The following is a 70,084-nucleotide window of genomic DNA, read 5'->3' as shown; positions in this document are numbered from 1 at the left end:
CCCGAAAACGAAACAAAGGAAAACAAAAAAAGAAACCATTTTATCTGGGTTGAACAAAACATTTTGTTTGACCCTAAACCAGCAAACTACGGCCCCAGGGCCACATCCAGCCCGTGGGACCGTCCTGTCCGGCCCCTGAGCTCCTGGCCAGGGAGGCTACCACTGGCCCCTCCCCCACTGTTCCCCCTCCCCCGCAGCCACGACGCTGCGTGGGCAGCACTCTGGGTGGCGGGACTGCGCGCTCATGCAGGGCAGCATGGCAGTGTCCCTGGCTCCAGCCGGGCGGCACGGCTGCCAGACATGCTGCTCTGAGCGGTATGGTAAGGGAGCCAGGGCTGGGGGGTTGGACAAGGAGCAGAGGGTCCTGGGGGGCAGTCAGGGGACAGGGAACAGGGGGCGGTTGGATAGGGCAGAGCTTCTGGGGGGGGCAGGGGATGGGGAACAGGAGGGTTAGATAGCGGGTGGTGTCCCAGGGGGCGGTTAGGGGCGGGAGTCCCGGGAGGGAGCGGTCAGGGGACAAGGAGCCTGGGGGGGTGTTGGATGGGTGGGGAGTTCTGAGGGGGGCAGTCAGGGGGCGGGAAGTGGGAGGGGTCGGATAGGGGGTGGGGGGGCCAAGCTGTTTGGGGAGGCACAGCCTTCCCTACCCAGCCCTCCATTCAGTTTCGCACCCCGATGTGGCCCTGGGGCCAAAAAGTTCGCCCACCCCGACCTACACTGATACGAGAGGTTCTCCCATCAGCATTCGTGGGGTCTTCACTGCAGTGCTGCAGTGCGCTGTAGCGGTTTACGTCTAGACAAGCCCTTACGAACGATGTTACATTTTCCTGTGCACCAGCGGATGGTGCTCTTTATATCAACTGCCTACGTATGCACATGTGTCTCCAGCCACATCCCATATGTGACAGCGGAGAGGTGGCTAGGGATGGGCTGGGATACGGGCTGGTGAGCGGGGAGCATGGGCGGCGGGGGGAACCCCCCTTCGAGGAGGCTAGCCCCTCGGCCCTGCCCCTTCCACTCCCCTGGGCCCTCAGAGCCCCAAGACCCCCTCCCTCAATGCGGCTGGAGGAGCCCTGTCCAAACCACCCTGCCCCTTGGCCAGCCCAAGCACCTGTCTTACCCACAGGCTGGCTTGAGCACAGGCCTGACCCCCGGGCCAGCTAGTCCCACAGCTCCTTCTCTTTTCATCCCCATCTCATTTCTCAGACTCTTTGAGACGAGTGGCTAGAGAGCGGCCAGTCCTGGTCAGAACCTCCCAGCCGTTAGCTCTCCCAGCCAGAGGCGCCGACTCCATGGTTGCTCTGGGGGAAAAATAGTGGGTGCTCAGCACCCACCAGCCACAGCTGCTTGGCGGCGCCGCTGATCAGCTAAGTGGGGCACTGCTGACCAGCTGATGGGGACGCCACCAAACAGCTGTTTGGTGGCTTGGGCAGGGGTTTGGGGGAGGGCGGAGAGCAGTGAGTGGTGGGTCGGTGGGGGCCTTGGGGAGGAGGCAGAGTGGGGGGGGCCTTGCGGGAGGGGTGGAGCGGGGCAGGAAGAGGCAGAGCAAAGACAGGGCCTTGTGGGGAGTGGCGGGGAGGGGGCAGGGCCTAAGGGCGGAGCTGGGGTGCAGCACCCCTGGAAAAAGTAAAAGTCAGTGCTTATGCGCCCAGCCCCTGAGCCCAGTAGGCCAGTGTGTTGAAGAAAGATTGGAGGGAACAGCTTCTAAAAGGAAAGATTGAGTCTTCCTTGTTACACGGAATAACAGCGCGGGGAAGGGAGGGGGCTCCCTGCCAGCAGTTGATGTTGAGAGGAGCCAGAGCCCAAGGAGGAGAGTGGGAAAAGGGAGCAAAACATCCTGCAACATTGAAGCGTGCAGCTTGTGAGCAAGGTGTGTGCTCTGGGAGCAGCGGCTCATGCCTCCTGCCGGGACAGGCCAGGCTCCCCTTGGCAGGGGCGACGCTCAGCACTGTTTCCAATCATTAACGAGTGGACTTTTCCCAGGGAAAATCCCAGGGAGCCGATGATCTCAAGTCCTTTGGAGTGCTGGTAAGTGATTCATGAGGCCGAGAAGCCGCATGTCCTGAGCAGGCCAAGAGCCCTGGAATGCGTGCTAATGGGCTGTAGCACTCCTGGGGGTCAGGGAACAATTGGTCATAGTCACGACTTTCCGGTTACTACCTAACGCTGCGGGGGCCTTTGTTTCATGCACATGAACTGATTCCCGTTACGGACAATCTGATATATCTGCAGTAACCCACCCACCTCCTGGACAATGGCACGCGGCCCATGACCATATATAAGATGTTCAAATGGCAGCCCTGCTTTGGGACCAGTGAGGACAGAGTCATTGATTTCAGTGTGGGCCTAGTCAGGGGGACAGCAAGACTGTCTCTTGCAGGGAAGCATCTGTCCGTCTGTCAGGTCCAAGTGTTCATGCCGTTTGCTGCACGGCTGTCCTTGTAACATGATCGTCACTCACAACAGGCAGCTGCCATGCAGTAGCCCCACCCCCCGGGCACAATTTGGCTAATGGCAGCCAATTACATCTGCCCACAGGCAGCTCACAGCTTCACAGAGGAAGGATCTCCCCAGAGATATAAATGTTTCATTGGCTCTTTTTACTCACTAGGACGCCCTTGTCAGATGTTCAGGAGGGTCATCCCAGGGCACCCTTGGGAGCTCAGTCAGTATCTGTGATGGGCGCATGTTAACTTCCCTTTGAAAACACCCTCTGTGCAGAGAGCGCATGCCAGGGACTGGGGAACACAGTTGTGGCACTGAGCCAAATAGGGTTATGCCACTTGCAGGCTAAATGACCTAAATTCTACCTTTAGAGCAGGGTGACCAGATGTCCCAATTTTATAGAGACAGTCCCGATTTTTGGGTCTTTTTCTTATATAGGCTCCTATTACCCCCCAACCCCGTACAAATTTTTCACATTTGCTGTCTGCTCACCCTACTTTAAAGACATATTAGAGAAGTATGTAAATAGTAATTAGGGCCATTCCTTATAAATAGCTAACAAAGCCATGTTAGATAGACCAGAGCTTTGAAATGTAGACTTGTATTGTTAGATAATTAGAAGATAGTAATTGTATTTGTCTGTGATTGTAATTGTATATATCCTGCTAGAGGTTAACGATGTAACCAGACAGTTGCTGTCTGTTATTATATTCTATTGATTCAGAGATCAGAAGGGAATATTAACGTTTAGATGAAATTTGGGAGTAATAATATCATTGTCTATATTTCTCTTTGAAGTTTAGTAAACTGTCTATGAACTACTTAATGGAAATTACCTTATGCTAATGAATGCAACTAAGTATCTGTGTAAGAGGCAATAGGAGGTTTTACTTCAAAGCCTCTATTCTTCACCCAAGGAACACCTGCTGTCAAGAGGCTATTGATAGCCTGCCAGAGATCTATAAAAGAATCATCGAATCATAGAATATAAGGGTTGGAAGGGACCGCAGGAAGTCATCTAGTCCAATCCCCTGCTCAAAGCAGGACCAATCTCCAACTAAATCATCCCAGCCAGGGCTTTGTCAAGCCTGACCATAAAAACTTCTAAGGAAGAAGATTCCACCGCCGCCCTAGATAACGCATTCCAGTGTTTCACTACCCTCCTAGTAAAAAAGTTTTTCCTAATATCCAACCTAAACCTCCCCCACTGCAACTTGAGACCATTACTCCTCGTTCTGTCATCAGCTACCACTGAGAACAGTCTAGATCCATCCTCTTTGGAACCCCCTTTCAGGTAGTTGAAAGCAGCTATCAAGTCCCCCCTCATTCTTCTCTTCTGCAGACTAAACAATCCCAGTTCCCTCAGCCTCTCCTCATAAGTCATGTGTTCCAGTCCCCTAATCATTTTTGTTGCCCTCTGCTGGACGTTTTCCAATTTTTCCTCATCCTTCTTGTAGTGTGGGGCCCAAAACTGGACACAGTACTCCAGATGAGGTCTCACCAATGTCGAATAGAGGGGAACGATCACGTCCCTCGATCTGCTGGCCATGCCCCTACTTATACATCCCAAAATGCCATTGGCCTTCTTGGCAACAAGGGAACACTGTTGACTCATATCCAGCTTCTCATCCACTATAACCCCTAGGTCCTTTTCTGCAGGACTGCTGCCGAGCCATTCGATCCCTAGTCTGTAGCGGTGCATGGGATTCTTCCGTCCTAAGTGCAGGACTCTGCACTTGTCCTTGTTGAACCTCATCAGATTTCTTTTGGCCCAATCCTCTAATTTGTGTAGGTCCCTCTGTATCCTATCCCTACCCCTCAGCGTATCTACCTCTCTTCCCAGTTTAGTGTCATCTGCAGACTTGCTGAGGGTGCAATCCACAACATCCTCCAGATCATTTATGAAGATATTGAACAAAACCAGCCCGAGGACTAACGCTTGGGGCACTCCACTTGATACCAGCTGCCAACTAGACATGGAGCCATTGATCACTACCCATTGAGCCCGACAATCTAGCCAGCTTTCTATCCACCTTATAGTCCATACATCCAGCCCATACTTCTTTAACTTGCTGACAAGAATACTGTGGGAGACCGTGTCAAAAGCTTTGCTAAAGTCAAGGAACAACACGTCCACTGCTTTCCCCTCATCCATAGAGCCAGTTATCTTGTCATAGAAGGCAATTAGATTAGTCAGGCATGACTTGCCCTTGGTGAATCCATGCTGACTGTTCCTGATCACTTTCCTCTCCTCCAAGTGCTTCAGAATTGATTCCTTGAGGACCTGCTCCATGATTTTTCCAGGGACTGAAGTGAGGCTGACTGGCCTGTAGTTCCCAGGATCCTCCTTCTTCCCTTTTTTAAAGATGGGCACTACATTAGCCTTTTTCCAGTCATCCGGGACTTCCCCCGATCACTATGAGTTTTCAAAAATAATGGCCAATGGCTCTGCAATCACATCCGCCAACTCCTTTAGCACTCTCAGATGCAGCGCATCCGGCCCCATGGACTTGTGCTCGTCCAGCTTTTCTAAATAGTCCCAAACCACTTCTTTCTTCACAGGGGGCTGGTCACCTCCTCCCCATGCTGTGCTGCCCAGTGCAGCAGTCTGGGAGCTGACCTTGTTCGTGAAGACAGAGGCAAAAAAAGAACTGAGTACATTAGCCTTTTCCACATCCTCTGTCACTAGGTTGCCTCCCTCATTCAGTAAGGGGCCCACACTTTCCTTGACTTTGTTCTTGTTGCTAACATACCTGAAGAAACCCTTCTTGTTACTCTTAACATCATTTGCTAGCTGCAACTCCAGGTGTGATTTGGCCTTCCTGATTTCACTCCTGCATCCCCGAGCAATATTTTTACACTCTTCCCTGGTCATTTGTCCAATCTTCCACTTCTTGTAAGCTTCTTTTTTGTGTTTAAGATCAGCAAGGATTTCACTGTTAAGCCAAGCTGGTCGTCTGCCATATTTACTATTCTTTCTACACATTGGGATGGTTTGTCCCTGTAACCTCAATAAGGATTCTATAAAATACAGCCAGTCTCCTGGACTCTTTTCCACCTCATGTTATTCTCCCAGGGGATCCTGCCCACCAGTTCCCTGAGGTTGACAAAGTCTAGAGCCCTGATCATGTTATCTCAGATCAGCTTAGTCTTAGTCAGGGGAAGCTTAAGTCTCTAGACTGAGGTCTCCAGCTCCAATCTGGACCACCCTGCTAATTGGCATGGAAGAATTTGAACAAACTCTGTATATTGATTCCCTATTTGGACTATAACCTGATTAATTGATTCTGGAAAGAACTTCTGCATCTCAGCCCATATTTCTTTAAAATTCTGGCAAGAATACTGTCAGAATCCCTGACTAACATAATTGCCTTCTATTACAAGATAACTGGCTCTGTGGATGAGGGAAAAGCAGTGGACGTGTTATTCCTTCACTTTAGCAAAGCTTTTGACATGGTCTCTCACAGTATTCTTGCCAGCAAGTTAAAGAAGCATGGGCTGGATGAATGGACTATAAGGTGGATAGAAAGCTGGCTAGATTGTCGGGCTCAACGAGTAGTGATCAATGGCTCCATGTCTAGTTAGCAGCCGGTATCAAGCGGTATCAAGGGTCAGTCCTGGGGCCCGTTTTGTTCAATATCTTCATTAATGATCTGGAAGATGACGTGGATTGCACCCTCAGCAAGTTTGCAGATGACACTAAACTGGGAGGAGTGGTAGATATGCTGGAGGGTAGGGATAGGATACAGAGGGACCTAAACAAATTAGAAGGATTGGGCCAAAAGAAATCTGATGAGGTTCAACAAGGACAAGTGCAGAGTCCTGCACTTAGGACGGAAGAATCCCATGCATCGCTACAGATTAGGGATCGAATGGCTAGGCAGCAGTCCTGCAGTAAAGGACCTAGGGGGTAAAGTGGACGAGAAGCTGGATATGAGTCAACAGTGTTCCCTTGTTGCCAAGAAGGCTAATGGCATTTTGGCCTGTATAAGTAGGGGCATTGCCAGCAGATCGAGGGATGTGATCGTTCCCCTCTATTCGACATTGGTGAGGCCTCATCTGGAGTACTGTGTCCAGTTTTGGGCCCCACACTACAAGAAGGATGAGGAAAAATTGGAAAACGTCCAGCAGAGAGCAACAAAAATGATTAAGGGACTGGAACACATGATTTATAAGAAGAGGCTGAGGGAACTGGGATTGTTTAGTCTGCTGAAGAGAAGAATGAGGCGGGATTTGATAGCTGCTTTCAACTACCTGATAGGGGGTTCCAAAGAGGATGGATCTAGACTGGTCTCAGTGATAGCTGATGACAGAACGAGGAGTAATGGTCTCAAGTTGCAGTGGGGGAGGTTTAGGTTGGATATTAGGAAAAACTTTTTTACTAGGAGGGTGGTGAAACACTGGAATGCGTTACCTAGGGCGACGGTGGAATCTTCTTCCTTTGAGGTTTTTAAGGTCAGGCTTGAGAAAGTCCTGGCTGGGATGATTTAGTTGGGGATTGGTCCTGCTTTGAGCAGGGGGTTGGACTAGATGACCTCCTGAGGTCCCTTCCAACCCTGATATTCTATGATTCTATGACTTGCCCTTGGTGAATCCATGGTGACTGTTGCTGATCATTTTCCTCTGTTACTACTGTTCCATCATATTTGACTGGGCTGTCTGGGTGGGAGCCCAGGGCTGGATTGCTTTAAGGGAACTGTGTTTGTGGCTTCTGGATAACCAGTAAGGTATTGCAGATGCTGTTTTGTTGCTGGCTTGGTGAATCTAAGTATTAGAACAACCACCAGTTTTGGGTATTGTCTGCCCCATTCTTTGCAGTTTGCCCTGACTGAGCAAACTCAGTGTGCACCCCCCACCCCACCCCCTCGCCTCCTGCCCACCAGTGACCATGGTCACCACAGTCTGGGAGACAGTTAGTGCCATTGGCCCCGGTGACCTAGTCCCATCCAGTTGTCACGGTACTGGACTCAGACCCGAGCTGAATGATGGTGATGTAGCAGAGCCCTGTAGACATCTGGATGCCATGTACAGTAAGGTCGGGGCGACAGCTTTGTCGGTAGAGTGCAGTGCTGCCAGGAGATAGCTGCACACACATATGCCTGGCACCCTTCCCTAACCACCCTAGCCACAAGCCAGTGGCATTTCCTGCTGTGCATGCACAGATCCAGATTTTCAAATGTCCATCCAGCTCCTTTTGGCACCTGGTGCTGAGACTCTGGTGTGATGGCCCCATCCGTGTTTGCTGCCAGCAAGATGTAGCTCTGTGTGCCGTTGGCATCAGGCCAGCACTAAGCCCATAGCATCTCATCATCTCCCTTAGGGGGCTGACAGCTGAGGTTTGAATAGACTGGATTGAGCCTTGTGGGACTCCACAGGCGGGAGCTCCTGAGGTGGAGTGACAGCTAGCTTCATCATAATCCCCCCTCTGGACATCTCTGTGAGAAATGTGGAGAGCCAGCTGAAGACAGCTCTGTCACCCTGCCAGGTGTCAGAAGAAGCTCATGGCTGGAAGCATTGCAGGCTAATGATAGAGTGTCCAGCATGGATCCCTTTGTCTGCCCATGGCATCGCCCAGCACTGCCAGCATGGCCTTCTTCCTGTCCCCTTATGTGAGTCTGATTGCCGGGCTACAGGGTGCTGTTGTGTAGGCCCAGAGAGTCCCTGGCACTGTACAAGGGTCGAGGTTAAACAAGGTTCAGGGGATTTTGAGTACAGATGCTTTGGTAAGCTGGGCACAAGCAAACAATATGCATTTTCATATGGCTAAATGTAAATGTGTGTATCTAGGAACAAATAATGTAGGGCAGGCTTACATGGTAGGGGACTGTGAAAAAGATTTGGGGGCGGTGGTGGATGAACATGACTTCCCAATGTGATGCTGTGGCCAAAGGGCTAACGCGATCCTTGAATGCGTGAACAGGGGAATTTTGAGTAGAAGTAGGGAGGTTATTTTACTGGTGGGACTGCTGCTGGGATCCTGTGTCCAGTTCCGGTGTGCACAAGTCAAGAAGGATGGTGATAAATTGAAGAGGGTTCAGAGAAGAGCCATAAAAATGATGAAAGAATTGGAAAACCCTGCCTTGTAGTGAGAGACGCAAGGAGCTCCATCTACTGGACTCAAAAAAAGAAGGTTCAGAGGTGACTTAATCACAGTCTCACCTACCTGGGGAACAAATATTGACAATGGGCTCTTCAGCTGGGCAGCGAAAGGTCTAATACAATCCAATGGCTGGAAGTTGAAGCTGGAAAAATTCAAACTGGAAATAAGGTGTAAATTTTTAATGGTGAGAGTAATTAACCGTTGGAGCTCAGGGTTGTGGTGGATTCTCCATCAGTGGCCATTTTAAAATCAAGACTGGCTGGTTAAGTTTTAAATATATACTGTAGTTCAAAAATAATTATTTTGGGGGCAGTTCTCTGGCCTGTGCTATACAGGTGGTCAGACTAGACGATCACAATGTTTTTTTCTGGCCTTGGGATCTATTACTATATTCCTGGAGCAGATCTTGTAGAAAAATATCCAGTCTTGATTTAAAAATTGTTGGTGATGGAGAATCTACCTCAACCCTTGGGAAATTGTTCCAGTGGGTAAGTACTCTCACTGTTAAAAATTTACGCCTTAGTTCCAGTGTAGCTTCATCTTCTAGGCATTGGATCATGTTAGACCTTTCTCTACTAGACTGAAGAGCCCAAAATTAAATATTTGTTGCCTGTGTAGGTACTTACAGACTGGGATCAACTCACCCCTTGACTGTCTCTTTGTTAAGCTCCATAGATCGACCTCCTTGAGTCTCTCACCGTTTGGCAGGTTTTCTAATTCTGTAATCATTCTCGTGGCTCTTCCCTGATCCCTCTTCAATTTATCAACATCCTTCCTTAACCGGGGACACCAGAACTGGACACAGGATTCCAGCAGTGTCGCCCCAGTGCCAAACGCAAAGGTAAAATAACCTCTCGAGATTCCCCTGTTTATGCATTCAAGGATAGTATTAGCCCTTTTGCCCACAGTTTTCTCACTGGGAGCTCACATTCATTCACTTATTCACCACCATCCCCTTACCTTTCCCAGAATCAGTGATGAGGGACCAGCCTGCAGGGCCCGGCCACCTGTCACACAGACGGCCCATGTAGCTGGGTGCAAGCTGGCCCCGTGGGTCATGGGGGCACTGGTGCTGGGCACTGCAGCTCCTCTGCAGTAACCATTCTTCCAGATCGAAGGATGCCATTGGAAACTGACAAGCCAACTGAATGGTTTATCTGCAAATTCCAGAATCCTGTGGCTGCCGTGTTGGGAGGGAAAGAGTGGCTGTGGTGTTAGTCTGGAACTGAGGATTGTTGGCTTCCTCAGCTGCCATGCTCACAGCATCTCTACCCCTGCATTGGGACTGGGGCTTCCCTGCCTCCCTGGAGGGCAGAGCCGTAGCCTGGCACAGGGGAGGTGCCACTTGAACTCACATGATGAGCTCATGTTTTACTCCTGGGGGAATTCTGCGCCAAAAATTTAAAAATTCTTCATATTTTATTTGTCAAAATAATGCACTCTTACAACGTTTTATTTGCCCTGACAGTCTTTTTTCAATGGGTAAGTAAAATAGATGCTGAGCTGTAATCTAACTCCATTGTGCCACTTGGGCCCACGAAAAAAGCAGGAAAGAACATAGATCTTCCGAGCTGAGGATTCCCTTCCTGTCATTCACAATAAGGCTCCTTTACACCACTCTGACACTGTAAAGGAGCCTTAATACTTTTACCCCTGTTTTATGCTCCTGGGGGAATTCACTAAGAATGGGAACAATTAACTAACAACAATCAGAACAACTCTTCAGACAGGTCACTACATTTTCTGCTCTGGCTGAGGGGACAGGGAGAGAGTCTCTCTTCCTGCACACCCAACCCCTCCCTCCTTCTTCTCCTCCCCCCCATTGGTGATTGACATCTCCCCATGCATGCATGTATGCCCAGCCCCCCTCCCCTCACTGCACTGATTTATGTCTCTTCCAGCTGCACCAGGTGCTTGAACAGATGTGCTCAGGCTGCTGGGGAAGGGGTGCATGTCCGCCACAGATTTCTTTGCTTCCCCATTTTTTTGCGAGGATGCAAAGAAATCTGCGGGGAACATGAATTTTGCATGTGAGCAGTGGCATAGAATTCTCCCACGAGTAATGTTTGCAAAATGCTGGGAAGCTGCACAGGCCAAGTAGGGTTGTCGTGGCAGGGCTGCTGGTCCCTGCACAGCACCGGGGCTATAGTTTGATGGTGGAGGGCTGCAGCTCAGGTATAGTCGCCCTGCAGCACTGGGGGTAGCACTCATAAAGGAATGTCAGGCTTAGCTATGCCCGTGCCCTGCCCCTTCAAGGATGGAAGGTCTGTGGAGGGGGCAAAGGGGACAGTTCTGCTGCAGCAGCAGATTGTGCGTGCTCTGAACAGCCTGAGCAGCACTGGGCCTCGTGCAAGTTGGCTGAGGGAGGGAAAGGGGGTTATACTGAGTTGAATAAAGCACCAGGTTTAAAACTGTTCCTGGTGTGGGAGTGTAACATGGGGCTGGGGTGACTGTACCATTGGGGTGGGGAGCTGCAGGAAGAACCAGAGATGGCTCGATTCTCTGCCCAGCCTCTCAAGGGTCATGTCAACATAGGCAAAGTGGGCATAGAGTGCTGACAAATCAGGGTCTTCCCCTCTCTCCCTCAGGGGCAGCATTTGCCACACACGTTGCCAGAGGGAAATGACTCTGCAAGGTGCCGGGGCGGGAGGACCTGGCCCCGTGATGCTAGGTGCTGAAGGGGGAGGGATAGCTCAGTGGTTTGAGCATTGGCCTGCTAAACCCAGGGTTGTGAGTTCAATCCTTGAGGGGGCCATTTAGGGATCTGGGGCAAAAGTTGGGGATTGGTCCTGCTTTGAGCAGGGGGTTGGACTAGATGACCTCCTGAGGTCCCTTCCAACCCTGATATTCTATGATTCTATGAAGCACAGCAATGACAGCAGCTCTGCTCTCAGGACTTTGTGGGGTCACCAGCTGCTCCCCCTGGCTGGAGGTGAGCTCACGCCCAGGGGGAAGCCATCCCCGCACCTGGCTCGCTCCTAGGGTCATTGTCGGGGGGCAGGTCTCTTGCTCAAGACCTTTGCTTGCCTGTTCCATCTCCGGCTCCCGCCTCCCCGCCCCCCCCATGGCACACGAGTGCCTGTCAAGGTCAGCTAGGAGCTTCCGCACAGGCTCACTGTGTCAGGGTCATACACGCCCCCACAGCCAATTTCCCCGCGTGGCAAATGCTGCCGATTCCCACGGGTTGGAAAACTAGAGCAGCCGCAGCATCAGCAGCATTAGCAGTAACCCAGCTTTGCCAGTGGAAACTTCCGCCCCGCGCCTGAGGCTTTAGCTGACTTCAGAGGGGAGGAGCTCCAGTCAGCGCAGAACGGACAGCTCGAAGGAAGCAGCCTCCTTTCCCCCACCACTGGAGCTGGAGGTGTATTTCCCAGCCTGGTAGCTGGACAGCCGCAGCAGCGCGGGCGGTGGGACAGGCGAACCACCTGACGACGGACCTCGGCTCCTCGGCGGGATTGTCCTTGGCCTGGCTAGACCAGCCTGCCGCCTGGGCTGCTGTTTGCAGTGCGTTGGCTCAGTCAGAGCGAGCACGTCACGTCTGCCCAGGGTCCAGTGCGGGCACCGCCAGAGATGCGCCCAGCGCGGGTGGAAGGAGGCAGCTGTTAACAGTGCACAGCAACACTCCATGACACTAGGAGGAGGAGTGATGCTAAATGCTGCGTTGGGTTGATGCTCCAGGGGGTTAGAAACACAGGATGTAATTGCACAGACTGGAATTTGGCCAGGGCTCCCTCCTTGCCCTTACATAAGATGTCATGGGAGCTTTTCTGACTGAGAGGGGCCAGGACCTTGGGGTTAGGTCTCATCTGAGCTTGCCCCTTGCAGCAGCACCCCCCACAGCTCTAGGCATGGGGCTGGTTCAGCTAGAAGAGGAGGACTGCCCAGGGAAGGCTTTGGGATCCATTTCCTGCCCTGTGAATGCAGAGCGGGGGTACAACCACATGTTCCCCAGCTGCATCAGTGCTGAGTCATGCCAGCGAGATCTCTCAGCACCGTATGCAACCTGCCCTGTGCCTTTCACCTTCCTCCTTGTGGGGGCTGCTCTAAAGGATGGAGGCCAGATCATGGGCAACCAGCTTGCTGTCACACATCGTCTGCAGCTCCAGCCAGCCGTGGCTTGGAAGGCTACTTTGGGAGAAGCCCAAGAAGGAGCCTGTCCTGCAGCCTGGAGGGAGCAGAGATGGGAGAACCTGGAAGGGAAAGTTACCAACCTTCTTCAGCCCTTGCAACAAGTTTTACAGGCCTTTGGGTCCAGCACTGGGCCCCAGGCCGGGCACCTTCACACCCTCGTGCTGCCAGAATCTCAGCAACAACATTTCTGCGAGTGCCTTGTTGGGCCCTGGCTACAGCAGGCTGAGCATGGCCTGGCCCCAGGGCAGCCCCTCGGCACATTGTGAGGTTTTGCCCCCTTAACACCCCAGGAAGGTGTGCCTGGTGCATGCCTGGGCCCCAAGATGGCTGTGTGCTGCACTCACATGCCAGCAGCATCTGCCAGGGAGGGCGAGGTGTGTGGTATGTCCTGGAGTTGCTCTTGAGGCAGGGCCTCGGAGAGGGCTGTGTTAATTGGGATAATTGCCAAAGCAGACAAGGGACAGGCAAGTGAGGGAGCAAGTCCAGCAAGCAGAGGGGAAACAATGAGCCATTGTCAGGGGATGGCCCAGACAAAAGGCTCCAGTTCTAGCTGGCATCAAGTGCCAAAGAAAGGGGGGCTGTTTGAAGAGAGGAAGAACAAATGGACAGTGGGTCAGCAAATGGCCAACTGCTAGCAGAGAGTGGGAGCCAAGCTGTGCTCTGAGCCCAGGGCTCCCATGTGGCTAGAGCCCTGGGTTCTTCTCCAAGGATCTGCCACCCCACTGCTCAGGGAGAGCTTAGCCTACTCTGCCTCGCTGCTGTCAGGGGCAACGGCTTCACTTCTCACTCCCCCCGGGAGCAAGTGATCAGTGGGATGCCAACTCTCCTGCTTTTGTCCTGAGTCTCATGATAATTATTGTTTCCTTAAAGCCCCAGCTTCTGGAGTCAAGTGGGATATGTGATGATTTCAGCCTTCAGTCTTAAAGAAAAATGAAGTTTCTAGTCCTTGTGGCTGTGGAGAAAGCTTCAGAATGTGACCCCAGTGTACCCGACAGGCTCAAGAAGCAGAAGGCGATGAAAAAAAGCCCACCGCTATCATTTGTACATAATCTCATGATTTTAAAGCCAATCTCATGATTTTGGGTGAGCCTGACTCAGGATTTTTGAACATTTGGGATTGGCAATACTGAGCCAGGGCACCTGCCTGCAGCCTGGCCCACCGAACCCAAGAGCAGCTGGCAGCCATTTTGAATGAGGGCTGTTCTTCACGCCATTCTCGAGAGAACATTATCCTCCAGTCGCTGATAGAGGCAACCCACTGCTCCTACAGCACGGCTCCCGGTGGTCCTAGGCATGAGGTCTCAGTGAGGTGTACGTGTATGACAAGGCTGAAGTGTCTGCGCTGTTCGGTTCTTACAATAATTTGGGACAAAAAATAGTCCAACCCAGGGGACTATATTTCTTTCAGGAACCTATTTTAAATTAATTTAACTGATAGACTAATTAATGGATTTCCTTGTTAATGCTCAGAAAAATCATTCGATGTTCCAAGACATAGGGAGGATATGCTGCATTCTTCAGCCAAAACAAAGGGGGACTTCCTGCTTCAAAACTCAACTCTTCCTTAACTATGGCACCACAACTCGTGCGTCTATCACAGCCAAAGCCCTGTGGTTTGTATGAGCCCTAAGCCATGCAGCGGGGACCCCAGCTTAACATGGCACTGCCCCTGACCAACTTTCTCCCCTACTCCCTAATTCCAGACCAGTTCTGCAGTATCTCCCATCCTCTGAATATAATTTGTTATTGTTAAGGCAGGAATCCCCAGGTGGTGCTATTACACACAGTCTTTTTCTTAGCGTGCAAGCAAATGTTCAGTCTCAGGAAGACATGTTGCATGGACAGTTTTAGTTAGGCTAATTCTGGGTAGAAAGTGCCGTGCGAGAAGCAGGGAGAGGAGTTTGCTCTGCTGTGCTCTCTGGTTGGAGTCAATTCTTGGTGCAGAGCTGCTCCCTGGGAACTGGGCATTGGTGCTGGGCTGCGATTCCTGCATGCTGTTTGACTCTGTGTTCCAGGACTGGTGTATGTGTGAATAAAGCAAGTTACACTGTGACTATACCCAGACTCTGCAACACTGATTGCTCCTCCATTGGCAAACTGGCTGGCCAGGCCCCAGGAATCTGATACTGCTCAGCAGAGGGGATGCTAGTGTTAGAGCAGGACACTGGGCTAGGAAGAGGGTGACCCTATGATGACTCTAGTGTTACAGAGCTCAGCGAGGCTGTTTCAGGCTCTCTACAGCCTCAGGCAGAGCCCCGCAGCAGGTCATGTCATGTCTGAGTCACATTTGGAAGGCTCTGAGCTGACAATTGTGGATTGGGAGCTGAGATTCCGGAGCATTGGCACATGGCAAGCAGGGAGTAAAGCAGCCATTTCCCTGGCAGTCCAGTCATGATACATAGGGCCTGTCTATATGTAAGCGGGGGAATGGTCCCGCTACTGTGGGGAACTTTCCTGTCTTATACACAACCCCGGTGGAATTGGCTGGCAAAAGGATCTGAGTCATTGCTCCCACTCCCTTTACCCAGAGGTCTGCCTGACCTCGAGGTCTCCGCTTCCACTCTCCTGTGTGGCAAAGTCCTTGTAACCCCAATGAGGCTGGGCCCAGGATTCCTAGGAGGCTCGACCCCCCCCACCTTGTCGTAGGACATAGACTAGGGTGTCCCCACTCCGGGGTGCTCTCTCTGCTCTGGCATGTCCCTGACCCCACTGATCATTCCATACGGTTCAAAGCAAATACAATTTATTAAACAGGAATCAGTTTTAAAAATAAGGAAAAAATGGGAAAGGTGAAAGGAAAACCCGTCATCCCGCTCTGTGGCCCGGGGACGTCACAACCAGCGTCTCTGGAGCGTCCGGGCAGTTCACAGTGTCCCTCCCCCAGCCCAAGGTGCTGCAGGGATGCTGCAGGTCGGACACTCGCTCTGGCGGTGGCCACATGCCCTCAGGCTCCAGGTGGCAGGACCCTTCTTCCCAGTGTCACCTCCGCCCTGTCGGGGTTACGTCCCCCCCCCACCAAGCCCGGTTTGCAGGGCCCCTTGGCTGGGCGTGTCTCCCTGCATTGGGCCCCCTGCCCAGGGTCCCCCCCAGCTGCTCCCTGCACCCAGCCCCAGCCCCAGCCCCACTCTGCCTCAGCACCGCTCCCTGGGCTGTGCCCCTGGCCCCTCTGTCTCTGGCCATGCGGCTCTGCTCCCAGCCCAGCTCGGGCCCCTGCTCTCCCCTTAGCTCAGCCCCAGGCAGCTCCAGCTCACATGGACGGGACCCCCGTCCTGACTCCCTCATTAGCCTGCCCTGTCAATCAGGCTGACCTGGAGAGTTGGCTTCTCCTCATTGCCCCCGGGGACTGTCAAGTCACAGGGTCCTGGTTTCTCATTGACCCTTCTCCTTCCTTTTGGTGCTGGGAGATGGCCAAACAAAAGCCCCACTGAGTTTTAGTAAAGGGGCCAACAGTCCCCTTACATATAGCACAGGCCCCACCAGAGCACCCCTGGCATGACCCAAAGGGAGTTCTGTACAGGGACACGGGGCAGCTCCTGGCTCCCAGCTAGGGGTGCCATCAGTCCCATATTACAGGGGACGTCCCTTATTTAAGTAGAAAATTGCCTGTCCCATACTCAATCAGTGCCCGTCAGTCAAAGGCAGGAGGCCAGTGCTCCCGGGTGCATCTTCCCACTCCCCTCAAGGCCCCAGCCCTTCAGTGCTGCACAGGGAAAGCAGACAGGGCCAGAGGGGAGTGGAAAGATGCACCTGTGAGACCTGACCCATGCTGGCCTGTGTCTCCTGCTGACTCCAGCCCTTGAGCTTTCCCTGGCAGGCTCTGTCTCGCAGGTCAAGTGGATGGGGCCATTTGCCCTGGCGCTGCGCTGAGGGCCGGAGTCAGGAAGGGGCTCTGTCTGTCTGGCCGGGGGTCAGTGCTCCCGGGGTGCAGCCTCCCCGCTCGCAGAGTCTCTGCCAATGTCCCCAGCATGGTGTCCAGCACCGCAGCAGGCAAAGACCAGCCTTGCAGCCTCCAGCTTGGCTCCTGGTTCCCCGGCAGACCCTGACCAGGAGTCGCAGCGGCCGCTAGCTCAGCACCTGAGGCCCTGGGTTCTCGGCAGAGGCAGTGCGTGTGTGTGTGTGGGGGGGAGCATGCGGGGTCATGTGCTCCCAGATTTCTGCCCATGTTCACATTTTAATTTCTTTTTTTGTGACTCTCCAGCCAGGCCACCAGGGCTGTGGGTAGGGAGTAAATTCTACTCCTGCCCAAGGCTTTCAGGACTGGGCCTGCCGTGGGGTCACCGCTGGCCCGTGGGGCCAGGCACCTGCCCTGGTGTTTGTTCAGGTCTCGCACAGGAACCTGGAGGGTCATGGGGTGACTAATGTGCAGGAGCCCCCAGCTGGGGGGGCCTGCCTGGAAGGGGCTGTGACATGAGCTGTTCAGGAGGGCAGCTGAATCCCCCCACACTATCAACAGTTACTTGTCACCTCTGCTCCCAGCATCCAGCACTGGAGCCAGAGAAATTCTAGGAAGCATGGGGGGCGGGGGAGAGAGGGACTTGCCTCCGGTGGTTCACGTCAAGACTGGGGACATCTGAGGTCTGTTCCATGTTTTTCAAATACGATGTTGGCAGCCTACTGCCAGCACACAGCCCTTGGGGAGGAGATGGGAAGCACTTGCTCCAAGACAGGAAATCCTCGCTTTCTGCTCCAGCCAGGCACACAGTGGGCAGCCACAATGCACGCTTACACCACTTGTGCCAAGGCCCTGCCTGACACAAGGGCTGGACGGACCTAGCCTTCATCTGCAGGGGCTCGGACAGGACTGGGGGCGGGGTGATAAGGAAATCAGTTTGTCTCCAGTGCCTGCAGGCCAGCAGAAAGCAAGGGGGACAGTGAGCCCAGGCCAAGCCCAGAGGGACTCATGCTCTGAATTATTTATCTGACAGTGTGTATGTACAGGGAATGCAGCCATGTCCCCGCCTGGGCCAGAGACAGGCTCCAAGGCTGGGATGCATGAGCACACAGCACGTACCCTCCCCTCCTCCCCACTGCACACACACAGACATACATAGCACCACCCACCGCACATGACAGAAATACACACAAACCCCCCCCCCCCCATACACATTCACACACACAGACCACACAAAGCATGGCCCACAGAGAACATGGCGGACTTAGCACTGTTTTCTAGCCTGAGCATTGCTGCCTCTTGCCCCCCCCCCCCCGTCTATCCCAGGACTCTGGGGCTGGGAATGTGGGGGAGGGGGGCAGACTTTGCATTCTTGGCGCAGGAGGCTGATTCCAGATGAGCAGAAGACCCTGCCCAAAGCCACCCAAGGCGCAGGCCCCTTTCCAGCCCTTTAGAAGGGAGATCTGCTTGATTCTGCCCCGGCTTTTGGGGCTGGGCTCAGGCTGGGGCCACCCAATTCATTCCCTGTGGGATACAGACAGGCCCCATGCTCCCAGGAGAGGAGATCCACCCCCACGGGGAAGGCTCTGCAAAAATACCAGTGTTACCACGCGACAGGCCAGCTCCCTAGGGCCCACGGCAGCCTGCCCTCCCCTGGAGCGAGCACATCGGTCCTGCCAACAGTCACTGGTGCACATTCTCCACCAGGAGCCAACGGCTGTGCCTGGGCCCAGACCCACCTCCCTGACTGCAGGGGCAAATCCCAGCATCAGCCAGCAGGAATCAAGCAATCGGGCCCTGGGCCCTGGGCGGGGTAGGACTGGCATCTGCACGAGCACCAGGTGCCACCGCGCCCACCGCTGCCCCCAGGGCCTACCTGCCACATTTGAGGCAATGGGCACAGCCACGCTGGGGGGGGGGGCGCGGGGGTGTGTGTCAGTCTGCGAGTGCGGCCCCGTCCACGGTGACAGAAAGCAGCCCCACGCCGGGCCCAGAGCAGCCGGTCACAGACATACGGGCAGGGAAGAAGAGAACGATCTGAAGCCCGTTAAGGCCAGCTGGGACAACTTCCACAGTGCCTGGCACAAAGGGTCTTGCTCCAGGCCTGGGTGCCAGGTTGCAACACAACACAAAGCCTGCCACATGGTGATGTCCCAGCACTCGGGTGCTGGCACGGCCGGAGTGTCACCTATGTCAGGTGCGGTTCCAGGCAGGACCCTGTCCTCAGAGACTGACAGAGTGGGCGTCCTTCCCATCACCTGAGGTGGACAAGCTGGGGGGTGGGCGGCAGCACGGAGGATGCCAATAAGGCCATGAGCAAACCAGTGTACATGGCAACCCAGGACAGGTGAGAGACCACGAAGCTCCGGGGTCCTGGGATTGCCCCCAGATTCTAAGCAAGTGACCTGACCATGTTCCTGGGCTGTGACGCGTCAGTCTCATCCCCCTGCTCTGTCCTGGGGTTTGGCTTGTGAGCGCTGTGGGGCAGGGACCGTCACTTGCTAGCTGATTGAAGAAGGGCATTCTGGCCTCTAGGCGCCACTGCAGGATTCATTTGATAATAACAGTAATAGCAGTGATCAATGGCTCCATGTCTAGTTGGCAGCCGGTATCAAGCGGAGTGCCCCAAGGGTCGGTCCTGGGGCTGGTTTTGTTCCATATCTTCATTAATGATCTGGACGATGGTGTGGATTGCACCCTCAGCAAGTTTGCAGATCACACTAAACTTGGAGGAGTGGTAGATATGCTGGAGGGTAGGGACAGGATACAGAGGGACCTAGACAAATTAGAGGATTGGGCCAAAAGAAATCTGATGAGGTTCAACAAGGACAAGTGCAGAGTCCTGCACTTAGGATGGAAGAATCCCATGCACCGCTACAGACTAGGGATTCCCTCTATTCGACATTAGTGAGGCCTCATCTGGAGTACTGTGTCCAGTTTTGGGCCCCGCACTACAAGAAAGATGTGGAAAAATTGGAAAACGTCCAGCAGAGGGCAACAAAATGATTAGGGGACTGGAACAGATGACTTATGAGAAGAGGCTGAGGGAACTGGGATTGTTTAGTCTGCAGAAGAGAAGAATGAGGGGGGATTTGATAGCTGCTTTCAACTACCTGAAAGGGGGTTCCAAAGAGGATGGATCTAGACTGTTCTCAGTGGTAGCAGATGACAGAACAAGGAATAATGGTCTCAAGTTGCAATGGGGTGGTTTAGGTTGGATGTTAGGAAAAACTTTTTCACTAGGAGGGTGGTGAAGCACTGGAATGGGTTACCTAGGGAGGTGGTGGAATCTCCTTCCTTGGAGGTTTTCAAGGTCAGGCTTGACAGAGCCCTGGCTGGGATGATTTAGTTGGGGATTGGTCCTTCTTTGAGCAGGGGGTTGGACTAGATAGAATCATAGAATCATAGAATCATAGAATATCAGGGTTGGAAGGGACCCCAGAAGGTCATCTAGTCCAACCCCCTGCTCGAAGCAGGACCAATTCCCAGTTAAATCATCCCAGCCAGGGCTTTGTCAAGCCTGACCTTAAAAACCTCTAAGGAAGGAGATTCTACCACCTCCCTAGGTAACGCATTCCAGTGTTTCACCACCCTCTTAGTGAAAAAGTTTTTCCTAATATCCAATCTAAACCTCCCCCACTGCAACTTGAGACCATTACTCCTGAGGTCCCTTCCAACCCCGATATTCTATGATTCTATGATTCCCTGGCTCCTGCTTTTCTCCCACCTGTTAAATACCTTGTCAGTCTTGTTCCGTAGCAGGGCTGTGTTAAGGTGCTGTAGCCCCATGCCAAGGACCAGATCCCGGAGCATGTGATTATGTCAGAATCTCAGCTTTCATTTGTCAAAGAAGCAAGTTTCTAGCCCTCGTGGCTGCAAAGAAAAGCTTGAAATGTTGACCCAAGCTGCAGTGTGGCTGCACAAAGGCAGGGCAGAGCCAGGCTCCCTTTTCAGGCTGTGCTGTCTCGGGGAGCCACTGAGGGCTAGGGGTTTCCAAGGTGCGAAATGCAGGGAATGGGGTGGGAAGAGGAGACTTGGTGAAGTGGTGAGACTTGTGCAAGGCCCTGGAGAGAGGCAACACAAGGGAAGCAGCCTCCCAGGAAACACTGGGAGGCAATTCCAGCACAGTGGCCTAGTTTTAAGATCTCTGATATCTGAAATACTTTGGCCCTGAGTAAATAATACTTTGCTTCAAGGAGGCTGGTCACTGGGTACTGTTGACGCTGCTCCTGCAGCCAGCAGCACTGCCGGGATTGGACGTAAAACAGACCTGCTGAGGTAATCCCAGTTGAGCACAGGGGACTGCAACCAGGGTCCAGTGTGAGAGTGAGGGAATCGCGTGAGCCTACCCTCATGTGAGGCCCGAGGCCTGAGTGGGGGTGCTCTCGGAGACACCAGGAGGGCTCAGTGGGGCAGTTAGCCCAGGAACTATGACAAGCACCTGTCTTGCTCTGGGAAGGAAAGCCAGAGCCTGGCCCAGCTGGGAAGGCAGTGCCAGGTGTTGGCTACTCCTAAACTGAACCCAGCGCAAGTTCACAGGTCTGGGCCACAGCAGCAGCTCCGGTAGCATCCAGGACCTGCCCCTTCCGCGATGAACTCGAGAGGATCCTCAGCAAGGCGACTACCCCCCAGCTCAGGCTGATGTTGGGGGTGCAGGTGCTGCAGAAATCTTCCAGGAGGACATGGGAGAGTGTAGGGGCTTCTCTGGCTCTGCCTGAGCCTCAGGAAGGCCCTAGCAAAGCAAGGCTCCCTTCCCCCTCAGCTGAGAGCCCCCGCACATTACAGGTCCCTGATCCTCTGCCCCAGAACAGGCCCAGGTCAGAGGACCTGGAGGCTGCTCTAGCTTACCTTGAGGGCCCATGTGATAACCAAAGAGCAGCTCACTACCCTTCCTCCTGCCCCGATCCCTGACATGTCCCCTGCTGGAGAGGCTCCGGGGGGGCAGGGGTGAGAGCTGGCTATCCCCGCTCTGCACCAGCTGGGGATCCCCCACCCCAACATAGCTTCCTCCCCCGTGTCACTCGCGTAGCCCAAAGGCAGCGGGACAGGGTGGAGAATCTGTCCCAGTGGCTTGATTGTGGCCCCTTGGCCCTCCTGCAATACCATGCTTGTCCCTCAGCTGGGGGTGGGGGGGAGTGCAGGGCAGGCCCATAGGGGGCTGAAGGGAGTGTGGCTGATTCGTGAATTCACTGTGTGTGAGCTATTAGGGCAATAGTGGCTGTCATGGGGTCCCTGCTGCACCCCGAGGTAACCACGCAGGGGGAGGCGACCAAGGGACTGCATTTGTAAAGCAATCTCTCCTTGTGCTGCTCCTCCCACCACTGTCCACAGGGCAACGCTCAGTCCCCGGCCCGTGGCTCTCAGTGGTTCTGGAATGGACGCGGCAGCAGGAACAGTATTTACCAACTCCAGGGCTCCTTAAAGATAAATGTCTTCTATGTGCGGCTTCCCCGGAGCCCACTCCATCCACACCACTGGCGGCCAGCTCCGCTAGCCTGGCTGACAGGGCGAGGGGGACAGTGATACAAGCCCACACTAAGTCCCTAGGTCCTCTGTGGGCTGCTCCCAGGCCCCATGGCAAGGAGCTTCTTCACTGACCCATGGGGCAGTGGAGGCTGGTTTCCGCAGAGCCTAGCTATCTATGGTCCTTATCTGGGCCGCCTGGCTACGGTCTCTAAGCTCCTCACACACCCAGGGGCAGCAGAGCTTTGCCAATATACCCATTGCACAGAGAGGGAACTGAGGCCCAGAGACTTGCCCAAGGGCACACAGGGAGGTAGCAGTCCAGTTCTGGAGCCAGGAGGGCTCCGGGCAGGGAGGGCTGGGCTGCAGCTGCCAAGAGACACTGCTGCCCATGTGGCCCCCCTACCTCACTCCTACCCACAGGCCCAGGGGTGAGGGAGCAGGATGGGGTGATGGGCCAAGACAAAGCTTGATAAGTTTATGGTGGAGATGATATGATGGGATAGCCTAATTTTGGCAATTAATTGATCTTCAACTACTAGCGGTAGATATGCCCAATGGCCTGTGATGGGGTGTTAGATGGGGTGGGATCTGAGTTACTGAAGAGAATTCTTTCCTGGGTGTCTGGCTGGTGAGCCTTGCCCACATGCTCAGGGTTTAGCTGATCACCATATTTGGGGTCGGGAAGGAATTTTCCCCCAGGGCAGATTGACAGAGGCCCTGGGGGTTTTTCACCTTCCTCTGTAGCATGGGGCATGGGTCACTTGCTGGAGGATTCTCTGCACCTTGAAGTCTTTAAACCACGATTTGAGGACTTCAATAGCTCAGACATAAGTTAGGGGTTTGTTACAGGAGTTGGTGGGTGAGATTCCGTGGCCTGCATTGTGCAGGAGGTCAGACTAGACGATCATAATGGTCCCTTCTGACTTTAAAGTCTATGACACACCGCAGGCCTAGCTGAGGGTGGGGTGGATTGTTTCCCCACAATTCTGCCTCTCCCAAAGCCTCTAGGCACTACACTGCATAGGTCACATGGGGTCGGGATGGGACCCTGCAGTCCTGGCTCTGGAGCCAGTGAGGGGCACTCTGAGACAGGGTCAGGACACCAACTGCCCTGGCCCACCACTGGGCTCTGTACGTACACACACCCCACAGAACGTGGCTGTTCCCACAAGCTTGTCATTGCGAGGCCCAGGGCTGGATGGGGGCAGGTACCTTGCATAGGGGTGTCACCCAGCCACACCATAGTTAAGGGTTGTATCAGGCTTTGTTTCAGGCTGTTTTTCAAAGTGCTTCAAAAGCCACATGTATTAGCACGGCGTGGGCAAACTTTTTGGCCCAAGGGCCACATCGAGGTGCGAAACTGTATGGAGGGCTGGGTAGGGAAGGCTGTGGCCGCCCAAACAGCCTGGCCCCTGCTCCATATTCGCTCCCTCCCACCTCCTCACTGTCCCCCTCAGAACCCCCAACCCATCCTACCCCCCCTGCTCCTTGTCCCCTGACTGCCCCCTCCTGGGACCCCCTGCTCCAAACCACACTCCCCAGGATCCCACCCCCTATCCAACCCCACCCCCCGCTCCCCGTCCTCTGACTGCCTCGACCTATCCACACCCCCACCCCCTGACAGGCCCTCCGGGACTCCCACGCCCTATCCAATCCCCTGTTCCCCAACCCCTGACCGCCCCATCCAACCACCCCATGCTCCCTGTCCCCTGACTGCCCCCCGGGACCCCCTACCCAACCTTCCCACCGCTGCACATGTACCACCGCCGCCCCCTTACCATGCTGCTCAGAGCGGCAGGAGCTCGCAACCCCTGCCCGCATGGTGGCGTAGCTGTGTGGGAAGGGGGCCAGGAGCTCAGGGGCCGGGCAGAACGATCCTACGGGCCGGATGTGGCCCGCAGGCTGTAGTTTGCCCACCACTGTATTAGCAGATGGCCTTGAAAGCTGCTATTTTAAACGAGGAGCAGGGATAGAATTAGTGATGCAAAAGCAGGGCAAAAGATACTGGGCTAGATTGACCCAGAATGGCCATTTTTATGAGACAAAGAATTCATTGAGCTTTTCTGTAACAGCCTTTTCTTCCTTGAGTGCTCCTTTAGCACCTCAATTGTCCAGTGGCCCCCAGTGATTGTTGGGCGAGCTCCATGCTTCTGATGTACTTCAAATTTTTTTTTTTGCTGTTAGTTTTTGTATCTTTTGCTAGTTGGTCTTCAAATTCTTTTTTACACTACCTATTTGTGCTTTTACATGTGACTTACCTGAGTTTATGCCATTTTCTCCAGTAGGATTTGACTTCCAACCTCTAAAGGATGCCTTTTTGCCTCTTAACTGCCTCTTCTACTCTGTTTGGCCATGGTGGCACTTTTTTGTCCTCACAGTGTTTTTGTTTTTATCATTAGTATTTGGGGGTCTACATTTAGTTTGAGCCTCTATTATGGTGTTTTTAGTCTCCATGTAGCTTGCAGGCATTTCACCCTTGTGACTTTTCCTTTTAATTTCTGTTTAGCTAGTCTCCTCATGTTTGTGTCATTCCCATTTTCAAAGTTAAATGTTACTGTGGTGGGTTTCTTTGGTATCCCACCCCCCAAGGAAGTTAAATATAATTATATTATGGTCACTATTACTGAGCATGTTCACCTCTTGGACCAGATCCTGTGCGCCACTTAGGACTAAATCAAGAATTGCCTCTTCCCTTGTGGGATCTAGGACTAGCTGCTCCAAGAAGCAGTCATTGATGGTGTCTATACATTTTATCCATGTGTCCCATCCTGAGGTGACATGTTCCCAGTCAATATGGGGATAGATGAAATCCCCTATTATTACTGGGTTTTCTGTTTTTGTAACCTTTCTAATCCCCCTGAGCATTTCACGTGCACTGTCACCATCCATCAGGTGTTGGCAGTATATTCCTATTGCTATACTCTGATTATTCAAGCAGGGAATTTCTGTCCATAGCGATTCTATGGTACAGTTTGATTCATTTAAGATTTTTACTATATTTGACTCTATGCTTTCTTTCACATATAGTGCCCCTCCCCCACCAGCACAACCTACTCGGTCATTCCTACATATTTTGTACTGTGGTATTAACCACATCCCATTGATTATCATCATTCCACCAACTTTCTGTGATGCCTATTATATCAATATCCTCATTTAATGCCAGACACTTCAGTTCATCCATCTTTGTATTTGGACTTCTAGCATTTGTATACAAGCACTTACAAATTTGTCAATATTTAGTTGTTTGCCTTCCTGCAATGTAATTCAATGAGACTTTTTTTTATTTCATAGAATCATAGAATATCAGGGTTGGAAGGGACCTCAGGAGGTCATCTAGTCCAACCCCCTGCTCAAAGCAGGACCAATCCCCAATTAAATCATCATCATTTGACTCTCTCTCTTCAGTTCTATCTGTTCTTTATCGGTATCTATCCTCTCCTCTTTACGGATATAGATTATCCCCTTTAATAATCCTTCCCTAAAGGATGTGTGTGTCTGTACTGTGTGCTTCTCTGCCCCTGTCCACACCCCAGCCCTTAGTTTAAAAACTCCTGTATGATCTTTTTAATTTTACTTGCCACCAATCTGGTTCCACTTTGGTTTAGGTGGAGCCCATCCTTCCTGAACAGGCTCCTCCTTTCCCAAAAGGTTCCCCAGTTCCTAATAAACCTAAATCCTTCCTCCCAACTCCATCATCTCATCTACACATTAAGACCCTGTGGTTCTGCCTGTCTAACCGGCCCTGCACATGGAACTGGTAGCATTTCAGAGAATTCTACCACTGAGGTCCTGGACTTTAGTCTCTTACCTAGCAGCCTAAATGTGGCCTCCAGGACTTCTCTCCTGCCTTTTTCTATGTCATTAGTACCTACATGTAATACAACCACCAGCTCTTCCCCAGCACTGCATATATGTTTGTCTAGATGTCTCAAGAGGTTTGCAGTCTTTGCATCCAGCAGGCGATTTGCCATGTGGTTCTGCGCCTCACAAACCCAGCTACCTATAGTACTATTACCTGGCGCTTCCTAATAATGTGGTCCCTTCCCCTGGAGGGTCATCCTTGGTGTGAGAGGTTACCATGCCATTACCTGGAAACAGACCTACCATGTGTTGCTGCAAACCCATTTGTGTCAGAAAACAGTCATCTACAAGTTTTAGAAACTTTAATGCTGTTTTACTACTGACTGCATGAGACCTCCAGCACGTATATTGGCTTGGGGAGTTCATTTTATGGTACCTAGTCAACTGAACTATTAATTGGTTGCACTTTAATAAATGATTTAAGGTTACTTGTGACTTGTCTATTTTAAGGATATTCAGTAATTCACATCAGTTATATTAGGGTTGTGTTTTCTAAGTAACTGATTTACTTAGACATTTCTACCATAGACTAAATCATTCAATTTTATCACATGGAATTACCTGGCGCTACTAAATATCCCATCCCATTACTTACAGAATGGACCAATTTTTTTACCATCTGTAAGACGTGAAATGATTACATTCTAGTAATGTTCAGGAATCTGGGGGGTTCTGAGGGTAGGTTTACCTACCAGCTTCCACTCCCCAACGCCAGTCCTATTGCACAGCTCCCTCCTGGTGCTTGGCCTCTGGGGCAGCTCCCTGCCCCTGCACTGCATGCAGGCACCTTTCACCCAACTGTGCTGTTTCCATTAGTGCACACTCCCAGCTGCTATTGTCTGTCCTAATCCAGCTACTCAGCCACTCCCAGGGAGCGTTAAACTTTTGTTGGATCATATTAAAGAAGTTCTGTATTAAAATCACAAATGAGTTTGATTCCTGCTTCCATAGTTTAAATTCCAGGGTATTACTAATTAAAAGGTCTCTTGGTTTTTGGTACTGTTTCTCTCCCTCTATGTGTGAAACTTGCAAGCTGCTATTTGTGTTAGTACATTCTAAGACAGAGTCTGTTCTCAAAGCAATTCTTTGTAACAACTACTCACACAGAGAGAGACTCAAAGCAATACTCTGTAACAACAGAAACACCACCCAGAGACTCCCCGCCCTTTTGTTGTATTCATCTCGCTTTGTTAACAATTGTGATTAAAATAGAGATGGAGGTATGTATGTGGATGGATGCTTGGTGTGGATAATAACTGAATGATCAGGGAGGTGCCAGCCTAAGAATCCAGTGTCCATCGGCTGAAGAAGGCGTCAAGTGGAAATAACCAGAGGACCCCCAGAGGGCAGACTGGAGTCCATCCAACAGCCTCAAGAATGGGAGAACCAAAGAACAAGATAACATCTGGCAGCACAGAGCCGTCAGGAATGTGCCATCTGCTGATTGATTCAGCAACAGCACGATGAAGCAATTCTCATAGACTGACATAGGAAGAAATTCCTATAAAAATGGACTCTGGAAAGTGAGAACTTTGGGGTCTGATTCTGCAAACCAACTTCCAGGAGCATCAGATGTGCATCTGACTAGGCCCTGCTCCCTCCTCATGTCCAGGCCACCTGGCCAGTGGCTTGGCATGAGCAACTCTAAGCCTGGTAACTATGATAACATGTGTGTGTGTGAATAAATATGAGATTGAATGGAATGTTATAGCTATAACTAACTGCTTACTATGATTCTTTCTGTATTCACAATAAATGTGGTATTTTGTCTTTTCCCCTTTAATAAGATCCTGCTGGTTTTTATTTTATTGGTATAACACTTTCACTGGCTGGAGCAGCAGGGATCCTCCAAATGGCCTGCTTACTCTCACCACCACCTCCTCTAGCAACTCCCAGAAATACTGGTGAGCCAGTGTCCCAGCAGGGTCCAAAGGCCAGGTGTCTGCTCTGGGGGTTGGGTCAGAGCTATTAAGAGAGTCTTCTGAACTCACTGGGGAAGGGGCCTGTTTTCTTCTAGGTCTGACATATATATCTGGCATACTTTGGGGCTCTCAGGGAATATAAATGATGGAGATGATAGAAAGAAAGGATTCCCAGGTACTGGGGAAAAATTAAAATCAGCTCTGTGCTTTAAAATGTAACAAGTCTCTTTACTGTATATACATTAAACAGCTCTAATGCAGACCTCACAGAAACATCTCACACAGAACCACACATTGTCTGGGAAGGACACAGAAAAAGAATGAGAATAAAGAGAACAAATTTTTACTTCCAGGTCAGAAACCTCCGGCCCAAATTGTGTCACCTCACTGACTGCACATGAATGAGCAGGTCCTTTCCAATTCTTACCAAAATGCCACTGGACGATAGTCTCTCCCGACTCTGCTGACCTTTCTGACACCCTACAAGGGTTTCACATTGGAGGTGGACAGCAGCTGCCATCCTGAGTCATGCCGTGTGGGATTGGCCTAATTCCTTCCCTGCATTTAGAGACAATTTTGTGTGTGTGACTTCTAAAGAAAGCTCTTTTTATCCAGTTCAGTTTTAAATAACTCAAGAGATGGGGCCCCAGCCCCCTAGCTGGGGAAATGACCCACAGCCTAACGGATCTCACTGGCAAAAGTTTTCCCCCAGTGTTTGGCCTAGATTTTCTTTTTCTTAGTTTTATCCCGTTATTGCTGGGAAGTGGGAATTAGTTTCACCCTGCCTGCTTCATTCCACTAGATGATCTCTGTCCATTCTCTCATAAGCCAATGCCGATGTCTGTGCGTGAGTCGACCTTTGAGACCCACAGCGTTTGAACAGGTTCTTACCCAATTTCCTAGAGGGATGTGTCTGGTTGGGGCAGTGCCCCGGGGTGAATTGCAATGTGCAGTAGGATGTGCTGCTGCATGTCGGGCCTCTCTCGCAGCCAGCTCTGCAGGAGTTAGTAGCTCTGCATGGCTGAAGCCTGAACTTCCCTCTGCTCCTGCACAGCTTCTGGGAGTGCACCGCTGGTAGCCTGCAGGTGATCAGTGCATGCCAGCCAATGGGGGCACAGCCCATGGGGACAGTCACTGGGACACTGAGCCCAAGGCTGGCTGCCTGAGGTCTGCCTTTGTCCCATGCTGCTATGGTGTTGCCAGAGGGCTGCAGGGCCTTGGGTGGATGTTTCCCTCCCTGGGGCCTGACGGCCAAGGTTGGGGGCAGGGCCCCTTGGCGCTTCCCAGGACCTGATGGCTGAGGTTAGGGGCAGGGCGCGATGGCACAGAGGGGCCAGTCCTTGTGAGCATGCTGGTGCTGGGCCAGGCCAGAGCTCTGGCTGAAGGCCTTGCTGCACTGGGCGCGCTGGCGGGGCTGCTCATGCCGGTGGGTGTGCGGCTGCTGCAGGAGCGTGGCGCTGTCCCCAAAACCCTGGGTGCACGGTGCACTGGCATAGAGGCACCGCCCCACATGGACCCGCTGGTGTTTGCTCAGGGTGGAGCGGTCGCCGAAGCGCTTGCCGCACTGGGCGCAGGCGAAGGGGCGCTCCCCGGTGTGGGTCCGCTGGTGCTGCAGCAGGTTGGAGCTCAGGCCGAAGCGCTTGCCGCACTGGGCGCAGGCGAAGGGGCGCTCCCCGGAGTGGGCCCGCTGGTGCTGGGCGAGGTTGGAGCTCAGGCTGAAGTGGCGGCCGCACTGGGCGCAGGCGAAGGGGCGCTCCCCGGAGTGGGCCCGCTGGTGCTGCAGCAGGTTGGAGCTCTGCGCGAAGCGCTTGCCGCACTGGGCGCAGGCGAAGGGGCGCTCCCCGGAGTGGGCCCGCTGGTGCTGCAGCAGGTTGGAGCTCAGGCTGAAGGCCTTGCCGCACTCGCTGCACAGGTAGGGCCGCTCGCCCGTGTGGGTGCGCTGGTGCTTGAAGAGCGTGGAGCTGAGGCTGAAGGCCTTGCCGCACTCGCTGCACACGTAGGGCCGCTCGCCCGTGTGGGTGCGCTGGTGCTTGATGAGGGTGGAGCTCTCGCCGAAGCCCCGGCCGCAGGCCGGGCACACGTAGGGCCGCTCGCCCGTGTGGGTGCGCTGGTGCTTGATGAGCGTGGAGCTGTCGCCGAAGCCCTTGCCGCAGGCCGGGCACTGGTAGGGGCGCTCGCCCGTGTGGGTGCGCTGGTGCCGGATGAGGTCCGAGCTCTGGCTGAAGCCCTTGCCACACTCGCTGCACTGGTAGGGGCGCTCGCCCAGGTGGGCGCGCTGGTGCTGAGCCAGCTCCGAGCTCTGGCCGAAGCAGCGCCCGCAGCTGGCACACCTGTGGGCTTTCTCCCTGCTGTGCACCTGCTGGTGCTGGATGAGGTAGGAGCTGAGGATGAAGCCCTTGCCACACTCAGTGCACTTGTAGGGGCGCTCGCCCGTGTGCACGCGACGGTGCTTGAGCAGGGTGGAGCTGTCGCCGAAGCCCCGGCCGCAGTCCGGGCACTGGTAGGGGCGCTCGCCCGTGTGGGTGCGCAGGTGCCGGATGAGGTCAGAGCTCTGGCTGAAGCCCTTCTCACACTCGCTGCATTTATAGGGCTTATCCCCTGTGAAGGCTCTTGGTGGGGCAGCAGCATCATGGTGATTCCCTGTAGCTCCTTCACCGGGGGTGTGTTGGCTCGGAGGGCCTTGCCATTCCCAGCCTGCCTCGCAGTCACTCTTGGGACTCTGGAGAAGGGCCCCGCTGGATCCCCCTAGCAGTGTCCCATGCAGATCAGTTTTCTCAGGATCAGGCGTCTCCACCACATTGTCACCCAAAAATCCATCTACTGCTGGAACAAAGAGAATCTGGCCATGACTCAGCCCATGTGCCAAGGCAACCTTGGGGGGGGAGGGGTAGCATGCAGACACAGGCAAGGGGGTTCAGCCCGTTTGAGGCCTTGTCTACACACAGAGTGGCACCTGTCTAACTTAAGATGTGATCCAAAATCTATTTGGTCACACCTGTGCCAAAGGCTGTGTGAATGTGCTTATTTCAGTCTAGCTTAAGTCAACTAGGCATAGGTTTTAAGGCACTCAAAGCAAAATCAGAGCGTCCACACACAGGAGTTTGCACCAGTTTCACTAAATGGGTTTTCACTCCTAAAGTGAACACACAGCAACTTCCTAGTGTAGAAGACTGAACATCAGCAGCTGATTTGTACAGCCTCCCAAGACAGCGCACAGGCCAACATCATGTCTTAACACCCAGAGCAAGGATGAGAGTCCTCCCAGAGCCCCCTCAGGACTTGGGAAGAGCTCTGGGTCGAAGAGACATTCAACACCAAGCCCCTTTCACCTTCCTTCTGGAACAGGCTCATTCCAGGCTGGGAATGTCTGCCCCAACATTTGCTCAGTCCTGAGATCCCTGCCTCCTGTGCACGCTCCTCTGCGCCATGAAGTGCCCACACCACACAAGGCAAGCTGCCTTCTTGTGCCCAATTACACACCCGCTTCCCATCCAGCTGAGACACATGCCCCAGATATTACAGCACACCTCGGGATGGTCTCTCCTGGCCCTCCCCTTGCCTCTCCTGGCAGCTTCCACCCCTGAGAAGCACTAGCCCATCTCTTGAGTTCTGCTCCGTCAGGCTTCCAGCTGGAATCTGAGGGGTGGCGTTACTCTCTAAAGCCCTAGGCAGCCACAGGGCCGTAGCTGAGAGCCACGCACACAGGCACTGCAGGTGGAGCCCCTCAATACGGATGAGGAGGAAGGGCTGACGGAACCTCTGGGATGGCCTCCAGCAGTGCTGGACCTTGCTCTCTTTGGGACCCACCAGAGCCTGGCTTTGCGAGCCTGCAATGCCTGTCTCCATTCCAGGCTTCTGGGGAGAGAGAGATTTATTTATTGTCCCCAGTCAGCCCTGGAATGATGAGCTGCTCTTCCTACTGTATTGTGCAAAATGTGTTCTAATTAACGGGACAGGGCGCCTGGAAAGGGCTTATAAATATGTCTAAACTACATTAACAAACCATTAAGGTTGCAGAGTCAACCCCACAGAAGTTAGGAAATGGCAGAATGAAGGTTGCTTGGCAGCCTTACCCTGCCCCCTGGGGCGTATGCACTAGGAGACAGTCTTTAATTACGTGACCCAATGCTATTTTTCCCACAGGATCCTGCCTCATTCAGTGTGTGGGACAGAAGGTGCTCAGAGAACAGGTACTTCAGTATTTCTTCTTTCCCTCATCAGCCAGTGTGTGGCCCTATGCAGTACTATACGACCCCGTCCAAACCCTGCCCAAATATAGAATTATTCATTTCTTCACAAGCTTCTCTAGGTTGCTCTCATGGCAGCAGCTTAGGCCCAATCCTCAAGGGTAGTTAGGCGCCAAACGTCCATTGATTTCAAGGACTGCCTTAATTCATGAATGGTGGTATAACACTAGCTCTGAGGTAGGAGGAATTATCTCCATTTTACACCTGGGGAACGGAGACCAAAGGTGTCAATGTCAACTCACTGTGGGTGCCCAATTTGGGATGTCGAGGGCCTGACTTTTCAGAGTACTCAGCAAGTTACAGCACTGTGTGTTCATGGCAGAGCCCCCATTTACATCAGCTGCAGCTGGGGGTGCTCAGCACTGCTGCAGCTCCAGCCCCAGGTGTCTCAATTGGGCACCCAGAAAATGCGGAACACACAGTGGCCACCTATGAAAATGCTGGTTTATCTGATTGCCCATCACACAGGAACTGTGCATCAGAGGCAGGGACAGGACTGTCCATCCTGTGCTCTGACAGGCAGAGGTCCCGTGAAAACCGAGAATGGGACGAGGCTCAGGGCTCCTGGGGATGCTATAGGGCTCACAGATCCCCGATGCCTCAGTCCCCTCAAATGGTCTCTGTCCCTCCCCAGCTCCTGCCCTGTCCCCCAACTCTGCTCCTATACCCACCTCTTCTGCCATGGCTCCTGCCCTTCCCCCTGCTACCCTCCCCAACCCGAGTTCCTGCCCTTCAACCACTTTGTTCTTACCCCCTCCCCTATCTCCCTCACCCCCTAGGCTTCTCTTCCCCCCTTCCATACTTCCCCTTCTTCCTCCCTTCCTGGCAGCACTGCAGAGTATGGAGGTTCTTGCCAGAAGATGGTCAACCCAGAAGATGCAGCATGAAAACCTCTCCCCCTGAAAATCCTGCTCAGGAGGAAGGGGCCAGCTGGCTGTTCCCTTCCTCATCCCCCACTTTCTTCACAAGACTGACTCCTGACAGAAGCCGTCCAGCCTTTTGCTTCCAATATGGTGCTGCTCACTTGGTGGAGAATACACAGCTGGTTTTCTGCACTGTCGGAGGACCTTTCCTCCCAACCCCTGCAGAGGGCAGAGCTGGCTTCCAACCAAAATCATGACATCTCTGATAGGAATAAAGAGCAAGACCGATGTCTCTTCCCTGTTCCCGGCATTAAGGGGACTACATGAACTACAGCGCTCCCTGTCCTTGACTCAGGCTCACTACAGTACTGTCAGCAGCACTGTCCAGCGCTCCCGTCCACCTCTATCAGACACCGAAAAGCAGCACGTCCCCCTTCACCAGCCAGCTCGCGCTCTCATACAACCTGGGCAGCGTTCAGGCACAACAGAGTTACCCACAGGATGGTGTGAAGGTCTCTTAGTACCAGGCTTGGAGTGAAAGCTGTGTGGTAAAGCGGGAGTTGGATGAAGCTGGGGGAAGCGCTGCTCTGAGGTATCTACTGGAGGTGGAAGGGGAAGAGCCTTGTATAGCATTTGGGAGGGGCTGTTCAGAGAGCACCGTATGTGACTGGATGATGGCCAGGAATGTAGCAGTCTCTGCCCTTAACCTCTTGTTTCTGTAAAGTTTCTCATGGGTGAACACTGAGTTGCTGAACCAGACCTGCCACTAAATGAGGCTTTCATCTGTGATTCTCTAATTCCAGGCTGATCACAATGTCTAATCAAGCAGAAAAGCCCCATTGCAGGAAGGTGGCTAAGTGTCACAGCCAGATCCTTACTCTGATGGCAGGCTTCAGCCCTTGCACAAGAGACTGGTGGGATGGGGCAGGAAAGTGACAGCTCAGCTCTTCTTGGCTTTCCCGCTTTTGGGTTCATGCACCGATGGTTCCTGAGTTGATTTAGCTTTTAGCCCTCACCTGTGAGCCTTGGGATATCTGTTTTCTCCAAGTCCTGGGGATCCAGGACCTGCAGCTCTTCCTCTCGTTCCATCCAGGAGATCACAAATCCTCCTCAGGGGAAAGGAAATGGGCAGCAGGTTACAAACTCCAAATCCTGTGCTGGAGGAGAAATGCAGCCTGAATGGAGGGGAAAATGCTTGGAGACGTCAGGAAAAGTAAGGCACCTGCTGGGAGATGTGCTAAGTCCCACAGGGACCCCACACGCAGCAGAACACCACTATTAGTCAGTTTCTCATTTCTAACCTTGCCCAGAGCTCAGGCCCTCCCCAGGACAGGGGACCTGGAGTCCGAGGGGTGGGAGAAGGGAATTAACGGGAGCATGAAAACACCGATACACATACACACCTGGCCTTTCCCCAGGAAGCTCTAAGGTGAGCACAAGGGATTTCTGTTCAGGGGTCACATCTACAGCCCCCACACCCTTTCCTGGTGCTTTACCATCCTTGAGTGAGCCCAAAGCTTAATGTCACTGATGGGACAGCGTCAGACCCCCCCAGTCTCCAGGGGCTCTTACGGGCACATATCACCACAAAACGTAAGGAGTCAGGGAAGATGTATGAGCTGGAGTCGACCCATGCATGTCACTGAGAAGAGGTCTGAGTAAAATCAATCCCCTACCCTGAGAGAGCAGAGTCCGGTCATTCTCCTGAATGATGGAGAGGGCCTCTGCCCTTTGGCCAAACAGCCCACTCAGCCTCCAAGAATGACAGGCATCTCAGCGAAACCAGCAGCACCTGAAACAACAGATAGCCCCATGCAACATCTTCCCCCAGTGCTGCCCCTGGCCCCAGGTGCCTGGGCCAGGGATGGAGAAGGAGGAGCAGAGCCAGCAGCTTGAAAACACACTTGAAATTGGAGTACTGAGGCCAGGCTGAGTCCCAAAAATGCAGCCAAAAGGCCAGGAAGACAGTGCCAGAGCCCCCCAGGGCCCAGGCCTCACTGCAACCAACTTCTTTCCCTGCTCCAGGCAGCTGAGCCCTGCATTTAACACCTACAAACTCACTACCCAGGTTTCTTCTCCTGGGGCGACCCTGGAGAGATGGCATGGACGCCAGGCATCCAGCTATGGGGACCGGGGGCTACTGCCGGGGGGCTCTTGGAGGGAGCAATCAGACATCTCTAGGATCCCGCAGGCACAGGGGAGCGAGGCAGATTGGGGCAGAATTAATTGCTGGGCAGGGAAGGGCAGATGTGGAGCAAGAGCTCCTGCAGCAGGGGCCAAAATCCCCTCAACCAATCCAGCTAGGAGCATGGCAGCACTGATTGTCCCCTGCCCTCAGGGGTGGGCAGGGCAGTCCAACCCTACAACACAACACAGTCATCCAGAACATCTCAGGATTTTTTCTCTCTTCAGGTTGGCAGCACTGATGGTGAGATATCCTAGCAGGAGCATAGGCAGTATGGGGGAGGAAGGATGAGGGTAGGAAGGAACCCGGGGGGAGAAATGGCTGCTGGGACCAAGGCCCAGAGAAGAGGCTGCCTAGGAGATGGGCCTGCTGGGCTGGGACTGGGCTGCAGCAGGCTATGGAGAGAGGGCAGCCCCCTGAAAGGACAGTAGCACCTTTATTGCCAATGAGTGTGGAGTTGGGGAGGGGTCAGTGGGAGAGGTGTGGCGCAGGACATGGGGAGACAGTGCCCCATCTCTTATAGGGACAGAAGCCTGTAAAGTCTGGGCTGCCCTTGGTGAAGCAAAACCTCAGAAAAGGGAGGTATTCTCAGTGCTGTGGGTGAGAGGAAGGGAGACCAGGCTCAAAGGACAAGAGGAATGAGCTGCAGATTTCCTGGAAGGCAGATTTAAAAGCAGGTCAGCTCAGGATCTCAGCAGCTTGAGTTGGCAGTCACATTCCCCACTGTTATTAATGCATACACACTGCCCCAAAAACATAGTTCCAGCTGCCAGCCAGCTCTGTCTCAGAAGAACACCTTCTGCCTTGGGCTGCCTTTACTTTCCCCCAAGATGACTCAGAGCCTCTCATCTGGAACTAAAAGTTAATGGTAGCTTAGATGCAAGTGATCACAACCTGATCACATTTTAAATGTGCAAAAAGTTCAAAACAGCAATATATATACTTAATGCTTTAAAAGGATGAGTTTCACAAATCTGCAAACAAATGAGAAATCAGCTGGGAGGAAGAATTTAATCAGAAAAACGTGAAAAACAACTGGGAATTGTTTAAGACACTTTACTGGATGCACAAAAAGCCAACAAATGGAAGAAGGGGGAAATGGATAGTATTGAATATAAATCAGAAGCTAGGAAGTGTAGGAAACTACTAAGGGAAGCAAAGAGACACAAGGAGAAATCTATGGCCAGCAGAGTTAAGGACAATAAGAAGGAATTTTTAAAGTATATCAGGAACAAAAAGAACAATGGTATTGGTCCATTAGTAGATGTAAATGGTAGAAGTATCAATAATAATGCAGAAAAGCCAGAAGGGTTTAATAAATATTTCAGTTCTGTATTTGTGGAAAAAAAACAATGATGTCATCTCATGATGATGATACTCTTTTTATTCCAATATCATCTCAGGAGGATTTTAAACAGCAGTTATTAATGGGTACAACATGCCCTTCTGCGTTTTAGGCAGTAAGCATGCATGGCTTTGGACCTGAGTAGCCTGGTTGTCTATTGCTTTAAAGAGAATTTTTTTTCCCCAAGTAATTCTACTTAGAAAAAACAATGAGGAGTCCTTGTGGCACCTTAAAGACTAACACATTTATTTGGGCATAAGCTTTCATGGGCTAGAACCCACTGCATCAGAAAGTTGCAGTACTGTGAGTGGCTGGATACACTGGGCTGACTTGGAGAGGGCCGAGGCACATTATTGAGCAGAGAACAGGAGGTTGCATAGGAAGCATTTACATAAAAAAACCCACATATTACATGTACAGGCAATAGTAAGTGCCCTACTTAAAAGGGAATGTTCTGCACCAGCTGCAAAGTTTACCTTTTGAAGTGACACTTTCACTGCTGGCCCACAACTTTAACAGACTGGGTGATTTGGCTGATATTCCTCGATTGGGTCAGAATGGATCCTGTTGGCCTTAGAATCCATGAATCGCTCTTCTTAGGCCTACAGTTTACCTACCTATCCAGGGAAAGGGCTTTGGGCATGTTTCTTGTGAGAGAAAGCTCCAGGGGTTTGTAAGTGGTGAGTGTAGTCCTTGCAGCAGGCCAACATAGCTCTGAAGGACAGACTGGTTCCCTTTCTCCCTAGAGCAGGCAAGGCCACCACCAGATGCGGGGTTGATATATCTGGTCCATATTTTTAGAGACCCCATTATACAGCAGTGTAGCTACCTCTGAGGCGAAACACAGCAACTACTGTTCACAGCAACACTGGGACAGAAAGGCAAAATTCACATATCCAATTGAAAGTGCGGGGTGGGGGGGGGGGGCAGGAGGAGGATAAATTTACATAGGCAAAATATAACAAGCTGGAAATGGAATAGGGGAAAAGTGGCCACCATCTTTACACTTGTGAAGTGACACAAGGCTTCTCACGTCAGTGGGAGTTTGCTTTCAATGGGAGCAGAACCGGGCAACCTCCCACCCTTACGCAGCCAGGTGAGGGCTGCCTTAGACCAGTGCTGACCACCCGTCCCTTCGCGTGAGCCGTGGGGCAGGTGGGGAAACTGAGGCACAGAACAGCAAAGTGACTGGCCTGAGGTCACCCAGCTGGTCAGTGGCAGACCCGGGCCGAGCCCCATCCACTGGGCCGGGCTGGCCGCTCCGAACACCACAGCGTAGCCAGACGGGATGTGCCGCAGCGCGCCGCCCGGCCCCGGCCCCGGCCCCCGGCCCAGCCCCCGGCCCCCAAGCCCGGCCCAGGCCCCGGCGGTGCCGTGCCGGCCGCCCGGGGCACGCAGCGATGGATCGCGGGGCCCGCCTGCGCTGGCCGGCTCCACGCCCCCTGGCCCGGCCACAGCACTCACCTGAGCCCGCTCCGCAGCCAGCCCGGGCCGCAGGGTGCGCGGGGCCCGGGGACGCGCCGGGGAAGCGGCTTTTCGGCGCAAGGGCCTGTGGGAAACGTAGTTCGGCCGGCCCGGGGAGCCGTGACACCGGCCCCGCCGCTGGGGAGCGCCCTAGGCCCCGGCCCCGGCCCCGGCCCCGGCCCCCTTCGCCGGCCGCAGCTGAGGCAGGGAGCCTCCAGGCCGCCAGCCTCCACATCCCCAGAGGGCAGGCGACGGCCCCAGGCAGCCTGGGCTAAAGGGGCGCGTTCGCTGCCCAACCCCACCAGTCACCCTGCAGGAGAGCGGGGCGGTCTCCGGACATGCCCACCTGCGGCAGGGCTCACCACCGCCAGCCCTGGCCTCAGTTTCCCACCAAGTATCAGGAATAACCTACTTCCACCCCCTGTCATTAAACAGTGTCCCCCCTCTCCCGGTGTCCGCTGTATTAAACAACATCCAGCTCCCAAAAGAACCCAATTGATATTCCCACCCCTTAGGTTTGGGGCTCCACAATCCCTTGCAAGGCCTGCAAACTCTCCCTTTAAGTTCAGGAGTTCACAGCCCTTCTTGTTGCAGCTGGGCCCTGGCTGAGTTCTTCACTAAGCAGTCTCTGACTAAGCCTCTCAGCCTGTTTTTTGTCACCCACCTGATCACTCCTTGACCCTTCCCGAGAGGGTCTAATTGCCCCAAACATCTCTCCGAACCAGCACAGGGAGTTTTTCCTCACCCACCCTGCAAGGCTCAAGGTCCCAGGCCCTTAAAAGAATAACGGCCTGGGCCTTCCTTCACCTTCTCCCTCCCAGTCACTTCCCTGGGACCATCTTCCTCGCACCCAGCACCCATTCTGATTCTTATTCCTTTGGCTTCCACTTGCCTTCTCAGGTTACCTGGAACAGGTAACTGATCTCCCAGACTAGTTCCTCTAGCTGTGAAGGATCAGGATCCAGTTACAACAACGAGGAGTACTTGTGGCACATTAGAGACTAACAAATTTATTTGGGCATAAGCTTATGCCCAAATAAATTTGTTAGTCTCTAATGTGCTACAAGAACTCCTTGTTGTTTTTGCTGATACAGACTAACATGGTTACCACCCTGGATCCAGTTACAGACACAAATATATTTGGAAAGCTGCTTAGCATGATGCCCATTCCAAGGGAGAGAGATTTTCCTCCTCCTCACCAAGGGAGGAGGCAGCAAGCAGCAGAAAGATGAGGAACCACCTCCTGAATGCAATCCTGCTGCTCCAGAAGATGGTTCCTCAGAGACTCCCAGAACACAAGAAGAGTGGGGGGCCCTAGTGATCAGTAAAGAACCCTCCAGAGCAGCCAGGATCAGGACCAGACCAAATCCCTTGCATAGTAGGTGCTCTCCACAAAGCCACCAATGTCCTTGTCCAAATCCCTCCTTACAACTCCTCCCTGCTGGGATGGCACCCAATGGCGGGCACTGGGCATCCTGGTGCTGCGGCACTATTATGATGGCTTTGCTGTTAGCTTGTCTTCCCCCATTTATCTGTTGTATCCCTCTGTTGTTGTCTCACCGTGTGCTTAGCGTTCAAACCCTTTGGGGGCAGATACCGGGTCTCAAGGAGCTACTGAAATAGAAATAATTAAGTGGTAGAGGGCTTGTCTTGTGCTCTCTCTCTCTCTCTCTCTCTTTGGCCCTATGTCCACATTGGAGGGCTTCACCTTTCAGCATTTCCTGTATTTTCTGTAGCTGCCTCCCACCCCATGGGGATGTGACAAAGACTCTGGGTCCCCAAACTCTGTGGATCCCTGGGTATGTGGGGTACTGCAAGCTCGGACCCGAGTCCAGGAGGTGCTCCGCACTCCTATAGGCACCTATAAGCTCTAGCACCGCATGAGGCCCCAGCAGACCCTCACTCCTACAGGTGCCTTCACCTGGCAGAAAAGGACAGGTGAAAATACCCTTGGTACCACTTGGTTACTGAAGAGGTAATACAGTCAGTTCCTAAGACAGCTCCTAGGGGGCAGTGAGCAGACCAGTGCTGAGAAATACATAGTCAATAAAAATAACGAGGAGTCCTTGTGGCACCTTAGAGACTAACAAATGTATTTGGGCATAAGCTTTCGTGGGTTAGAACCCACTGATTTAACGGTGGCAATTCTGCAACAGAAAAGCTTCAAAAACAGACTCCAATGAGACACTGCTGAGCTTGAATTAATATGCAAACTAGATACCATTAACTTGGGTTTGAATAGAGACTGGGCGTGGCTGGGTCATTACACATATTGAATCTATTTCCCCATGTTAAGTATCCTCACACCTTCTTGTAAACTGTCTAAATGGGCCATCTTGATTATCACTACAAACGTTTTTTTCTTCTGCTGATAATAGCTCATCTGAACTAATTCGCCTCTCACAGTTTGTATGGCAACTTCCACCTTCTCTGTATGTATATATATATCTTCTTACTATATGTTCCATTCTATGCACCCAATGAAGTGAGCTGTAGCTCACGAAAGCTTATGCTCTAATAAATTTGTTAGTCTCTAAGGTGCCACAAGTCCTCCTGTTCTTTTTGTGGATACAGACTAACACGGCTGCTACTCTGAAAGCAAATACATTTGTTAGTCTCTAAGGTACCACAAGGACTCCTCATTATTTTTGCTGACACAGACTAACACGGCTACCACTCTGAAGCTTGTCACATAGTCAATAGAGTTCCTGTATTCTAATTCCCTAAAATATACAGCATGTCACTATTGTAACCTGTTCTACTTGATACACTATGTTTGAAATAGCCTGGAGCAGTGGTTCTCAACCATTTCGGGCTCAGGACCCATTTTAAAATGTTTATGGCCTGTTGCAACCTAGAAAATTGTCTGGGTGTGGAGGGTGAGGGGACCCGGAGTCTCCGATTTTCTCAGCCTGGCAGCATAGGGCAGAGGAGAGGAGTAGCAGGGACAAGGAAGGTGCCTGTGCTGGATCCCTGGATTCTCCATCATTGACCGTTTTAAAATCTAGCTTGGCTGTTTCTCTAACAGATCTGCCCTAGGGATGATTGTGGGGCAGGTCTCTGGCCTGCATTATACAGGGGGTCAGATTAGAAGGAGCCAGAATTTACGAATGTACATTGCCAAAGAGCCACAGTAACATGTCAGCAGCCCCCACCCCGTCAGCTCCCCACCCCGCTCCCAGCACCTCCCACCCAGCAGCAGCCCCATCAATCAGCACCTCCCCCTCCCTCCCCCGCACCTCCTGATCAGCTGTTTCGTGGCATGCAGGAGGCTGGGGGCAGAGGGGGGGAGGAGCAAGGGCACGGCAGGCTCAGGGGAGGGGGCAGGAAGGGGTGGAGTTGGGGGCAGGGCCTGTGGCAGAGCCAGGGGTTGAGCAGTGAGCACCCCCCGGCACACTGGAAAGTTGGCGCCTGTAGATCCAGCCCCGGAGTCGGTGCCTAGACAAGGAGCCGCATATTAGCTTCTGAAGAGCCCCATGTGGCTCCGGAGCCCCAGGTTGGCCACCCCTGGACTAGATGATCACAGTGGTCCTTTCTGGCCTTGGTTTCTGTGAATCCCACCTGCTAGCACCATGGTCTCTGCACTGCCCCCCGGCGCCATGGCCTCTGCACTGCCCCACAGCGCCACCATCTCTACACTGCGCCCAACCACGTCAGAGACAGCACTGCCCTGGGGTGCCATAGAGACAGCACTGTGTCCCCGGCACCATGGCCTTGGCACTGCCCCGTCATGATAGAGACGTCTCTGCCCCCCAGTGCCATGGCCTGGGCACTGCCTCCTGGCACTACAGAGACAGCACTGCCTCCTGGCATCATGGCCTCCGCATTTTTTAAAGACACCATAATAGAGGCTCAATTTAAATGTATACCCCAAATTAAAAAACAAAAAAGTGCCACCGTGGCTAAACAACAAAGTAAAAGAAGCAGTGAGATGCAAAAAGGCATTCTTTAAAAAGTGGAAGTTAAATCATAGAATCATAGAATATCAGGGTTGGAAGGGACCTCAGGAGGTCATCTAGTCCAACCCCCTGCTCAAAGCAGGACCAATCCCCAACTAAATCATCCCAGCCAGGGCTTTGTCAAGCCTGACCTTAAAAACCTCTAAGGAAGGAGATTCCACCACCTCTCTAGATAACCCATTCCAGTACTTCACCACTAGTGAACTTCACCACTTCACCACTCAAATCCTAGTGAGGAAAACAGAAAAGAGCATAACCTCTGGCAAATGAAATGTAAAAATATAATTAGAAAGGCCAAAAAAGAATTTGAAGAACAGCTAGCCAAAGACTCAAAAAGTAATAGCAAAATTTTTTTTTAAGTACATCAGAAGCAGGAAGCCTGCTAAACAACCAGTGGGGCCACTGGATGATCGAGATGCTAAAGGAGCACTCAAGGATGATAAGGTCTTTGCGGGGAAACTAAATGAATTCTTTGCATTGGTCTTCATGGCTGAGGATGTGAGGGAGATTCCCAAACCTAAGCCATTCTTTTTAGGTGACAGATCTGAGGAACTGTTCCAGATTGAGGTGTCATTACAGGAGGTTTTGGAACAAATTGATAAACTAAACAGTAATAAGTCACCAGGATCAGATGGTGTTCACCCATGGAACGTAAATGTGAAATTGCAGAACAACTAACTGTCGTCTGTAACCTATCATTTAAATCAGCTTCTGTACCAAATGACTGGAGGATAGCTAATGTGACATCAATTTTTTAAAAGGGCTCCAGAGGTGATCCCGGCAATTACAGGCTTGTAAGCCTGACTTCAGTACCGGGCAAACTGGCTGAAACTATAGTCAAGAACAAAATTGTCAGAAACACAGATGAACATAATTTGTTGGGGAAGAGTCAACATGTTTTTTGTAAAGGGAAATCATGCCTCACCAATCTACTAGAATTGTTTGAAGGGGTCAAAAAGCATGTGGACAAGGGTGATCCAGTGGATATAGTGTACTTAGATTTTCAGAAAGCCTTTGACAAGGTCCCTCACCAAAGGCTCTTAAGCAAAGGAAGCTGTCATGGGATAAGAGGGAAGGTCCTCTCATGGATTGGTAACTGGTTAAAAGATAGGAAACAAAGGGTAGGAATAAATGGTCAGTTTTCAGAATGGAGAGAGATAAATAGTGGTGTCCTCCAGGGATCTGTACTGAGCCTGATGTCCTCCAGGGATCTGTACTGGGCCCAGTCCTATTCAACATATACATAAATTAACTGGAAAAAGGGGTAACCAGCGAGGTGGCAAAATTTGTAGATGATACAAAACTACTCAAGTTAGTTAAGTCCCAGGCAGACTGTGAAGAGCTACTAAAGGATCTCTCAAAGCTGGGTGACTGGGCAACAAAATGGCAATGAAATTAGATAAATGCAAAGTAATGCACGTTGGAAAACATAATTTCAACTATACATATAAAATGATGGGGTCTAAATTAGCTGTTACCATTCAAGAAAGAGATCTGGGAGTCATTGTGGATAGTTCTCTGAAAACATCCACTCAATGTGCAGCAGCAATCAAAAAGGTGGACAGAATGTTGGGAATAATTAAGAAAGGGATCGATAAGACAGAAAATATCATATTGCCTCTATATAAATCCATGGTACGACCCCATCTTGAATACTGCGTGCAGATGTGGTCGCCCCATCTCAAAAAAAGATATATTGGAATTGGAAAAGATAGAGAAAAAGGCAACAAAAATGATTAGGGGTATAGAACGGCTGCCGTATGAGGAGAGAGTAATAAGACTGGGACTTTTCATCTTGGAAAAGAAACGACTAAGGGGGGATATGATAGAGGTCTATAAAATCATGACTGGCGTGGAGAAAGTAAATAAGGAAGTGTTATTTACTCCTTCTCATAACTAAGGCTACGTTTTAGCCACGTGTATTTTTAGTGAAAGTCATGGATAGGTCACAGGGCAGTAAACAAAAATTCACAGCCTGTGACCTGTCCATGACTTTTACTATATACCCATAACTAAAACTTGGGCTGGGGGTCCCAAGTGCTCTTTGGGGGTGGTCCAGGGTGCTGTGGGGGTGGCCCAGGACCTTCACTGGTGCCTAGTGGGGGTGGGTGGTGGTGCTTGGCCCAGAAGCCCCGCCCCTGGCGCTGGTGGGGAGTGTGTGTGAGCGGCGGTGTGCAGTCCAGGACCCTGCTGGTGCTGGTGGGGGGCGGGCAGCGCGCAGCCCAGGACCCCTGCTGCTGCTGCTGCGGGGGAGGATTGGCGGAGTTGGAAGGTTCCCTACCCAGCTCCGACAGGCATGTTCCTGCAGCTCCTAGGGGGAGGGGCAGCCAAGGGGGCTCCGCATGCTGCTCCTGCCACAAGCCCCGGCTCCGCAGCTCCCATTGGCCAGGAACTGCAGCCAATGGGAGCTGTGGGGGTGATGCCTGCACGGACATGCTGGTCGGAGCTGGGGAGCCCTCCCCCTGTGGTAAGCGCCGCCCCGCACTCCAGCCCCGAGCGCCCTCCCACATACCCAAATTGCTGCTGCTATTGCTGGCCCAGGGGCTGACCAGCTCAGGCAGCCCCTGAGCTAGCACTGGCCACTGCAGAAATCACGGAGAGTCATGGAATCTGTGACTTCCGTGGCAGACACACACCCTTACTCATAACACAAGATCTAGGGGTCACCAGATGAAATTAATGTGCAATAGATTTAAAAAAAAACAAAAGGAAGTATTTTTTCACACAACGCACAGTCAACCTGTGGAACTCATTGCTAGAGGATGTTGTGAAGGCTAAGACTATAACAGGGTTCAGAAAAGAACTAGATAAGTTCATGGAGGATAGATAGATCCATCAATGGCTATTAGCCAGGACGGGCAGGGATGGTGTCCCTAGCCTGTTTGCCAGAAGTTGCAAATGGCTGACAGGGGATGGATCACTTGATGATTACCTATTCTTTTCATTCCCTCTCGGGTACCTGGCATCGGCCATTGTTTGAAGACAGATTATTGGGCTAGATGGACCTTTGGTCTGACCCAGTATGGCTGTTCTTATGTTCTAAAGCAGTGTAGATACAAAAAGGCAGTGACATCATTACCTCCCTTCTGCTTCCCACTGATGGAGCCAGCAGCTTCAAACCCTTTTAACGCAAGGGATGCAGTGGACTTTGGAGGCTGGCTGCAGTAGTGAGATCAGAGCTACAGAAAGGATCCCTGCGCATTCCCAACTCAGGTTGTCAGCACAGGAAGGTGAGTGTCATCACCCCAGAGGCCTTCCGTGGATACCAGTGCATGGCCCAAGTGACTATCTGGAAGGCTTATCCAGCCAAAGTGACTCTGTGACCAGAGACCAGGGAAACTTGCATTATTAGCATGAATTATTTCTACTGCAGTAGTTCCAGAGGCCCTGTCAGGAATCAACACCTCTCTGCACTGGGCTCTAGCCATACACAATAAAGATGGTCCCTGCCCCAGAGGCCTTACTAATTCACTAGTGTAACTGAAACCAAATTAAAACCCAATTTACACTGATGCAAACCTCTGGGAGGACACTCTTCTATCAGTGTAAGAGCAATTATAGTGGCTTAGCTTGGTCCCAAATATCTATCAACACAAGCCAGACCTCTAGAAAGTCGGTAGCATAGTGCCCTCACACAAATTTACATCCAGTTAAATCATTTCATGTCACACCTTTAGCTCCTGTAGCTTTTAACGTTGACCAAGCCTAGGTAAGGACTGGTTACCACACTAGCCAACGCCATCCCCCAAATGGATTTTAATTCACACCCTTAGTCATTCTGTCTGTGGATGAATGCTCATTTCGGACGAAGTGTCCTGTTTGAATGTAGCTTTAGGCTTGCTCTACACACAGACTTGATACTGGGAGAACTATTTCTGTCAGGGGATATTACTCTACCCAAATAGTTAAATCAGTCCCCTACTGTGGATGCAGTGAGATTGGTATCAAGGTGCCATATTGCAGTAGAGCTCATTCCGCTTTCCACACAGGAATAACCAGAAACCGCTATACCAGTATAACTGCATCCACACTGCAGGGGTTGTACCAGCTTAACTCTGTGGGTAGATTTCAGAGTAGCAGCCGTGTTAGTCTGTATTTGCCAAAAGAAAAGGAGTACTTGTGGCACCTTAGAGACTAACCAATTTATTTGAGCATAATGCATCCGATGAAGTGAGCTGTAGCTCACGAAAGCTTATGCTCAAATAAATATGTTAGTCTCTAAGGTGCCACAAGTCCTCCTGTTCTTTCTGTGCGTAGAGTTAAAGGGGTACAACTTTTGTTTGTAGACAAGGGCTAAACCCATTTTTTACCAATTTAAATTAAATCAAAATAGGAAAATAGGACACGATCTGTGACAGGAGACTCCACCGTAGAGTAGCACAGAGAGCACTGGCCAGTTGTGAGGTGCTTAAAGCTGCTTTGCACCAGAGCAGCAGGAGTGCACATCACTGCTCCCCCTCCCCATCTGCACGGTCCCTGTATGGGCACCCACCCACCTCTTTCCCCCTTCCCTATCCTGCAGTGTCTCCAGACCTCCTGCAGTCCCTGTGCAGTGGATGTGGTGCAACAAGTAGATTTTGAAAACAGGACGAAGGCTGGGGGCATGTTCTTCTGCAGAGAATGCCACGAAAAAGGACCTTCTTCAAAATGGCCACCAGCTCCCTCAGGAAGCACAGAGGGGGAGGGAGGGAGGGGAAGGCTGGCAGTAACCATCTTTATTAAGGGCAACCTGTGGCACCAGTTCCATTGAGAATACCAGCAATGGCGGCCATGTTGAAAAAGGGCAATTCTTGGCATGTAGCCATACAGGAGGGTTCTTCATCCTCTGCTGCAGGAGGAAGGCTGGGTTCTGGACGAGAACAGGGACATGGCCATTACTTCTAAAAACACCCCTTCCACAACTAGCCATTGCGCCAGTTCTTGGCCACTTCTCCGCCACGCTTGGCGCCAACAGGCCATGGCGGGGCTGAGATCAGTAGGGACAAGCAAAGGGCTGACGCACAGCCCAGAGGACCCCTTTCTGGACGAATGTCAACAGCCGTCGACTCTGGACTTCTTTGTACATCCTCAGAAAGTGGGGAGGGGTGGGGGGAGCGCGGGGGCGCCATAGCCTGGGCTGGAGGGGGGGTCTGGGCGCAGGCCTGGGGGTCAGGAGGTGGGAGAGGAGGCTGCTGGGCCGGGAGGTTGGGAGCGAGGCCAGGAGGTGTCCGGAGCTGGGCTGGGGGCAGAAGTTGGGCTTGGGGGTGTGGGGGGCTCGGCTGGGGTGTTGCTAGAGGGGCTATGGGGCAGGGGGTTGATGGGGTGAGGGGCGGGGCCAAGGGAAGGGGTGTCGCGGGGTGTCGAGGCACGGGGCTGCAGGAGGAGGGTGTTCGGGAGGCTGGGCCGGCCCGGGGCAGCCGCCCTGTCCTTGGCCGAGCCCTGCCCCGCCTGGGGTGCGGCTGCAGGGCAGCAGGAGGAAGCGGCGGCGGTTCCGGGCACAGATCGCGGGGCTCGGAGCCTGCAGCAGCCGCCGCCGGCAGGAGCGTCCGGCGGAGGGGGCGGCCCCGAGGGGCGGTGAGTGGCCCCGAGGGGAACCCACACCCGGGCCTGCTTGGGTCCCCCCGCACCTGGTCCCCTTCCCCCCCCGCGACCGGCACCTGGCCCCCCCCCTTCTCTCCCCCCCCCCCGCACCTGGTCCCCTTCCCCCCCCCGCGACCGGCACCTGGCCCCCCCTTCTCTCCTCCCCCCCCCGCAGTCTGGCCCCCTTCCCCCCCCCGCGACCGGCACCTGGCCCCCTTCTCTCCTCCCCCCCCCCCGCAGTCTGGCCCCCTTCCCCCCCCCCGCGACCGGCACCTGGCCCCCTTCTCTCCTCCCCCCCCCCGCAGTCTGGCCCCCTTCCCCCCCCCGCGACCGGCACCTGGCCCCCTTCTCTCCTCCCCCCCCCCGCAGTCTGGCCCCCTTCCCCCCCCGCGACCGGCACCTGGCCCCCTTCTCTCCTCCCCCCCCCGCAGTCTGGCCCCCTTCCCCCCCCCGCGACCGGCACCTGGCCCCCTTCTCTCCTCCCCCCCCCCCGCAGTCTGGCCCCCTTCCCCCCCCCGCGACCGGCACCTGGCCCCCTTCTCTCCTCCCCCCCCCGCAGTCTGGCCCCCTTCTCCCCCCCCAGCGACCGGCACCTGGCCCCCTTCTCCCCCCCGCGACCGGCACCTGCCCCCTTCTCTCCTCCCCCCCCCCGCAGTCTGGCCCCCTTCCCCCCCCCGCGACCGGCACCTGCCCCCTTCTCTCCTCCCCCCCCCCCCCGCAGTCTGGCCCCCTTCCCCCCCCCGCGACCGGCACCTGGCCCCCTTCTCTCCTCCCCCCCCGCAGTCTGGCCCCCTTCCCCCCCCCGCGACCGGCACCTGGCCCCCTTCTCTCCTCCCCCCCCCGCGACCGGCACCTGCCCCCTTCTCTCCTCCCCCCCCCGCAGTCTGGCCCCCTTCTCTCCTCCCCCCCCCCGCGACCGGCACCTGGCCCCCTTCTCTCCTCCCCCCCCGCAGTCTGGCCCCCTTCCCCCCCCCGCGACCGGCACCTGGCCCCCTTCTCTCCTCCCCCCCCCGCGACCGGCACCTGCCCCCTTCTCTCCTCCCCCCCCCGCAGTCTGGCCCCCTTCTCCCCCCCCGTGACCGGCACCTGGCCCCCTTCTCTCCTCCCCCCCCCGCAGTCTGGCCCCCTTCTCCCCCCCCAGCGACCGGCACCTGGCCCCCTTCTCCCCCCCCGCGACCGGCACCTGGCCCCCTTCTCTCCCCCCCACCCCCCGCGACCGGCACCTGGCCCCCTTCTCTCCCCCCCACCCCCCGCGACCGGCACCTGGCCCCCTTCTCTCCCCCCCACCCCCCGCGACCGGCACCTGGCCTCCTTCTCTCCCCCCCACCCCCCGCGACCGGCACCTGGCCCCCTTCTCTCTCTGCCTTGTTTTCCAGCTGGCTGGCAGGCACCTGGCCCCCTTCTCTCTCTTCTCCGCCCCCCCCCTCGTGACTGGCACCTGGCCCCCTTCTCTCTCTGCCTGTTTTCCTGGCCTACCGGCAGGCACTGGCCCCCTTCTTCCCCCCCCCCCACAGGCCGGCACCTAGCCCCCTTCTCTCTTCCCGCTCTGCACCTGGCCCCCTTCTCTCTCCCCCCACCCCCGCGCGACTGGCACCTGGCCCCCTTCTCTCTCCCTCCCGCCCGCCTGGCACCTGGCTCCCTTCTTACCGCCCCCCCCCCAGCCAGCACCTGGGCCCCTTCTCTCCCCCACCCAGCCCCTCTTTTCTAACCCCCCCACGCACCCAACACCTGGCCCCCACTATCACCCCCCTCCCCCACATCCAGTACTTGGCCCCCTTCTCTTCTGTCCTCCCCTGGAACCTGGCCCCCTTCTATTCCCCCTGCATGTCCCTTTACCTGCCTCCCTTCTCTCTCCGCTTCTGTACCTGACATCTAGTCCCCTTCTCTCACCCCCCCCATCCGGCACTTGGCCCCCTTCTCTCCTCCCCTCCCTCAGAACCCGGCACCTGCCAGTGGAGCCCTTGGCTGTTCCCAGGGACCCTCTCCACCCCCCAGCACCTGCAGACTGGGCCCAGGGCAGTGATTTCAAAGCTCCTGGCACATTCTCCGTGCCCACTGTTTGCTGCTGGGGCTGGGTTTGGCTGGAGTTTGGGGCGAAGGGCTCAGTCTCTCGCTTGACAAAGCCCTGGCTGGGATGATTTAGTTGGGGATTGGTCCTGCTTTGAGCAGGGGGTTGGACTAGATGACCTCCTGAGGTCCCTTCCAACCCTGATATTCTATGATTCTTACCTGCCCTGTGGGCTCAGCTGAGCAGCCTGGCCCGTGCTATGCACATCTGGCCCCTAGGAGCTGGACACCCCTGTGAAGAGCTTCTGTCACTGCTGCCATGGTTCCTTTGGAGCTGCCCAGACCTGCCCAGTGACCTGCCCACCCCCTTCCTGGGTTAATGGAGCCTCTCTCTTCTAGGAGCTGGGAAGATCTGCGGCTGCCCACAGAACTGAGCTGGGGCTGAGCCCGTTGGCCTGGGTCTGCTTGCCCTGTGGATGGGCGTGGTACAGATTTGCTGCTAGCACAGACTTTGCTCCCTCTGCCATAGTTTGCCAGGTGGCTGGAGGCGCTGCAGCAAGAGAGGGCCTGTGACAGCTTGCCTTGCGTGGGGGGAACATGGAGCGTGGCATCACGGTTGAGAACCCCTATGCCAGCGTGAATATTCCACGAGGTCAGCTCAAGAACAGCTTCATTAAGCGCTACCTGGGGGAGGAGCTGCCCTCGCCCACTGTCATTGTTAATCCTGGGGCCGTGCCCACCTACCCAGCCGTAGAGCAGCTGAATGGTGCCAGTAAATCGGTGCCACTGGATAGTTCGGATGGTTCAAAAGTCATGACGCAGGAGTCCTGGGCCCAGCCATATAACCCTTATGCCAGCCTGAAGCTGCTGAACGGGGCTTCCTCAGCCCCGCTGTACACCATCGAACTAGACAAGCACCAGAAGAGTCCTGGGGTGGGCACGGACCGTGGCTGCTGTAAGTACTGCCCCTGCTGCCGGAAATGCTGCTGTGTCGTCTCCTAACGCCACAAGCCCTGACCCCTTGCCACGTCCAGACTGGCACCCTGCTGAGATGTCACCCTGAGCCAGCCTCCTTAAGGAGGTGGGATCCTGCTGGTAGAACTGCAGCAAGGGGTCTGGGATGGGCAGCCCCAGAGCTATGGTGCCCATCCTAGCAGGAACTGTGGGATGCCTATGGGGGCAACCGGAGCCAACAGCAGCCTTGCAGTCTCCTGAGACTCTCAGTGGTCTTTGGCTTTCTCAGGGATGCTGAGGTATGGGGTGAGGTGTGACTATATTTGCCCTGGTCGCAGGGCGGCTTTCTAGACCTTGTTTATCCTATGGAAAGTGAGATCAGGTACCTCGGTGATGGGCATGTAGCAGTGATGTGCTACCAGCATCGTGGCCAGGCCCTGGGGGAGTTTCAAGACATGCTGATGAAGCCTGGAGTGCCTTGTGCAGTGCCCTGTGGTGGAAACACGACCGCTTGCTCCCGCTGACTGTCTGTGCTGGGGAACAGCCCTGATGCAACAGGCCATGCAGCCGTGCTGACCCCCGCTCAGACAAAGACATGCCAGGGTTTCACCCATTGGAGAAGCAAGAACCTGAGCTTGTGGGGGGCTGAGCAGTGTTTTAGGGGTGCTTGTGGATTCCCACTGCTCCTCCTTGTGGCTGGGGCATGCTGGGAACAGTCTTGCCTAGCTGTGAAGGCTGTGTGCCTCTTGATTCTGTGGGGAAATGGCCTTGCAAACCAAGGCCTTGTCTACACATGACAGTCATGGTACAATTCTCTAGTGTGGCTGCAGTTAGACTGGGGGAAAGGTGTTCATACTGGCCTAGCATTCCGGTAGGGGAAAGGGAATGAGCTCTACTGTACGAAGCGCCTGGATCCTACTCTAGCTGTGTCCACACTAGGACTTGGGCTGGTGGAACTGGGTAGGTAACGCTCACACCCCTGACCAACGTGGTTGAGAGGTACAAACTCTGTTTGCTAAGCAGGCTGGAATGAGGATTCTGCCAGTCCTTGGCTGCTCACCCTCCTGACAAAGGAAGGAAACACACCCAGGACAAACAAAAAAGCAGCTTGGAGAATGTGCTGGGCTCTGCTCTGGGGATGTGCCATGGCTGGACACACTGGCCTCTCAGTCTGAACTCATAGTGGTAGGAGACTGTTCTGACACCTCACACCCCTCTGTGCTGGGGACAAGCACGGCTGGCAGGAGCCGCTTTCCAGGGGTTGGTGGCCTGCTGCCGCACAGGCAGGGGCTGTGCACTTGTGACCCCAACTTGGTCTGGAGAGGGGGCAGCTGGCCAGCCCTGCTCTACGTGAGCAGTGAGGCCTGGCCAGTGCAGGGCTTTTGATGTTAGAGCCGGTACTGCTGTGGGACTAGTGCAGGCTGCAGAGGAGGGTGCAGAATGAAATGGGGAGGGGAGGGAGTGGGACAAGGGGCGTGCAGGACCTGCCAGGCTCAAAGCCACTGGGGTTGCCAGATGACCAGGACTAGGGTGTAATGAAGTCATTGGGTCTGTTCCCTTGGGAGAATTCCTAAAGCATAAGCCCCAGCCCTGATGTGGGGGGCAGGGCCACGGGGAGTAGCGGTGCTGTCCTCTGCACGGGCAGAGGGGCACCAGCTGGTTGGGTAATGAGTAAAGGGAATGAGGCAGCACCCCTCTGCCCTTTACACTGGGTGGCTCTTGCTATGCACTGCAGCTGGCTGATTGCTGCTCAGTCCCTCTACAGCTTGTCAGTGTCACCCCAGACTTGGCTTTCCTGCCAGATGTGGTGCGTGCTCTGTGCAAGGCCAAGTGATTTGCATGTGAAACCTGAACCAGACCCACTGTTGTCCTTCACAAACAGCCCCATGCAGCGCTGGTCCTAGCGGCTGCAGCTGCCTGCTCCCACCTGCCTCACAGGTGAGTTTCTGCTCTAGAAAAGGGCTGTTTCTGTTACAGCAGCTGCACTGTGGGGCTTTTATCACTGTGCAGGGGTTTGGGGCACAGTGGTAAAACTCCCCGAGCCCTGTGCTAGCACTTGCCCCATTGCTAGACCTGCTGCATCACTTCTCGAGAGCAGCCCCTGCCACTGTCTCTGGAGCAAGTGCCCTGACTCTGAGCAGTGCTGTAGGAGGGGGCAGGGACCATGCCCAGTGCCCTATGTGCAGAATCTCAGCTTGCCCGGCTCGGAAGATTCTAACCGTTCTGTAGGCTGGAATTCAGCTTTTATTTGTTTGTAATCTGTACAGATCGTATCAAGGGTTATTTTAAAGAACATTTTTAGTTTTATTGATTTAAATTTCACAGTAGGGGAAGTTATTGGAGGGTCAGACAATAATTATTTAATGACAGTAGACGAGGAGATTCAAAAAGTTAAAGGTTTATAACCATAAAACACAAATTGTCAAAGTGTACAAAGTAAGTAGGCAATGTAAGAAAAATGCTGCTTTGATATAAGGCTAACTGTAAATTTTGAGTATTATCAATGGAAATATTTTTGGTCCGTTTCGGTGTGTATGGTGAAATCGATGTTCATGGATATTTACTGATAAAAGTCTAACCCTTCCAACCCTACCTTTATGATTATAAAGGAAACCTTCCCCGTGGGACTCAGTGAGGGCTCACTGTAAGACAGCCTGAAACAACAGTTCTGAGAGTTGTGAACAGCCTGCCCACCCTCTTGCTGTGTTGACTCAAACCCAATGATGTCAGTGTTTCAACTGGTTTCAGAGTAGCAGCCGTGTTAGTCTGTATTCGCAAAAAGAAAAGGAGGACTTGTGGCACCTTAGAGACGAACCAATTTATTTGTGCATAAGCTTTCGTGAGCTACAGCTCACTTCATCGGATGCATACCGTGGCAGAAACACCCAGCTAATTTTTACTTGCTCCTAACCCTAGCTGCCTCCCAGATATCTATCCTCAGGTACCAAAAGCTCCCACTGTCTCCTGCCCAGCTGCCAGAACTCCCCCCCCGCCAATGTCCTGGAGTGTTTCCAGCCCAGAACTCTGCAGCAGGGGGGCAGTGTAAGATCCATGGAACGGGATGTCACTGGGATGCTGGGCGTACAGTCCAGGGGGATGGGGTTCCATGCTGTGGGACCAAAGAGCCATGCTGCAGAGCTCCAGCTCGTTGTGGCCTTCACCCAAGTGCATTGAGCCAGGATCGCCCGCAAGGAGTGACCCAGGAGCCCATCTGTGCCTCTTGTCCCTCAGCTTCGTTACTCCCCCCCTCCAGGTGATCTAGAGCAATAGTCCAGTTGTACTCCAACTAGTGCTTCCAAAGACCAGTTTGTCCCTTGCCAGGCGAGCGTGAGCGCTCCATCCACCGTCGCCAGTCCCTGGATCACAAGCTGCAGCGTAAAGAGCGTTGCATGGGGTGTCCAGCCCCCATCTCTGAGGGGATCTGCAGCGCATGCCTCCCATAGAACCCCAGGGCTCTCAGGATGAGGCCTGTGGCTTGCCTGCCAGGGTGCCATGCAGCTGTGTTGCCAGGACTGGATGCTGCTGCTCCTCCCAGCTCTGTATGGCTACAGGACTGCCCTTGCTGGGGCACAGCTGCACGTGGGCGGCAGAGGTCCTGTCTATAACACGACTGTGGGAGGAACCAGTTCCCAGCAGGGCTCACCCTGGACATGGTTAAAACCCAGACCTGGATTGATTGCACCTAAACTGTGCTAAAGCTTTGGGCTGTCCGCGGTGCTGCTGCTACACAGAGCGCCTGTGCTGGGAGTGGGGCCCTGGCTCCGCCTGTGCTCTCGGACCCCAATCATCCCAGCCCGTGTGGAGCAGGTGATTCCGGATTTCACTGTAGCTGGCTCAGGTGGCTGCTGAACAATGCCTGGGCCCTGCTGAGAAATCTGGCATTTCCCGGTGCCCCTGTTGCTGTGAATAAAGTAATTCCACCTGCATCTAGCACTTGTGTTATTTCTTTGACCTCCTCTGCTCCCCTATCCCCTCCCCTGCTTTGTCACCTAGGCCACAGGTCTGTTTGGAGCTCAGCTGGGGAGCGGGAGGGGACGCTCCATGTCTCCGGATGGAATAGGGGTTACCGGTTTCAATCTAGCCACAGGAATCATAGATGGGGAGGATTGGCTGGCTCCCAGAGCCAAGAGCACTGTCTCCAACCCTTTTACACCCAAGATCACTTTTTGAATTTAAGGGCAACCCAGGACCTACCCCGCCCCTTCCCTAAGGCCCGGCCTCACTCACTTCATTCCCTCCGGCCGCTCCATCGCCCGCTCTCCCTGACCCTCCTGCACTTTCACCAGGTTGGGGTGCAGGAAGCAGTGCAGGCTCTGGGCTGGGGCTGAGGGGTTCGGGAGGGGCTCTGGGCTGAGCCTGGGGCAGGGGGTTGGCGTGCAGGAGGGGGTGCAGGGTGTGGAAACTGTGAGGGAGTTTGGGTGCAGGAGGGGGCTCTGGGCTGGAGAAGAGTGTTGGGGTACAGGAGGGAGTTCAGGGTGCAGGAGGGAGTATGGGGTGCTGGCTCTGGGTCAGGGCTCCCGCTGGAGGCACTTACCTCCAGCAGCTCCCGGTCGACGGCTCAGCGGGATTAAGACAGGCTGCCTGCCTGCCCTGGCCCTATTCAGGCACATCGGCGCCTCCTCCCCGTCCCGAGCCGGGCCACCCCACCACCCTGCCAGCCAGTAGTGCACCACGTCGCAGCGCTGCTCCTGGAAGGAGCCAACGCGCCCCTGGTCCCCGGCGGGCGGACAGGGATCTCTGCGTGCTGCCTCTCTCTGCAAGCATAGCCCCTGCAGCTCCCATTGGCCAGAGCTCCCTGTTCCCAGCCAATGGGAGCTGCGGGGGTGGTGCTTGCAGGCAGGAGCAGCACAAGGAGACCACTGCCCCCCCCCCACCCCCAGGGGCATGCTGCGCTGGCCACTTCCCAGAGTGGTGTGCGGCCACAGCAAGCAGGGAGCCCTACTGCGCCGCCATGGCCGGAGATCGCGATCGACTGGGAGAGTCCCCAGGATCAACCAGTCAGTGGCGAGTGACAGGCTGGTGACCACTGGGCGAGAGAATGGAACACGAAGCCTTCCCCTTCCAGGGCACTGGCTCAGATCCATGCCTGGGGCAGGGGAATTGGCTGGCTGCTGAGGGTTAGGAAATGGGATATGGGGCCTTTCCCCTCTAGGGCACCAGTTCCAGCCTGGCCATGTGACTAACTGCTGTTTGTTTGGGGGCCTGTGGGAAAGGGTTTGCTCTGGGGTTGGTCCAGCTCCTAGGGGCTGCTGCCGTCACCATAAAAAGCTTTGCACAAGTGACGCTGATTGCCCCGGAACTGGCATCCTCAGCAGTGGCCAAGAACTGAATGGGCCACATGGACTCAACTCTGCCCTCTAGAGGTGGCCTCTGCATTTGTGGCACAGTGTTTGTCTGGCTTGCCCTATCCCAGCTGTTCTGTGCGGGCAGGAGCTAGGAGCCCTGTGGAGGCCAGTCAGCACTGTGATGTTGCACGAGGTGTCCTTCGCTCACTGTTTGTTTAAACTTTGCCTGGGAGGCTGCACCTTGGAGCTGGAAGTGCTGAGCACAGTTCTGCCTGCCAGCTTTCTTGGCAATGATTAAACCAAGCTCACCCCATACCAGTGCTGAGGGCTGGGGTATGCAGTAGGGAAAGAAACAAGGCTGGATACCTCAGGCTGTGCAGAGCCACCAGGCCCTCCCTACTCGAGCAATGGCTCAGGCTGGGTCTGTGTGCTGGAGGGGTCATTGGGGTCATGAGCCCAGCGGCTCTTTTTAGTTACTGAGATATAGAGATATAGAGATATTGCAGTTGCCCTGGATTGAGGTTCTCCTGTTGCCCAGCCACTGCACCCTCCCCTTTGGCCCTGAGGGGCTTTGCTGGGATACACCCACCTGGCTCCCTCCCATCCAGTCAAGAGCTCTGCAGGAAGCCTCTCTGGTGTCCAGGGATGTTCTTGCTTCCCCTTTCCCAGGCTGGGCCCCCCTCCTTGGGCTGCAAGCCAGAGCGATGGGGAGCTCTTTGCCATCAGCCAACCCAGCCCTGCTGTGGGGAGCTGGCAGCCTCACCTCAGCCTGAGCAGCTTGCGCCCCATGTCTCATGTTCACTTTCACTTTAGCTCCGAGTCCCTAGGCCCTGGAATGTGACCTGACCAGTCCCTGCCCAGCCCTCAGCTGGCATCTCTGTCTGGAAGTAGGGGTTCCTGTTGCTCTGACACCGAGACTACCGCATCGTGCCCAGCCCTCACCTGCTCCCGCCTCAACTCCCCCGCCCCAGGCCAGCCCCCATCTGCTCCCTCCTCAACTTTGCCCCAGCCCAGCCCAGCCCCTGCCTATTCCCCCCTCAACTGCCCCCCCTCACAGGCCAGCCTCCACCTGCTCCTCCCTCGTCTCCCCCCCCAGCCCAGCCCCCACCTGCTCCCTGTTTTTTGGTTTTGTATTCAAGTAAATCACTAGTCTTAATGATCATTCATTGCAGTATAGTAGAACCTCAGCGTCCCGTACGCCTCGGGAATGGAGGTTGGTTGTAACTCTGAACAAAACAGCATGGTTCTTTCAAAATTTTACAACTACACATTGACTTAATACAGCTTTGAAACTTTACTATGCAGAAGAAAACTGCCTCTTTTAACCATCGTAATTTAAATGAAACAAGCACAGAAACAGCTTCCTTAGCTTGTCAAATCTTTTTTTTTTTTTAAACTTTCCCTTTTTTTAGTAGTTTACATTATAACACAGCACTGGACTGTGTTTGATTTCTTTCTTTCTTTCTTTCTTTCTTTCTTTCTTTCTTTCTTTCTTTCTTTCTTTCTTTCTTTCTTTCTTTCTTTCTTTCTTTCTTTCTTTCTCCCAGTTGCGCACTTCTGGTCCAAGATGAGGATTGACCGGTTGGTTTGTAACTCTGTTGTTTTTATAGTTGCTGTATTTTTGAAGTTGTTCTGATTACTCATCAGTCTTTGAAGGGATTCTGTTTTTGTTTCATTTTCATAACAACTTCAGTAATACAACAAATACAGAAGTTAGTCATTTGGGCTAAAAACAAACATTGAAAGCAAGATGAACATTTTCTAGGTTGGTGCCTCCTTCCACATCTAGAACATTCTGTCATATACTCGTACGTTTTAACTTTCACTCTGTTTTTCTCCATAGGCTTGTTTTTTGCCTTTCCTTATGAAAACTATATTCAAATCAGTTTGTTTTCATTCTAGAGTATGCAGTCATTGTTGATTAAGTTCAGCAGTTTGGCAAATTCTCATTTTTTGCTTTTTTTTTTTTTTGGAAAAATTGCTTTTTCCAGATTTAGATCTAGCTCTTCTAACAGTCTTTTTCTTATGCTGGTATCTTTTATACCCATCAAAATTTGATCTCTTATCCTTGACTCAGATTCTGGAAATTACATGTCTGACTTCTTATCTTTAGATCGTTAAAAATGATTCAGAAGTCTCTTCCTACATTTGATTTCTTCAGTGAAACTGAAATCTTTCAAATGTTTCTTTTCTTTTTGGTGATCAGTTTCCTCAGATTTTTTTTAAGACAAACTCATAGTCAGATCATTCTCTAATATTAAGCTCAAATGAATTATAGAATGAAATTGCTTCAGTACAGGCAAAATGCAAAATTTTGTTCCCCTTTCTTATGAGTAGATCCTGCTGCCCTCAGAAAATAAATCAAATTCTTGTTTAAACCTTTTCCAATTTTCTGCAGCATTTCTCCATATTTTTGCAGTTGTGAGAGCTCTTCATTGATCCATCTTATCTCATTCAAACTTGCTTTTCACGGCGGCGTAAATCTTACCTCACGGTTTTCTGGCTTTTTAAATCTTTTTATCACTTCCCCCATTCCTGGGACCGTGTGTTGTTTCATAATCAAATAATCCATTAGTCTTAGTAATAATTCACTGCTAGTAACTTCGCAACAGTCTTTATTTGATACATACACAGTTAACATAGATACAGGTACAGAGCATCTTAGCTCCGGTCAATCTGTCCATCTAAGTAAAACCAGCAGCCTCCTCCCCCTGGCAGCTCCCACACCCTAGAGCAGGGGTGGCCAACCTGAGCCCGCGCACTGGAAAGTTGGCTCCTGTAGCTCCAGCCCTGGAGTCGGTGTCTATACAAGGGGCCGCATATTAGCTTCTGAAGAGCCGCACTTCTCCAGAGCCACAGGTTGGCCACTCCTGCCCTAGAGAGTCTAGTGATTCTCTTAAAGCCACAGTAACACTGTGCTCCCCACTCGACTCCCCCTGGCTGCCCCCAGCCCCTGCCTGCTCCCTGTGTGACTCCTGCATTAGCAGCGATTGCCAGGCTATGTCTGTGGCCTGAGACATCCCTTTCACAATATACTGTGGTCCAGTTTTGAAATGTAACATTTTATGTCCTTGAAATTCCACATGGAATTTTTCTGAGCTCCTCCACTGAGCTATTTGAGACAACAAAGTGTCTTGTCCTATTGCAAGTTCCTCAACCTCTGCTGGCTGCCGGACTTCCACAGCTCGACCTCAGTGCAATGCAAGCGTAGCCCAACATACCTTTGTGGGCTGTGGAAGCGTTTCAGTGATGAACCGATGGTTGAAGTTCTGGAGACGGCCAACAAGCAGGTCCAGGACCAGAACCCGAGGGACGTAGGACTAGAGCAAAGGCACGGAGGAAAGGCTGGGGCTTGCTGCACAGCTGGGTTACAGTGCGTGAGCAGGCACTTGCAGCGCAGTTCTGGAACAGGAGTAATGGCAAAGGGAGGAGGACAGGGCTCAGCAAAGAGAACTGTTGGAGTGGCTTATCTCAGACATGAATCAGGCTATGCACCAAAGGCAGGCCCTTTCAGAAAGCAGATGCTTGCTCACAAGTGCACTGTCCGGTACATGAACTTGGCAGAAATATGGTTAGCATTGCTAAAACACAGGCACTCCTAAGTACAAGGTGCTGGATATTCATGTAAACACACTCCCTGAAGACGGTACAGGGACACACCGACCCCTCATCAGATAAAGTCAGGAAGGCAGAACAATGGAGGGGGATGGTTTGTTCAAACCAACATGTGCAAGGTGTTGGGTGGTAACTAGCTACGTCGGGAGGGTAACACATAACTTGTTTGTATTGACGTAGAAAAGAGAAATCATAGGGGAGCATCTCTGTCTGGCCTAGGGGGCAGCAGAAAGCCCTGCTGATGATGAAGCTGGTCCATTGTAACGGGCACATGTGTTAGTGTAGCTGTAGAATCATAGAATAGAATATCAGGGTTGGAAGGGACCTCAGGAGGTCATCTAGTCCAACCCCCTGCTCAAAGCAGGACCGATCCCCAACTAAATCATCCCAGCCAGGCCTTTGTCAAGCCTGACCTTGAAAACCTCAAAGGAAGGAGATTCCACCACCTCCCTAGGTAACCCATTCCAGTGCTTCACCACCCTCCTTGTGAAAAAGTTTTTCCTAATATCCAACCTAGACCTCCCCCACTGCAACTTGAGACCATTGCTCCTTGTTCTGTCAAACACGTATGGGGCACTAGGACTCATGCTTGGTTGACAATAAGCCTGGCCAAGCGCCTTCGCCACTGAACCAGGTCTGCAGGCTTTCTGGAGAATATCATCAAGGTCTGCAGGGTCAGCTACCTGCGCCGCGCTGGGGCAGTGCATGGAGCGAGCACACATGCCCACCAGCTGACACCACCCTCACTCCAGAAACAGCAGAGAAAATTCCAAGAGATCGGGCCCCATGAGCAGCTGGGCAGGGCAACATAGCCCCATAAAGTCCCCTGTCTTGACCCCATCTCCTGTGGATGTCTCCACCCCTCACTCCTGGTGCCAAGTATGTGAAAAACAGGGACACAAGGGAAAAGAGAAAGGAGTGGGGGGACAGGGGACATGCAGCGAGAGGGGGTTTCTGAACACTTGTTCATGCACTTTTATTTTTGTTTTGGAAAGGTTGGGATTGTAGTGACAACTGGCCTGCCTGGCAATGGGTGACTGGTGCATTGTTTTAACATTTTTAAATATAAAGTTTTAAATGTCATCAAGAAAGTTTATTGGTGTCACTGCATTGCATCATCATTTGAAATAATTCAGCTAAACACATGATCAGGAACAATTAGGAATTAGCAAATGCTGTTCCTCTATACTGTTAGGTACAGCAAGCCACACTTCAATCATTTACTTATATGAATCCACACTGTGAATCATTGCACCCCAGACTCCTAATTCATCGTCATTCACAACTACATTGCATTGCAGTCAAAGCCCCACCCCGCTCCAAGCACTGCGTTTTACTTTTATTTTCTTGTAACCAATTCTGACTTTTGTGCCTCATTACTTGTAGTCACTTAAAATCTGTCTTCTATAGTTGTTAAACTTATTCTACTGTTTTATCTAGACCAATGTGACTGAAGCATTTGGGAAACTCCATTTGGGATAACAAGATTGGTTCATATAATTTTCATATAATTAATAAAATGATGGACTTTATATGAGCTTGTGTTGTCCAGGAAAGAGCTGGGCAGTAACACACCCACATTTCTGGGGAAAGCAGTGTAAAAGGCATCCCAGGTTGGAGAGCTGAGGGGACACAGCTGTTCAATGGTCCAGATTGTACCCTGGGTAATGTCACAGTTACTACGTGCAGGGTGACACTAACACACTTCCAGTCCTGTTCTATATACCAAGGCCTCTAACTGGGAAACGTGAAACTCTGTATAGCAGACATAGGCAACCTGTCATTTGGCCAGATTGGATTAGGACAGGGATTTTGACTATCAGTTAACTTATTGAAAATAACACCTTCCTCCCATTTACAATGTTAAAGGGAAGGTTCAATGTGGAGATGAAGATGGAGTGGAAATATATCTAGCAGCGTAAATATGCCATCTTCCTTCTGCTTGGGCAGAAGCCCTGAGCTCCCCCTGCCCTGGTCTGGTAGGCGGAGAATGGAGGAGGCGTGGGGGGGCCTTTGTGAGCCACACTTCAAGTGTAACAGAGCTGCATGCAGCTTGCGAGCCATGGTTGGGCAATCCCTGATATATATAATTAAATGTTTCAAATATAACAAAGGTTAGGTAGCAAGCGGTTAGGTAGCAAGCGGTTAATAGAAGTTTGTACATAGTTTATGTTTTTTTTCCATAGAATCATAGAATATCAGGGTTGGAAGGGACCTCAGGAGGTCATCTAGTCCAACCCCCTGCTCAAAGCAGGACCAATCCCCAACTAAATCATCGCAGCCAGGGCTTTGTCAAGCCTGACCTTAAAAACTTCTAAGGAAGGGGATTCCACCACCTCCCTAGGTAACGCATTCCAGTGTTTCACCACCCTCCTAGTGAAAAAGTTTTTCCTAATATCCAACCTAAACCTCCCCCACTGCAACTTGAGACCATTACTCCTCGTTCTGTCATCTGCTACCACTGAGAACAGTCTAGATCCATCCTCTTTGGAACCCCCTTTCAGGTAGTTGAAAGCAGCTATCGAATCCCCCCTCATTCTTCTCCAGGAGAGAGCTGTTTTTCTGTACATATATTTTTTAAAAATTTACAAAAAGTTCACAGGAAAAAAGAGAAACAGCCAATCTTGATTTAAGAAATTGCCAGTGGTGGAGAACTCACCGGGACCCTGGGTAAATTGTTCCAATGGGTAATTACCCTCCCTGCTAACGAGCTATTTTCCTGTGGAAAATATTGATTTTGCAGACATACCATTTACTGATGGAATGCTCCTAGTCACCTCCGCCGGGTGGTTCTGGAGCGCGTTAGTACAGTCTGTGATGTCCAGTTCCTCTCCCAGCACCACATGGTCCAGCTCACCTCACTCTGCTGGTAAGTTCCTCACATTGGTGTCCAGCCATTCTGGCACCAGCCCTTTGGTGCCAATCTGGGGGCGGGGGTAAGGGGAGAGGAGACTTAAAGCTGCTATAAGTGGGTAGAGGAGGATTCCCCTCACATGGGAGAATCCCCTGGTAGCTTAAAGACAGTGTAGCTGGCTCTATCCCAGCCCTTGGCACAAAGGCTGGGTCAGGAGCGTACTTGGGGAGCGGGAGGCATGGTGTTCTCTAGAAATGCCTGCCATTGTAATAGCCCCAAGGCTGCTGTAGGTTTACAAGGGGGACCTCTGAAATCCATCTTCTTCCAGGATGGAGGGAGGTGGCCTTAAGCCATGCCCCCACCATGCACCATGCAGAGCTCTGGTGCACCTGGGCCTTATAATTTTTATTTCTGGCTTATTTCTCTTTTTTCTGGCCCCAGGCTACTTCCCTGAATGGGTCTCTGTGATTCCCCCCGTGCCCGTCCCTGCTCTTATTCAACCCTTTACCCTCGGACGCCCAGGGCCTGCTGTGTCACTGCCTTCCATCTCTAGCATATCCCTGAGGGCTCCATTGGCTTCCCCAGCTCCTGGTTTGAATAATCCCCCACAGCCTGTTTATAGTCTGTGCCAACAGCTTGGTGCACCTCTGCTTACCATGGTGCCTGTCCCTTCCCTCCAAAAGTTCCCCAGTGCCTCATAAATCCAACCCCTCCTCTTTACACTGCCTTCCCACCCCCACGTTGAGGCCCTGGGGTTCCCCCACCCAGTTGCCCCACAGCATTTCGGAGAAAGCTCCCAGATGCTCTTCTCTAGTGCTCTCCAGGTAGTTCTAGGCCCACTGTCCTGTGCCCTCCCACAACACTGGCACTGCTATGAACTGCGGCACTGGCTTCTGCTAGCACTCCCCACAAGGATCTCTTGAGTCCCATCACCTTGCACACTGTGGGTTTTGGCATCCTTTCATCTGCGAGAGACGGTGGGAATTGCAGCCTAGGATGTAGATGGTTTGCAATGTCTCACGTGACCGAATAGGCCAATCTGAGATTTGCATGATCTTTGGCAGTTGCTGCAAACGTATCTATCTTGGTTGGGAGCTGCTTGCTTCCTGTGGGCTCTTTTCTCTTCAAGCTGCAGGAGCCAGCTCCTGTCACGGACTTTGATACCCTGGTGGAGATGATGGCGGCACTTGTTACGATCACTTGCCAAGATTTCCCATTGGTCACGATCAATTCCAAATCCCTTCATATCTCGCTTGCACGTGTCATTATAGCAAAGCTTGGGATGCCCTGTTGTTCTTGTTCCCTCTGATAGCTCTAGGGTGACCAGACAGCAACTGTGAAAAAATGGGAAGGGGGCGGGGGGTAATAGGCGCCTATATAAGAAAAAGTCCCCAAAATGGGACTGTCCCTATAAAAACAGGACATCTGGTCACCCTAGATAGCTCCCCATATAGCATGTCCTTGGGTATGTGTCGGTCTTCCAAACTACTCAGATGGCCCAGCCAGTGCAGTTGTCTTTGCTTGAGAAGGGCTGTCACCCTTGGTAAATTTGCCCTTTGAAGAACCTCTGCATTGGTGGCTTTATCCTGCCATTTGGTGTTGAGTATGTGGCATAAACAATGTAGGTGGAAACTGTTCAACCTTTTCTCCTGATGAGCATAAGTTGTCCATGTTTCCCCACCACACATGAGAGTGCTGAGGATGCAGGATTGGCACACTAGCATTTTGGTCTTGATGGTAAGCATTGAGTTGTTCCATGCTGTTGCCGGCACCCAGTGCCAGAGGCAAACAACAGCAGGGGTTTGTTGCCCGGTATGCGTCACCCAATAAACACAACGGGGTGGAGAAGCAGAGAGATTTATTTGGAGCTCAAATAGGGCGCAGGGAGACTGAGCTGTCTCAAATCCTGCCCCAGTGCAGCAGATTCCAGTATACATTTTATACCTTTTCCTACTTCACTACACAAGCTTATGTAACCAATTACCTGTTGCCCCGTACAATACCGTAGCCAATCAGCTAAAGCAGCCAGTTGTGTTTTTCTCAGTAGCATTGCCTGAGCCTTGCCTTATTTGGTCCTATTTGTTACCAGTTTTTGCTAAACATTTCTGCCTTATCTATCTGTTTCCCAGGCCGAAGTTGGCCTTGGCTGGCGAGCTGTGTGCAAACCTGTCTGTTTCTGTGCTAGCTTCCTCAGAGTTATGCAGGATCACAGAGGGTTCAAGAAGCAAAGGGTCCTTGGTTCATCCGGGTCTAGAGCAGGAGGGCTTCCTCGACACCTAGTGTAGTTCCCAGTGTACCCAACAATGCTCTTTTAGTTAGTCTGATAAAGGTGGTGGCAGCCTTTCCAATGGGAACATTTAGTTCTTCATCCAGTGAGAGGCTGGTGGTCACTGTAGAACCTAAATAGCTGAACTTCGGACTACTTCTTGCTGGGTTGCATTTAAGGTGATTGAAGGATCTCGTGGACCCCCCCGTCCTAATACAACTGTTTTCTTAATGCTGATGGTGCAAGCAAATGCCTGACAAGGACTTGAAAGATGGTCCATGAGTTCTTGTAATAGATCTTCATCGTGGACTATGACTGCAGCATCATCAGCGAATAGAAGTTCCCTGGTTAGCACCTTTTTGACTTTGGTCTTTGACTTAAGTCGGGACAGGTTGAAGAGTTTCCAAATTAGAGTTAGCTTAAGTTTGGTTAAGGAAATATAGAAAGGCCCTGACTAGCAAGTAGAAGGAAAGGCCTGAAAATCATGAGTGATTGATAAGGCCAGAAGGAATGAAGTAGGGAGAACGTCTGGTTCAAAGAATAACTAATGAAATAAAGGGAAGTTCTAAAAAGAAGGCCTCTGAGAGGGGTCACTGCAGATGGCTTTAAGACACAAAGAATCTGTCTTAAAATAAGCCAGCATGGCCCTTCCCTCCCCATATACCAGCGTTGTCTCAAAAAGTAGGGCCTATGTGAACCCAGAGGCAAAGGCAAAACTTGTTCAGCAAGAAGGAGGGAAGAGATAGGGAGGAAAGGCCTTGGGAGAAATGAGGTTGTAAATCTTATCTGGATTAACACTGGAAATAAGGGTGAGCGGTCATAAAACAGGTATTTCACAGAAGTCAATAACTGGCAATGACATCACTTGTTTGTTAAAGCGTATACAAAAGTGAACTCTGAAGGAGTTCATTGCTAATACCTGCCTGACCACTCTGGGGCTGGACCAGTATGGGTTGAAGCGCCCCTGGTTTAGCCTGTTTGTAAGTCTCTTGAGCAAATGCTTATCAGTGTTCTGTTACTGCTTGGGTGTAGTACATTGCTCATTATTTAGGCTTTTTAGGCATGTTTAGAGCAAATGTATAAATACCATTTGGCACTGGGATTTATGGTTAAATTAGTGTTGCGGTAATACCCTGCAAAATAGTAATAATTCCAACACACCCACTATGCTGGTCGCCAAATATTCTCATGGCCTGCACAGGATCAAGATCGCTGTGTCTAATGACACAATCCCCTGCCTCCAGGGGACATCTCCCTTACGCTATCATGGAGCATCCTCCTTGGTATGACCAGGACTCCTAAGCAACATCCAAACCGCAGGACTCCTGGAGCCGTGTGGTATAGAGCGGATGTTCAAGAGCTGGCTCTGCTGAGCACAGGTCCGTTTGAAGCACATGCCTCCTTGCTGAGGGGGAAGCTCCTGCACTGAAGCTGACTGTGTTAACTACGTGAGTTTGTGTCTGCTGCATAACACGTGTCCCATGGCTGCCGGCTGGCACTTAAGATCTGACGTGTGGGCACAGTCATGCATTCACATGTGGTAAAGCTGATTTTCTAAACTTTTCCTTACCTGGGTAAAGCCCAGGGCATCTTACAAATTGCTTCTTTCACTAATGAGATCTCTGAGCTCTGGGAGAGTTGGGTATTAAATCCTCCCAGGAAGTCAGGGAGGGGAGGGTGTTATTGGATTTCGGAGGCCATTGTGTGCCAGGGCTCTTGTAACCCAACCTAGCTGGGGTTGGCTTCCCTCTGGCAGATACAATAGCGTGCCTGTCCCTGAAACGTGAACCCAAGATAATTACCAGAGTGAGAAGCAGCAGCTGGGATCTGCATGAAGACGCTCCCTGAAGAGTCACACATACGCCTGGGCCCCCCACTGCTCCTCATGAGAGGCTGCAGCCCCCCAGCACTGCGCAGCCCTCTCACTGCCTTGCTGAGCCCTGCCAGAGGTGAGAGCGTCGCCGGGACAGGTAGGAATGTAGCATTCAGCCCAGGCTGGAGAAGGGCACCAGGGCAACCAGTCGCACCAGTGCCCCACATGCCGCTGGCGGTCACCTCCCTGGTCTGCGTGATGGGAACTGGTTCGTGTCTGAGGCCCAGAAGATGCTCCCAAAATGCCCCCCCAGTATGGTATGGTACAGCAGGGCACTCAGCTGAGCACCCTCTCCATAGCCCCTTCCCCTTCCCTGTCGAGACTCGAATCATCGGCAGCCGCAGAGGGCTCCGGGCTGCACAGCTCTGCCAGGCAACCCGAGCTGCATGGCTCTCTCCTCCCCATGCCCTGCAAACTCCTGGCCTCTGTCCTGAGTTGAGGGAGTCAGGTGGCTCCTGATCTAGCCTGGCCTGTGCCTAATGCAGGGCTCAGAGGGACTGGCAGCCCCTCGCTCTGTCTTGCCCCCCCCAAGCTGCACTGCAAATGTAAGATTCCCAAGGATGGAGATCCCATGCAGGATGTCTCAAAAACAAGACCCTTTCTTTACCCAGTGCCCGGCAGTGTGGAGCAGCCAGTCCCAAAGCCCTGGGCAGTGGGGAGCGGTCAGCCGGAGCTTAGCAGGAAAGGGAGCATGTCTCACTGGGCTCTCTCCAGGTTTCCTGTTCCCCATCACCTGCCCTCATGTCCATTTCCTCCTTCCCCAGCTGCTCCTGCCTCCCATTTCCCCTCACCCAGCCCCACCTCCCCTCCTGTTCTCCTCCCACAACCCCACCTGCCCTCCTATCCACCCTTGCCCAGCATCCTGCCTCCCCTCCCCTCCCATTTCCCCTCCCCTGACCCCACCTTCCTTCCCATTTGCCCTCCCCCAGATTCTTGTTTCCCCCAACTCCTTTTTCCAGATCCTTTATGAATATGTTGAACAGCATGGGTCCCAGCACAAATCCTTGGCGGACCGTACTGCTTTCCACTGTGAAAATGACCATTTATTCCTACCCTTTGTTTCCTGTCTTTTAACCAGTTACTGATCCATGAGATGACCTTCCCTCTTATCCCAGGACAGCTTCCTTTGCTTAAGAGCCTTTGGTAAGGGACTTTGTCAAAGGCTTCCTGAAAGTCCAGGTACACTATATCCACTGGATCACCTTTGTACACAAGCTTGTAGGCACCCCCATAGAACTCTAAGAGATTGGTCAGGCCTGATTTCTCTTTACAAAAGCTGTGTCATGTTCATCTATGTGTCTGATAAGACTTCTTCCATGTAGTTTTAACCAGTTTGTCTGGTACTGAAGTTAGGCTTAACAGCCTGTAATGGCCAGGATTTTTGGCCTGGAGCTTTTTAAAAAATAGGTGTTACCAGCGATGAGCTGCCAAAATCTTAACAAACAGTTCCCTATAAAAAGTTCTGATGTAAGGGATGTGCCCCAGTATGTATTTTTTGTACCAACAGGGTTACCATATGTCCGTATTTTCCTCCTGGACAGTGATTTCTGAACCAAAAGCCTGACCTGTCCGGGAAAATACGGGTGTGCGTTAACCCTGCCTAATGTTCTTTTTTAAAAAGATGGGCCTGAGCTAGAAACAAGCTCCGTTTCACAGGTGTGGGTCCCCGCCACTCCCTGGGGGTGTGCTAGGGTGACCAGATGTCCCGATTTTATAGGGACAGTCCCGATTTTGGGGTCTTTTTCTTATATAGGCTCCTATTACCCCCTACCCCCTGTCTTGATTTTTCACACTTGCTGTCTGGTCACCCTAGGGTGTGCACGTGTGGGTCCCAGCTGTTCCCTGCCCCCCTCATTGAAGCAGGTGTGCAGGGTTACTGCCCTGGGAACTGCAGGGCACCAGTGGACGTGGGGCCAGCTGCAGACAGGGGCGTGGGGCAGGGCTAGCTGGAGGCAGGGGGTGCAGGGCTGCCTGCGGGCAGGGCAGCGGGTGTGGAGCTGGCTGGAGACAGGAGGGTGCGGGGTTGGCTGGAGGCAAGGGGGTGGGGGGCTGGCTGGAGACAGGGCAGGGGTTGACTGGAGGTAGGGGTTGGCTGCAGGCAGGGCAGGGGGTGTGTGCGGCAGGGGCTGGCTGCGGGCAGGAGCTGCAGGGGTGGCTGGAGACAGGGACTGGCTACGGGCAGGGAGGTGCGGGGGTGGCTGGAGGCAAGGCAGGGGGTGAGGCAGGGGCTGGCTGCAGGCAGGGAGGTGCGGGGGTGGCTGGAGGCAGGGCAGGAGGTGCGGCAGGGGCTGGCTGCAGGCAGGGAGGTGCGGGGGTGGCTGGAGGCAGGGCAGGGGGTGCGGCAGGGGCTGGCTGCGTGCAGGGGGTGCAGGGGTGGCTGTGGGCAGGGCAGGGGCTGGCTGCGGGCAGGGGTTTGGGGGTGGCTGGAGACGGGGGCTGGCTGGAGGCAGGGGGTGCGGCAGGGGTTGGCTAGATACAGGGCAAGGGGTGCGGCAGGGGCTGGCTGCGGGCCGGGGGTGCGGGGGTAGGTGGAGACGGGGGCTGGTTGGAGGCAGGGGGTGCAGCAGGGGTTGGCTAGATACAGGGCAAGGGGTGCGGCAGGGGCTGGCTGCGGGCAGGGGGTGCAGGGGTGGGTGGAGACGGGGGCTGGCTGCGGGCAGGGCAGGGGGTGGCTGCAGGCAGGAGGTGCGGGGGTGGCTGGAGACGGGGGCTGGCTGCAGGCAGGGCAGGGGGTGGCTGGAGACGGGGGCTGGCTGTGGGCAGGGGGTGCGGGGGTGGGTGGAGACGGGGGCTGGCTGGAGGCAGGGGGTGCGGGGGTGGCTGGAGACGGGGGCTGGCTGCGGGCAGGGCAGGGGGTGGCTGGAGACGGGGGCTGGCTGGAGGCAGGGGGTGCGGGGGTGGCTGGAGACGGGGGCTGGCTGGAGGCAGGGGGTGCGGGGGTGGGTGGAGACGGGGGCTGGCTGCGGGCAGGGCAGGGGGTGGCTGGAGACGGGGGCTGGCTGCGGGCAGGGCAGGGGGTGGCTGGAGACGGGGGCTGGCTGCGGGCAGGGTGGTGGGCGCTCACGGGGAGAGCGGCTCGGAGCAGCCCGAGCAGCAGGACTCAGCCCAGGCCCAGCAGAGCAGCCGGGGACCCACCCGGCAGCAGCCCCAGGGCCAGGGGGGGCAGCCCACGTGGCTCCCGCAGCAGCACCCCCGGCGGCTGGAGGGGGAATCACATCACTTCCCCGCCGGAGCCCATCAAAGCCTCAGCGTCCCCTGCAGGGAAGCGGGTTAACAACCGGTTCTAAAACGGCTTCAAAATTTAACAACCCGTTCGGGCGAACCGGTGTGAACCGGCTCCAGCTCACCACTGACTGGCTTCCTGTTTTTGTGTCATTCCCCTTTTTGAAGTAAAATGTTACTGTGGTGGGTTTCTTTGGTATTTTCCCCGCTACAAAAATGTTAAATCTAATTACGTTATGGTCACTATTACCTAGTGGTTCAGCCATGTTCGCCTCCTGGACCAGATCCCGTGCGCCACTTATGACTAAATCAAGAATTGCCTCTCCCCTTGTGGGTTCCAGGACCAGGTGATCCAAGAAGCCGTCATTGATGGTGTCTGAACATTGTATCCTTGTATCCCATCCTGAGGTGACATGTTCCCAGTCAATATGGGGATATCCCCCAGCATTACTGGGTTTTCTGTCTTTGTAGCCTCACCATTCTCTCTGAGCACTTCAGTCACCATCACCATCCTGATCAGCTGGTCGGCAGTGTTTCTCTACTGCTATCCTCTTGTTATTCAAGCATGG

The 70,084-nt window shown here is 53.2% G+C and overlaps 2 protein-coding genes across 8 annotated transcripts; one reads left to right on the top strand and one right to left on the bottom strand.

The window, feature by feature from the left end:
* Positions 1 to 28,024: 28,024 nt before the first annotated feature.
* Positions 28,025 to 49,831, bottom strand: LOC311532026 (uncharacterized protein). 7 transcript variants are annotated; one of them, XM_084650041.1, is made up of 4 exons: positions 49,669 to 49,831; positions 34,604 to 34,719; positions 33,944 to 34,084; positions 28,025 to 30,640 (listed from the first exon to the last, which is right to left on the bottom strand). In XM_084650041.1, exons 3-4 carry the CDS (start codon positions 34,014 to 34,016, stop codon positions 29,121 to 29,123), a joined length of 1,593 nt encoding a protein of 530 aa, XP_084506167.1. In that variant the 5' UTR covers positions 34,017 to 34,084; positions 34,604 to 34,719; positions 49,669 to 49,831; the 3' UTR covers positions 28,025 to 29,120. The 7 variants fall into 7 exon arrangements, with proteins under 7 accessions (XP_084506167.1, XP_084506166.1, XP_084506172.1 ...); XM_084650040.1 differs by lacking the exon at positions 49,669 to 49,831 and adding an exon at positions 37,922 to 38,003; XM_084650046.1 differs by lacking the exon at positions 49,669 to 49,831 and adding an exon at positions 37,922 to 38,003 and having other exon boundaries at positions 28,025 to 30,637.
* CYSRT1 (cysteine rich tail 1) lies at positions 47,242 to 54,331 on the top strand. The gene is made up of 2 exons (XM_084650047.1): positions 47,242 to 47,433; positions 49,846 to 54,331. Exon 2 carries the CDS (start codon positions 50,044 to 50,046, stop codon positions 50,446 to 50,448), a length of 405 nt encoding a protein of 134 aa, XP_084506173.1. The 5' UTR covers positions 47,242 to 47,433; positions 49,846 to 50,043; the 3' UTR covers positions 50,449 to 54,331.
* The last annotated feature ends 15,753 nt before the right edge of the window (positions 54,332 to 70,084 follow it).

The sequence above is a fragment of the Lepidochelys olivacea genome (assembly GCF_965140295.1).
Source record: "Lepidochelys olivacea isolate rLepOli2 genome assembly, chromosome: 16".
NCBI lineage: Eukaryota > Metazoa > Chordata > Testudines > Cheloniidae > Lepidochelys > Lepidochelys olivacea.
Note: the sequence above shows the minus strand (reverse complement) of the source record. Positions and strands in the feature narration are given on the sequence as shown.

Excerpts from the sequence above, each read along its gene's own strand:
- LOC311532026 (XM_084650041.1), bottom strand. The coding sequence starts at position 34,016 with ATGGAACGAGAGGAAGAGCTGCAGGTCCTGGATCCCCAGGACTTGGAG. Across the intron at positions 30,641-33,943 it reads AGATATCCCAAGGCTCACAG|CAGTAGATGGATTTTTGGGT; the intron begins GTGAGGGCTAAA and ends TCTTTGTTCCAG.
- CYSRT1 (XM_084650047.1), top strand. The coding sequence starts at position 50,044 with ATGGAGCGTGGCATCACGGTTGAGAACCCCTATGCCAGCGTGAATATT.